This window comes from Talpa occidentalis, unplaced genomic scaffold (genome assembly GCF_014898055.3).
Source record: "Talpa occidentalis isolate TD23 unplaced genomic scaffold, MPIMG_talOcc4v2.1 talOcc4.6, whole genome shotgun sequence".
NCBI classification, from domain to species: Eukaryota; Metazoa; Chordata; class Mammalia; order Eulipotyphla; family Talpidae; genus Talpa; species Talpa occidentalis.
In genome coordinates, this window is record NW_023604972.1 from 63,016,149 (window position 1) to 63,088,237 (window position 72,089).

Here is a 72,089-nt window from a genome sequence, read left to right on the forward strand (position 1 = left end):
CCATGTGGGACCCTCGCCTGTGGCTGGAGATCGAACTGGTGCTGCAGAGGCTGCAGGCAGCTTCACAGCCCAGCGCTCAACTGCTGTACCACCGGGGAGGCCGGCCAATGATATCTTTATTGGAATTGCATCAAACTGTAAATCACTTTTGGTAGAATGGCCATTTTAATAACATTAATTCTGCCAATCTGTGAGAGGGGATTGCCTTTGCATTTCTTTGTTTCTTCTTGTAATTCTTTTATCAATATTTTGTAATGTCCTTTGTATAGGTCATTCACCTCCTTTGTGAGGTTTATTCTCAGACATTTAAATCTTTTGGTACAATTGTGAATGGGATGGTTTTCTTGATTTCTTCCTCTTCAGATATAGGAAGACTATTGATTTCTGTGTGTTGATTTTGTATTCCACTACTTTACTAAACTGATTTATTGTTTTAATCAGTTTTTTTCTGTGGAGATTTTAGGAGATTTTCTCTATATGTTATCATATCATCCACATATCATCATAATTCTACTTCTTTCCTTATTTGGATATATTGTATACCTTCTGTTAACTAATTCCTCTAGCTAGGACTTTCAGTATTATATTGAAAAATTGTGGGGAGAATGGTCTCCCTTCTCTTGTTGCACATTTTATTTTTATTTATTTATTTTAAAAATATTTATTTATTTATACAAGAACCAGGGCACAGGCCAGATGTGTGGGAGGGTGAGAGTATTCATCAGAGACAGAGCAGGGCTCAGAACAGGCAGATTGACAAAATACACTGCTGAGGGGAGCAGCAGGCAAGACAGGAGAGGTCTGCTTTGCCATGTAGTATTCTCGCTGGCCAGGATCTAACCCGCTCTGCAGAGTCTGCAGACAGCTTCACAGCTCGGCGCTCAACCACCTGTGCCACCAGAGAGGCCCCTCTTGTTGCACATTTTAAAGGGATGGCTTTTAGTTTCTCACCATTAAGAATGATATTGGTTGTAGGACTGTCATACATGGCTTTTACTCTGTTGATGCACGCCCCTTCTATTCCAAGAATTTCAATGTTTTCATGATAAATGGATGTTGGACTTTATCAAATGCTTTCTCAGCATCTATTGTTGTGATCATATGGTTTTTGTTTCTCTTTTTTATTGATGTGATGAATTGTATTAATGGATTTTTGGATGTTGAACCATCCTTGTGTTCCTGGTATAAAACCTCCTTGATCATGTTGCATTCTCCTTTTGATGCATTGTTGGATTCTGTTTTCTAGAATTTTGTTGAGAATTTTTGCATCTTGTTCATTAGGGAGATTGGTCTGCAGGTTTCTTTTCTGTTTATTAAAGATTTATTTATTTATGCATACAAGAACATACAGGCCAGAGGATGGGAGATGAGAGTATTCACCAGAGACAGAGTGGGAAACAAAACTGGCAGATTGACTGAAATATACTGCTGAGGGGAGCAGTGGGCCAGTCAGGAGAGATCTCCGAGATCTCCTGCACCATGTGAGTAGCTCCCTGGCTGGGGATCGAACTCATGCTGCAGTGGCTGTGGATAGCTTCATATATTGTGTCTTTTTTTTTTTTAATTTTTTTTTTTAATAGAGGCATGTTTTATTTATGTATTTATTTATTTGTTTGTTTGTTTGTTTGTTTTGTTTATACATGCACTGGGTACAGTCAGAAGCGCGGGAGGGTGAGAGAATTCACCAGAGCCCGAGCAGGGAGCAGAGCAGGCAGAAGGACCGAAGTACACTGCTGAGGGGAGCAGCGGGCGGCAGGAGACGTCTGCACGCCATGTGGGACCCTCCTCCGGTTTCCGGGGAGCAGCCAGGGATCGAACCGGCGCCGCAGAGCCCGCGGGCAGCTTCGCAACCCAGCGCTCAACCACTGCGCCACCGGGGAGGCCCCATAGAGTGTGTCTTAACCCCTTGCATCACCAGGGAGGCCCTGCCATTTTCTATTTTTGCAATCTTTGTTTGGTTTTGGTATTAGTGTAATGTTGGCTTCATAAAATGTACTACTTGGGAGTATTCCCATTTGTTTGTATTACAGGCACCAATTCATCTTTGAACAGTAGGTAGAACTCATTTTTTTTAATTTATTTTTATACAAGAGGTGGAGTACAGGCCAGAGGTGTAGGAGGGTGAGAGGATTCACCAGAGACAGAGCAGGGAGCAGAACAGGCAGATGACAGAAATATACTGCTGAGGGGAGCAGCGGGTGTCACAGGAGAGGTCTGCAGCACAATGTGGGACTCTCGCTGGCCGGCCAGGATCGAACCTGTGCTGCTGAGGCCATGGACAGCTTCACACATCGGCGCTCAACCTGCTGTGCCACCAGGGAAGCCCCTGGTCAAACTATTTCCCCCCCACACCCCAGATTCATTCATTCATTCATTCATTCATTCATTCATTCATTTATTTATTTATTTATTTATACAAGAACCAGGGTACAGGCCAGATGTGCCAGAGGGTGAGAGGATTCACCAGGGACAAAAGGGGGAACGGAACTGGCAGACTGATAAAATACACTGCTAAGGGGAGCAGCAGGCATGGCAGGAGAGGTCTGCCAGCCGGGATCCAACCAGTGCTGCAGAGGCTGCAGACAGCTTCACAGCGCTGCGGACAGCTTCTTAGTGCTGTGCTCAACTGCCTGCATCACCAGGGGAGGTCCTAGAACTCTTTTTTGAAACCATCTGGGCTCTTGTATTTGGGAAGAGATTTGATTGCTGTTTCAATTTCATTATATGAATTTGGTTTGGTTAGATTTTCTATCTCTATTCAGCTTTGGATACTTACATAGTTTTAAGAATTTATCCATCTCATCTAGATTGTTGGACTAGTTTGCATATCACCATTTATTGTAATCTTTAATGATCCTCTGGAATTCTGTGTCTGTTGTAATTTTTTCATTTCTATTTAAAATTTCTCTCTTTTGAAGCCCTCCCGGTGGTACAGCAAGTTGAGCACAGTGCTGTGAAGCTTTCCACAGCCTCTGCAGTGCCAGTTCCATTCCCAGCTGGTCAGGGAGATACCCACATGACAGAGCAGACCTCTCCTGCCTCGCTGACTGCTCTCCTCAGCAGTGTCTTTGGTCCATCTGCCTGTTCTGCTCCCCCCTCTGTTTCTAGTGAATCCTCTCACCCTCCCACTCCTCTGGCTTATATCCAAGTTCTTGTATAAATAAAAAAAAATCTTAAAAAAAATTCTCCCTTATTTTCTTTGAGTCTAGCTAGAGGTTGCTCTATTTTGCTTATTTTTCAAAGAACTAGCTCTTGATTTCTTTGATCTTTTACATTGTCTTTTTCAATTCTATTTAATTTATTTCTGTTTGAATTTTTATCATTCCCTTGCTTCTACTATTTTTTGGAATCTTTTTTTTGTTCTTTTTCTGGTTCTTTGAGAATAGTGATTATTATTATTATTTTTTATTCTTCTTGTTTCTTAATGTGAACCCATATTGCTATATAATTTCTACTTACTACTGCTTTTGCTGTGTTTCATATACTCTGTAATATATTGTCATTTGTTTTAATGTATATCTTAATTTCTTCTTTGATTTCCTCATTGATCAGTGATCTTTCAGTACCATGTTCTTCATTCTCCATATCATGGTGGGGCTCCTTGCTTTTTTTTTTTTTTTCATAGTTGATTTGCAGTTTGATGCTCTTATTGTCGAGAAGATGCTTGGTATGATTTCAGATTTTGATCTTTATTTATTTGTTGATGTTTGCCTTGTGTCCTAATATGAGCTCTATACCAGAGCATGATACATGTGTGCACGAGAATAATGGATATTCAGTGTATTGTGGGTGCAGTGTCCTAGAGACTAGAGACGTCTATTTGGCCCATGTGTTCTAAGTCTTTGTTTAGGGTTATTGTGTCTTTGTTTCATGTTTTGATTTTTTGATCTGTCCATTCATGACAGTGGGGCATTAAATTCACCTACCATGCATATATTTTCTCCAATGTCTTTTTTTTTTTCAGATTCGAAGATAATTCTTTCTTTTTTTTTTCAAAGATAATTCTTTAATGTATTTTGGTGCTCCTTGGTTGGATGCATAGATATCAATTAATGTTATAACTTCCTGATGTACTGCCCCCTTGATCATTGTATAGTGCCCATCAATGTCTCTTGTTATCTTTTTTAGTTTGAAGTCTATTTTATATGATATAAGTATGGCTGCTCCTGCCTTCTTTTAGGGGCTATTTGAGTGTAGAAATGTTTTCCAACTCTTTATTTTTTAAAAAAGATTTTTTTTTAAAGGTTTATTCATTTATTTATACAAGAACCGGGGTGCAGGCCAGATGCATGGAAGGGTGAGAAGATTCACCAGAGACAGAGGGGGGAACAGAACAAGCAGACTGACAAAATACACTGCTGAGGGGAGCAGCAGGCACAATATGAGAGGTCTGCAGCACCATGTGGGACCCTCGCCAGCCGGCTGCAATTAAACCGGCACCGTAGAGGCTGTGGACAGCTTCACAGAGCAGTACTCAACTGCCTGCATCACCAGGGGAAGTCCCCCCCAAAATTTGTTTATTTATGTATATAAGAACCGGGGTGCAGGCCAGGGTGTGAGGGGTGAGAGGATTCACCAGAAAACGAGTGGGGAATAGAAAAGGCAGATTGACTGAGATACACTGCTGAGGAGAGCAGTGGGCGAGTCAGGAGAGGTCTGCTGTGCCATGTGGGTAGCTCCCTGGCTGGGGATAGCTTCACAGGTTGTGTCTCAACCCCTTGCACCACCAGGGAGTCCTCTACAGCACTTTATTTTTAATTTGTGTTTATCTCTGGCTATTAGGTGTGTTTCCTGGAGACCAAAGAAGATCGAGTGCTCTTTTCTTAGCCATTGGGACACCCTGTGTCTTTTAGCTGATGAATTTTAGGATCCATTTACATTTATGGGGATTATTGATACAGGGCAGTCTATAGCTGTCATTTTGCTTATCAGGTTATATTTATATTCCTTAATTTTTTTGGTTCTTCCGGTTAATTTTTCTGTTGGTTTAGATTTTTTTTTTTAAAGATTTATTTATTTATTTATACAAGCACTGGGTACAGTCAGAAGCGCGGAAGGGTGAGAGGATTCACCAGAGCCACAGCAGGGATCAGAACAGGCAGACTGATGAAATACACTGCGGAGGGGAGCAGTGGGCATGTCAAGAGAGGTCTGTCACACCACGTGGGACCCTCGCCGGTGGCCAGGGATTGACCTGGTGCTGCAGAGGCTGCGGGCAGCTTCATAGTCCAGTGCTCAACTGCTGCGCACCAGGGGAGGCCCTGCTGGTTTAGATTTTAAGGCCTCTTGTAATATTTCTTGGAGTAAGGGGTTAGCAGTGGCAAATTCGTGAAGGTTTTGTTTGTTTGATAAGGTGCTTATTTTTCCTTCATATAGGAAGGAGTGTATTTCAGAATAAAGTGTTCTTGGATGGCATTTTTTATCCTGGAGTTTTTGAATATGTTTCTCCATTCTCTTTTTTTTTTTTTTAAAGATTTATTTATTTATTTACACAAGCACTGGGTACAGTCAGAAGCGCGGGAGGGTGAGAGGATTCACCAGAGCCAGAGCGGGGAACAGAATAGGCAGACTGACGAAATACACTGCTGAGGGGATTAGCGGGCGCAGCAGGAGAGGTCTGCATGCCATGTGGGACCCTTGCTGGTGGCCAAGGATCGAACCGGAGCTGCAGAGGCTGCGGCCATCTTCGCAGCCCAGTGCTCAACCGCTGTGCCACCAGGGGAGGCTCTCCATTCTCTTCTTGCCTATAGTGTTTCTTCAGAGAAGTCTGATGTCAGCCTAATGTTTTTTTTTTAATATGTTTTCAGTTTCTTCCCCCTCATCAGCTTCATTATTTTTGCTTTTTTTTTTTGGAGTTTTGGAAGCTTTACTATTATGTGTCTTGCTCTAGTTCTCATTTCATTGTCATAATATGGTGTTTGTCTTCCTTCCTGTATTTCTATTTTTATTGCCTTATTAATGTTTGGGAAGTTCTCTTCAATTGTTCCCTTGAATATGCTCTCAGTTCCTTTGTCTCTTCACTTTCTGGGATTCCTGTGACACACATACTTACTTTTTTCATGGTTTCAGATATTTCTTGAAGTGTTTTTTCATTTTTTTCCTTTTTTGTTTTTGTTACTTTCTGCAGAATTCTTTATCTCCTCCATTAATCTTTTAATATCCTTTGTTTCCTTTGCTTTCTGTTTTTAAAACTCAATTTGATTCTTCAGTTTGCTTATTATATTTCTCTTATCATTATTTTCCTTTTCATCTTCTTTATGCTCTTTAATCATGGTGACTCTGAATTCTCTGTCAGACAGAGAAATTCTTCCATGTCATTGTGTTGAGATCTGGGGGCTGATTTTCTTGTTGGGGGGTGTCACTCCCCAAAGGGCTTGCTTTTAGCTATTTGTATTTTTCCTTCTCCCCTTTTTTTTTTTAAGATTTATTTATTTATACAAGCACTGGGTATAGTCAGAAGCGTAGGAGGGTGAGAGAATCCACCAGAGCCAGAGCAGGGAACAAAACAAGCAGACTGACAAATACCCTGCTGAGGGGAGCAATGGGCACAGCAGGAGAGGTCTGTCACACCATGCGCTGACAGTCAGGGATGGAACTGGCACTGGGGAGACTGTGGGCAGCTTCGCAGCGTAGTGCTCAACAGCTGAGCCACCAGGGAGGCCCTCCTTCTCCCTTTTGTTTGTTTCCAAATTTGTTTATGCACTGGGCCACTGAGCCACTGGTGCTGTTGAGCATCTCTTTGGGGTGCTCCTACTGGGACATTGAGAACTGGCGGCTGGGCTGAGTCCGGTCTTTTCACACCAGATATCACAAGGACTGTGATGCTGTGAATGGGTTGATGGGTGCTAGCCCTGGAGATCACTGAGTCTCTGTATAATGCTGGTCTCTTCCCCTACATGTGCATCTTAACCTACAATACAGGGCAGAGTCTGTGCATGCATGTAGCACTTCACATACACTCTAACACTGTGTGGGGGCCAAAAGGCACTCTCCCAAGTGTTTGCTGCTTCTTGTGGGACCTGGACCCTCCTTGCTTTACTCTCTGTTCCAGATAAGGTACCCAGTTGTATGGGGGTTGGGGGGTTGAGGAAGGTAATTGCCAGCCTTCCACAGCCATGTTTGGGCCAGAGGGCAATGTCCTGGAATCTTCCTGTTCACCTTTGCTTGCTGGGCCCTCCCTCTGTTTTTACTCAGTTCCAAAGGGGTGTCCTGGGCTTCCTGGCCTCCAACAGCCATGTGGATTGGCAGGTACTTTCCTGTGACTGGCTGCTCACCTTTGTTTGAAGAGTCCTTCCTTTGCCTTTACTCAGTTCCTATTCTTTTAATTGAGGTAACATTAGGATCATCCCCATCAGGTATTATATTGCCACAGTTGTTCACCTACCACCAACTTAACCATAGTCCACCACCATAGTCCATTTTGCTTCCTTCCCTCTTTGTATTTACCATTCCCCTACCCCTTCCTCCCTCTAGATTCTTCAAACAAGTATGTTGAATTCTTTATGTGCAATTTTAAGATTCTGATGCCCTAGTACTTTATACATAGGTTCTATGTATATTGCAAAGCGCGTGTGTATGTGCATGTGTATGTTTGTGTGTGTGTGTTTGGTATCTGCTTTTGTTATTCCTCTAGTATCGCTTTGCATAGAAAGTGTTAAACTGTTGCCCCTTACAATACTCTGCAACTATTGAATGCTTAATCAATGTTACTAATGGTTCTTTATGACAACTGAAAGCAATTAGCACATGCGCTTATCATTTTGTATATTAATATATCTATTCATATTTCTTTAATAGACCATGACTATTTTTTCAGAGGACTCATTACTTATTCACTATTTTCTGTACAACCTAACATAAAAATCCATTTGATAGAGTATTGCTTAGTTATCGACATGTCTGCAACTACTAAAACAGCAACTCTAACTCACCAATGAAAAGACAATTTTCAATATCTTTTCGTACCAGTAGTTTTGAGAACTGGTGTATTGAAACACAGTCTTTATATACAAGAATAAAACTGACAATACCAAAAGTACTGCAATAGTAAATGCTTATAAAGATAATACCAGAGTGTGTATACTCATCTGTACATATGTAGGTATGTGTATTTATCTATGTTTTGTGTTGCTATTCCCTGTATTGCAGTCAGTCTTGATTGCCATTATCTTTAATACAACTATAGTGAATGGATAGTAAAACTATAATGAATTTAGTAAAATAATCGTTGCTGTTTAGCAGCGATTATATACAGTGACATAGAACTTCTACCCCAACATCTTAGTCAAAAAAATGAGGTTATAATAATAATAAATTTTAGTTCTGCTTTCTCAAAACTGAAGGTGAAAAATAATATTTTAACTTAACAAAAACAATTTGGCATTTCAAACCTAAATAAAAAAAATATGACCACTCCTCTACACTTTATTCCAAAAAAGAAACTTATTCAAATACATAGATGTATAAGTAAGATATTGACTTTTTTATCCTATTTAATGAAATATTCATTCAAAGAACAATGTAAAATATTCATCTAGAAAAAAACATGCAGTATGTTCACTGGTAGGAGATTTAAAAATTAATGAAGTTGTTACAACTATGATATATCCATAAACATGTGTATGTTTTCAATGAGATTATAAACTACAACATCTGAAGCTAGTGTTAGCAGAATAATCATTGCTTTTAGAGCACAGACTTCAATATTTGTGGGTATCATGTTTTCTGCATTTGCAGATTTCATATTATTTTAGTTGCTTTTGAAATTTATTTCTATAAACACACATTTCAAGTAGTGGGTGGAAATTAAGGTAGCCAGATGGCTCAATGAACTAAGTGACAGAATGTAAATTCAAAATAAAATTTCCCTGTTTACAACCTTGGGTCTGATCTTAGATTTATCAGTTCCTCTTTGGTAACTGTTCTAATTCAGGAATTGTCCATGACATCACTGATGTTATTTAATAAATATTATATATAAACTTTGAGTCTCATCTATATTTTTCTAAAGATTTATTTATTTATGCATACTAGAGCTAGGTACAGGCCAGAGGTGCGGGGGGTGAGAGGATTCACCACAGATAGAGTGGGGAGCAGAATAGGCAGACTGACTGAAATTCACTTCTGAGGGGAGCAGCAGGCAAGACAGGGGAGGTCTGCTTCACCATGTGGGTTATCCTCTGGCCTTCTGGGGATGAAACTCGTGCTGCAGAGCCTGAGGATTGCTTCATAGTGCAGTGCTTAACCCTTTGCTCCACCAGGGAGTACCAAGTCTCATCTATATTTTGATGAAGCAGTTTACATGTAGATGTTGCAGCACCATCACTGCCATCATTTAAAAACCTTATCTTTGTGATTTCAAATCTTCCATTTAGTTTAGGAGGAAAAAAAAATGTAAACCTGCATTTATGAAGAAACAATTGATAACACTAGCTTGGCAAATTAGCAAACCTAAGGGAGGAGAAGCAAGAAAGTATGTGTTTTCAGAAGCAGTTTCTTTTAGAAGCAATGAGAACAAATGCAGAAAGAGGCAGATTCCCAAAGCTATAACATACTGTTCTTACCATTGACACATTGAATGTCCTTAAAGTTCAAAGTAAGGTCTCTAATCCTACTTTAGTGTGCAGTTACAGGCAAGTCTTTTACTTTCTCTAGTCTTCAGTTACCTCCTCTCTAAAACAATTAACATAATGCATTTAATAAGACATTAGCAAATGTGTTGCATGCTGCTTCTGTTTATCTTGCTTAAAAAGAATATGACAGTCTTTCTTCACTTCTTCTTTGCTACCTACAATATGGATATGATAGGTGGAATGCAATAACCATTTTGGAACATAAAATGTATTTTATGTATTATGGATGATAAAACAATAGCATCAAATAACCTTTGCCCCTGCAACACATAAGAAGGCACCTGATCAGTCACAGACCCGTAACATGAAAGTTGTCTATAACACGAAAGAAAAATACACTACCATTTTCAAATATCCTGAGTTTTTCCTCATGACTGCTTAAGTCCATTTTAACTAATGGTATGGAAGAGAAACATATCCTGTACACATGGATATACTAATCTACTAAATAAAAAAGAAAATAGAATAATTAACTTTCTTCAGAGACCACATCCCCCTGTTGTCTGTAGACCTATATTGGATACTATGCTGATGGACACCAAAGCATTTTCCAGGACCCAGTATGTGACATATTGACTCTAAATCTTTTAGAATAGGAACTCTGAAAATTTGAAATTTTTCAAAGAAATCAGTCTTGGCATTTAATATGACTCTCTTTTTCCTCTTGTGTGTCTCTGAGAGAATGCCCTTTGTGACATCCTACAAAATGCCATGAAGATACGATTATAGTTTATGATATTATGATAATAGTATACAATATGTAAATATAAGTGGTATTTAAAGCTCTAAGAATTAGTTTTGTATCAAACTGTGAGGTGCTGTGTATTCTGTAAGATATTTAAATAGTAGGCAGAAATTAGTATGTTGATGAGTGATACAGTCAGAAAGCTCTATTAACTGAACACAGATACTATGAAATTGTATACTGAGTGTAGTTGTAAGAAACAAATAGAATGGCAGTTATAGTGTCTCTTCATGCTATTTTTTTTAAAGATTTATTTATTTATACAAGAACTGGGGAACAGGCCAGAGGTGCGGGAGTGTGAGAGGATTCACCGGAGACAGAGCGGGGAGTAGAACAGGCAGACTGACCAAAAGCACTGCTGAGGGGAGCAGCGGGCGAGACAGGAGAGGTCTGCTGTGCCATGTGGGTTTCTCTCTGGCAGGCCAGGAATCGACCCTGTATGGCAGAGGCTGCAGACAGCTTCACAGCATGGTACTCAACCTGCTGTGCCACTGGGGAGGCCCTTCAATGCTACTTTTAAAGGCCCTCTCTTTCCCTTGATATAAGGGCTAGCTCCAAATCTGCCTCTGAAAGAAAATAATTATATAAAATGTAGTAATTGATTCTACAGATGGTCATTGTTGTGATGGGAACTTTGTTGTTGCTTTGTGGTAGCAATGCTAGGAGGGACACAATAGTTGTGGAGCAGGTTGCAAAGAAAGACTCTGCTACTTGAGCAGAAGTTCTTGTGCCATTTATTGAAAGCACACAGGCTAGTAAAAGCTGATCATGCAACAATGATATGAGGAATAAAGTCCAGAGGGTGGGATAGAAATGGGGGACAAAGTTTTATGAGGGTAGGGAAGGGGACATCATGACCATATGTCAAGAGGCATTTGTGTCAGCAAAGTATTTGATGTTATCACAGGCAGAGTTATCCCAAGACCACCATGGATATAGTCATGTAATCAGATCAGCAGAGGCCTAGGTGTCCCTGGGCCAGCCTTGTGATTCCAGCTATACTATGCAGGTAGTCAAGTAATGCTCTGCTGTGATTTGAAGATAGCAAATGGGTCACAGTTGCCCATGAGTGGCCAGCTAGTAGCCAGCTCATAGGAACCCACAGGTCATTATAGTTAATTTTCAGAAGGAAAATAGTTCCTACTAAATTCTGTACAGGTTGTTTCATCAAAACAGGGAAATATACAAACAAGCAAACAATAAAATATTTTTTTTCAAATGTAAAGAGTATTGAAAAAAAAAACAATTAGCATGCTAGAATCTAAAGAAGGAGGGGCCTCCCTGGTGGTGCAAGGGGTTAAGACACAACCTATGAAGCTATTTGCAGCCACTGCAGCACAAGTTTGATCCCTGGCCAGAGAGCTACCCACATGGTGCAGCAGACCTCTCCTATCTTGCCCACTGCTCCCCTCAGCTGTATTTCAGTCAGTTTGCCTGTTCTGTTCCCCACTCTGTCTCTGGTGAATCCTCTCACCCCCCCACACACCTCTGTCCTGTACCCTAGCTCTTGTATGAACAAATAAATCTTTAAAAAAAAAAAGAATCAAAAGAAGGAGAAAGTAATTGCCAAATAAATAATCTGTCTTAGCTGTGATGTTGAAAGCTTTAAAAGAAAAAAAAAGTGTTTGTTAGACCTTGCTAGGTACTGATTTGTTCAACTTTTAGACAATCAACTGGGTGATACAGATGATTGATTCATAAGCCCATTCATAGATGCATCTGTCTTTATTCAGAAAAGAAAAAAAAAAATTGCTGACAAATTCTTCCTCAGACATGACATTATTCCCTCTAAGTAATTGGAAGCAGAAAAATGTTATCACAGAATCTTCCATTTTGTGTTTACAAAATGATGATGGAAATAGTGACCCATATACAAAACAAAACCAAACAAGAAACTACAGAATTTAAGATCTCCTATATCCTGCTCTCCCAATCTGATTTGTGTTGTGTTCGTTCTCTTTCACTCCTCTTTATCTTCACCAACCTTCAATCATTCAAATATGCAAAGGTCTTTTTCAATGTAGAGATTTGTTTGGGCTATTGTCTCTGCCTACAATGATTCCTTCTCTGGCCTTGTACTTAGCTACCTCATCATCTCATAACTCCTTTGCCTCAGTTTCCCTATCCTCCGATATTTCTTTATTTAACTTTTTTTTTTCATTTTTCACAGACCATAATGTTGTCTTTGTTGTCCTCTTACTTTTGATTTTTATTTTTTAATTTTTTCTCAGCACTACATAGTGAGGGTCAAATAGGGTTTAGAAATAGTAGCCTCTTGCTGATATTGGCTGGATAAATGAATAATTGAAAAATTAGAGCATTTATCCTTTTAACCTTACCTGATATTTTAATTTATTTCTTTTTTTTAATATTTAAAGAGCCAGTTTATTAGAAAAGGGACAGAAGGGACTTGCATAGGCACAAGCTCCTGCCCCAAAAGGGGCAGGTCTGCTAAGAGAGGCCTGCATGGTTGCAGGGAGGCAGCTGTGAGGAGAGCTGCTTCAGCTGAGGGAGGTAAGTGGAGAGAGGCCCTGGCATGGTAGAAGTCATGGGCAGACGGGAAGGCTCCTGCCCTGCAGAGAAAAGAGTTGATTAAAGAAAGCACCTGCATAGTCACGGGTGGACAGAAGGACTGCTGCTTAAAATTTAATTTCTAAACAGCAAAACTATTTAGTATATAGTTCCCAGTATTTTTTTTTTCAAGATTTATTTATTTATTTATTTATACAAGAACCAGGGTACAGGCCAGAAGGGAGGGTGAGTGAATTCACCAGAGACAGAGTGGGGAACAGAAAAGGCAGACCTACCAAAAACACTGCTGAGGGGAACAGCAGTCTTGACAGGAGAGGTCTGCCATGCCATGTGCGTAGCTCCCTGGCCAGCCAGGAATCGAACCTGCATGGAAGAGGCTGCGGACAGCTTCACAGCTCTGCGCTCAACACGCTGCACCACTAGGGAGTCCCAGTGCCCAGTACTTTACGAAAACCAAATGATTGTGTTAGAGACTTTGCCGTTATAATGGTCATGAGGTGTATATGCAACAGCAGAGAAAGCATTTATATATGCAAATAATATCATTAAAATCTGCAGTGTTGTTCTAAATTGAAAATTGTAGAGATAAAAGCATATTTTAAAATCTAAATAAATGGTGATAAATGTAACATAGATATTCAAGTTAAAAAAGTTTTCTAAGAGTTAAGTCTTAGGGAGCTTCTCCTACAATCGTGTCATCTAATATTCCTCAGTATTCATTAAATTGTGTTAACGAAATCATCTAGAAATTAGGTATTTAAATTCATTAGAACATTGCCAGACATTTTTGAGTAGTGTCCTAGATGCTTTTTTCTCCTTAAAAATGGTGAGTCTTGCAATAGCATCAGTGAAATAAAGGTTTTGTTCTACAATTTCTTTGGAAAACAGTAAGTTTCCTTGGTATACTTAACATGTTTTATTTTGAAGATAATGAGGATATTACAAGCTGTTAGGGTCTTTTGTCTACAAATACCCACCAGGGGCTCTTTTAAGCCACTGTGGTTTTCACTGTCTGGTTCCTGCAGAGTCCAAGTCTGATTTTGCTTTCACATCAGCTGTTACTCATGCTTGTTGGGGCCTGTGTTCCATTGTTGGGAATACAGTCAATGTTGTGAGAAATCTACTTACTTTAGTTTCTGTCCCCTGGGGGCATAGTTTTCATCTGCTTTTGAAATGAAGATTCTACTGTTGGAAATTCTGCACATAGTGACATATGTTAACTTGCCTTGCCCTAACCTGAATAGAAGTGAAACAGAACTAATAACAGTCACAGGGTAATTATATGAAAGACCACATTAAAAGAACAGCATGAGATATCATTATACTTTTTAAATTTTCAGAAGACCAATAATGCCCCATCAGGCAAATTATACATGAGTGTTGTGATTAAAGTAACAAAGCTTAATTTTTTTTTTTTCTTTTTAGTAATGTCTCAATGTGAACTTCTTTTCAGAATTTTATTTTTTAAAATTGAGGTAACCTTTTTTTTTTTTTTTTTTTTTAAATCACAGTGTTTTAGAATTTTAAGAAACCCCCTTCAGGTTTTGTTACCACACCTCACACATAGTCCACCATCATGTTCCATTGTGTTCCCTTTGCACTTTGTTCTCAACTCTCCTCTTCCCCATCTGGCAACATCAGTATTACAGCTAGCCTTCTGGGGTTATTTCTTACCTTGATTTTACCTGACCTGGTATATGGCTTCTCTATATTCTGCATGTAAGTGACAATATCCAGTAATTTTCTTTCTCCCTCTAACTTATTTTGCTTAGCATAATCCCCTTCAGCTCCATCCATACTGCTGTAATTGGCAAAATTTTCCTTTTTATGTGATAGCTGAATAGTATTCCAATGTGTATATATACCACATCTTCCTGCTCCACTCATCTGTATTTGTTTCAATAGGTTGGCTATGGTAAATAGTGCTACAATGAAGTGAAAGTCTATGTATCCCTTTGAATTAGGTATATGTATTTTTCTTGTAAATATCTAAGAGTGAAATTGCCTGAATGGAATATCCATTTTTAATCTTTTGAGAAAACTCCATAAAAGTTAGATCAATCTACATGCCCATCAACAGTGTATATGTGTTTACTTTACCCCACATCCCAGGCACCACTTGTTGTTTCTGGTCTTTTGATATAAACTACTCTCATAGGTATGAGGTGATACTTATTTGTGGTTTTGACTTGCATTAACCTGATGATAAGTGATAATGACCATATTCTCATGTGTCTACTGAGAACTTCTGGCCACTTTTTGGTGTTTGATATTTCTTTTCATTTTGTTGGCCTTTTTGTAGATATTTGCTGTCACCTTGTTATCACATGTATAGTGTGCAAACATGTATTGTATCTCTCTTTCAGTGGGTGCCTTTTCATTCTAGTGATAGTTTAGTTTGTGGTACAGATATATATTTTTTTTAGTTCAACATATACCTAATTATTTATATCTATTTTGATTTCTTTGCTGCTAGAGACTAATCCACAAACACACCTCTCAAAACACAAAATAATCTTGACATATTTTCTCTCTTTCCTTCAATGTATTTTATGGTTTGCTTGCAGTTCTTACATCCAAGTCAAGTTGATTTTTGTGTATAATGAGAGAACAAATCTCCTAATCACAGTGTGGGGAAGGAAAGGCACAGAGCAGGTTTTCTATGATCCAAGCAGACTGGGTAGAGGAGGAGTCCTGGAGCCCTTGGTGGCTTTCTCAGGCTTTTATTGAGCTTTACATGTAGTGTGGCAGACAGGTACACAGCAGGTAGGGGTGATGCGGGGCCAAGAGGCCAGCAGGCCTCCAAGCCCCCAACAAGACTTCACTCTGGGCTTCTCTGGCTTCTTTCTCCCCTTCTCTCTCCTGCCTCTTCTCCTACTTCTTCTCATGCTTCTGCTTCTCTCCCTGACTATCTCAGTATTCCTCCCATGGCCCACAGCTGTAAATAAGACAGTTTTCAACAATGTAACAACTGCAAGTACCCCATCAGGCAGGGCAATCCTAATGGTGGGAGGGCAGAAAATCCTGAAAACCATTTACCCCACACAAAGCAGTAGAGATGATCTGTTCTTTCTTTTAGATAGAGTTCTAAATAGTCATGAGAAAGAAATTAAAAATAAAATAAGGAAGAAAACAGAATGTTAGTTCTGATCAGGTTTTCTGTTTATTCCCTGTTCTGTCTCATATGATGTGGCTGTATAATACTAAAAATTTGTCCATCTATTCTTGCTCATTTAATGTTTTAGCATATACAATTTCATTGTAATTTATTTTTTAAAGATTTATTTATTTATGCATACAAGAACTGGGGTACAGGCCAGAGGTGTGGGGGTGAAAGGTTTCATTAGAGACAGAATGGGAAACAGAACAGGCAGATTGACTGAAATACACTGCTGAGAGGAGCAAAGGGCGAGACAAGACAGGTCTGCTGTGCCATGTGGGTAGCTCCCTGGCCAGGCATTGAACTTAGCTGCAGACAGCTTCATAGGTTGTCCTTAACCATTTGTGCCACTAGGGAGGCCCAATTTCTTATTATCCTCTGAATTTCTGCAATGTCTGTTATAACTTTTTCTCTTTCATTTCTGTTCCTATAGATTGGAATGTTCTCCCTTTTTTTGTGAGCCCACAAAGAGATTTGTCTATTTATTTTGTTTGCTTTTCCCAAAGATATAGCATTTTGTTTCTTTAATCTTTTGCTATGTCTTTTTTAAATTCTATTTCATTTATTTCTGCTCTAATTTTTATCATTTCCTTTCTTATTCTGGCTTTGGATTTGCTTGTTCTTCTTTATCTAGTTCTGTGAGGTGAGAGATTATTGATTGCAGCTCTTTCTTGTTTCTTGATTAGGACTGTATTGTTATATTCTCCCCTCAAAGTATGATTTTTGTTCTGTTCAATAAGTTCTAGAAAGTTGTATCCTCATTTTTATTTATCTGTTGGTAATTTTTGTTTTCTTCCTTGATTTTATCATTAACCAAATAGTCATCAATAAGTACTATGTTGTACAATGTCCATGCATTAGAGGATTTTTCTGCTTCCTTTTTGCAGTAGATTTCTATTTTGATAAATTTATGATCAGAGAGGAGGATTGGTATGATTTCAATCTTCATGAATTTGTTGATACTTCTTATCCAAATCAACATGTAGTTAATACAGAATAATGTTCCTGTGCATGTGAGAAAAAATGTGTATTCAACCTTTTTTGAGTACTATGTTCTATGTTTACCTGTTAAGACTATGTAGTTTTATTCTTTGCACATCAGAACATTGTGCCTTCATATTCGGTCTGGTTGATCTTTCCATTGGTGAAAGTGGAATGCTGAATTCCCCTGCAATGAATGTGTTGCTCCCAAAAACTGTTTTCAGATTTAATAGTAGTTGCTTTATATATTTGCTCCTCCATTATTTGATAATCTCACACTCATGAGTGTGATGTCTTACTGATTTGTTGTTCCCTTAATCATCACATAGTGCCCATCCCCATTTTTTGACATATTATGTAGCTGTGAATACATCTTTTCTGATATAAATATGGTTATCCCTTCCTTCTTTTGGGTCCAAGTCACTTGTAGGATTGTTTTCCAATCCTAGTGTCAGTCTATGTTACCTTTACAGCTCAGGTGTGTTTTGTGACAACAGAAAGCTGAATTATGTTTCTTTCTTTATTTCCTTTTTTTAAGATTTATTTATTTATTTATACAAGCACTGGGTACAGTCAGAAGCGCTGGAGGGTGAGAGAATTCACCAGAGCCAGAGCAGGGAGCAGAGCAGGCAGAAGGACCTAAATACACTGCTGAGGGGAGCAGCGGGCAGCAAGAGAGGTCTGCGTGCCATGTGGGACCCTCCTCCAGTGGCTCGGGAGCAGCCAGGGATCGAACCTCTGCTCCAGAGGCTGCGGGCAGCTTCGCAACCCAGCGCTCAACCGCTGCGCCACCGGGGAGGCCCACTTTTTTTTTTTTTTTTTTTTTAAGATTTATTTATTTATTCATACAAAAACCAGGGTACAGGCCAGATTGGCGGGGGTGAGAGGATTCACCAGAGCCAGAGTGGCGAACAGAACAGGCAGACTGACGAAATACAATGCTGAGGGGAGCAGCAGGGGAGACAAGAGAGGTTTGCTGCGCCATGTGGGACCTTCGCCAGGTGGCGGGCTGGAATCCAACTGGCGCTGCAGAGACTGCAGGCAGCTTCACAGCACAGAGCTCAACAACCTGCGCCAGCAGGGGAGGCCCTGAATTCTGTTTCTTAATCTGACCAGATATTATGTGACTTTTAATTGGTGTGTTTAATCCATTTACATTTTCAGTCATTATTGATATATGAAAGTCTGATGCTGCCATTTTGTTCTTATATTTTTGGTTCTATTTTCTTGTTTAATTCTTTCTATATACACATATCTATTAGCTTAGATATAAGAGCTCCTTTGACATGAAGGGTGGTTTGTGTTTGCAAACTCTGTCCTCTTTGGTTTGTCTGAAAAGGACTTTCTCCTTCATGTTTGAAGGAGGAATTTGCTTGATAGTGTGTTTAGGCTAGAAGTTTTTTTTTTTTTTTCTAAATTGTTTTAAAGTATTTTGATATTGTAATTCCATTCTCTTCTTGCCTGTAGTATTGCTTCAAAGAAGTCCAATGTTACCCTGATCTGGTTTCCTTTACAGGTTATCTGCTTCTTCTTTCTTAACAGCTTCAATATTTTTTCTGTCTTGAATTCTTGGAAGCTTCACTACTATGTGTTAGATGTAAGTCTTATTTTTTTTTCTTTTTTTTTTTTTTTTAAATAGAGGCATGTTTATTTATTTATTTATTTGTTTGTTTGTTTGTTTTGTTTATACATGCACTGGGCACAGTCAGAAGCGCGGGAGGGTGAGAGAATTCACCAGAGCCAGAGCGGGGAGCAGAGCAGGCAGAAGGACCGAAGTACACTGCTGAGGGGAGCAGCGGGCGGCAGGAGAGGTCTGCGCGCCATGTGGACCCTCCTCCGGTGGCCGGGGAGCAGCCGGGGATCGAACCGGCTTCGCAGAGGCCGCGGGCAGCTTCGCAACCCAGCGCTCTATCGCTGCGCCACCGGGGAGGCCCGTAAGTCTTATTTTTTTAGTTATCATGGTCCTTTTTTCATTTTTGTTTGTTTGTTTTAATTATTGGACATGCATTTTGTTCCTCTAGACCAGATTTGGGAAATGTTCCTTTATTATTTCTTTAAATGTTTTATCTCTCTCTCTCTCTCTCTCTCTCTCTCTCTCTCTCTCTCTCTCTCTCTTTCTCTCTTATTATTCTTTTTTAAAAGATTTATTTATTTATGCATATAAGAACTGGGATAGAGGTCAGAGGTGCGGGGGGTGAGAGGATTCACCAGAGACAGAATGGGGAACAGAACAGATTGACTGTTCAGATTCAGCCAGATTGACTGAAATACACTACTGAGGGGAGCAATGGGAGAGGCAGGAGAGGTCTGCTGCGTCATGTGGGTAGCTCCCTGGATGGGGATCAAACTCATGTTGCAGTGGCTGCATATAGCATCATAGGTTGTGTCTTAACCCCTTGCACCACCAGGGAGGCCCTCATCTATTATTCTTATGTTGCATTCCCTTATGGTGTAGGATCATTTCGAAAGTATTACATTTTTTCCTTCATATTCCTCTTTTTTCTTCTGCCTGTATTATGTGTACTTTATCATCTTCAAGGCTGCCACTGACACGATCTTCAATTAGTTTTTTTCTACTTCCATAGATTTCTCCAGGAATTTTTAGCTTCCCTATTGATAATTTACGTCATGCATCTACATTATTTTTTTATTGAAAGCTTCAATTTCAACATACTGTTCATTAAATTTACTTGCTGAAGGCCTCCCTGGTGGTGCAGGGGTTAAGACACAAGCTATGAAGCTAACCACAGCCACTGCAGCACAAGTTCGATCCCCGGCCAGGGAACAACCCACATGGCACAGCAGACCTCTCCTGGCTTGCCCGCTGCTCCCCTTAGCAATGAATTTCAGTCAGTTTGCCTATTCTGTTCTCTACTCTGTTTCTGGTGAATCCTCTTACCCCCCATACCTCAGGCCTGTAACCCCATTCTTGTATGCATAAATAAATAAATCTTTTTTAAAAAAATTACCTGTTGAGACATGCGTTTGTTTTTTTCTGAGTTCTCTTGTATATATTTGATCAGTTTTTCTGTTTTTTCATTTCTTTGAATTTCTTTGTCATGGTGATTTTGAACTGTATCTGATAGGAAGGATAGATCTTCCATGTTATTTGTGATGGCTTCTGGTATTTGTTCTCTCAGTATTCCCTTCAATTTTCACATTGCAATTTGTTGTATTTTCTCATCTCTCCATTATTTGCTTTCTAAAAACATTTTTTAAAGATTTATTTATTTATTTATACAAGCACTGGGTACAATCAGAATCGCAGGAGGGTAAGAGAATTCACCAGAGCCAGAGTGGAGAGCAGAACAGGCATACTGATGAAGTACACTACTGAGGGGAGCAGCGGGCGGCAGGAGAGGTCTGCGAGCCATGTGGGACCCTCGCCAGTGGCCTGGGATCAAACTGGTGCTGCAGAGGCTGTGGGCAGCTTCACAACCCAGTGCTCAACTGCTGCGCCACTGGGGAGGCCCTGCTTTCTAAAAACTTATATGCAGAGCCTCCACTTACTAGTAGATGGACTATATCAGTAGGAAAACTAATCTCTTGTTGTCTATTAAATAAGAGGGATGCAGTCCTGTCTATTGTGGTCTGCTATTTGGGGGATACTCTCAGGCCCCTTTCTGGTGTTTGCTGAGACCATGTTGATATATTTGGGGTATTTGTTGGTGAGCACACTGGGGATATTCTAAAGTTGGCAAGGTTTCTATTGGGTATAGTTTGGTGCCTGTGCTCATTCAGGGGGTTTGCCAGGAAGAGGATTGCTGTAATTGGCAGGACTTCCACTGGGTGTTGTTCAACTGACAAAATTTAATCTTCATTGATGAACCAGAATGAAAAACTGTCTTGAAGAAATAATTTATTTTACTTAATCAATAATTGGCCTATAATTAGAAAAAGATAATGTGTCAAGAGAAAAACTTCAGTAACATTGTGTCATTTATTGCAGATTTGTCAGCAGAGTTTATGACTTAATAAGTACTGATTAAGGCAGTAGAATTTTTTGATGAACATAAAAGATAATATCCTGAATTCTGGTGATTAAAGACTGCACTGTGATGATAAAAAAATTAATAAATAAATTAGCATGGAACATAGGGATATAATGGTAATCTAATGTTATATATAAGGTTTTCAAAAAGAGGAGAAAATTAATTAGAAAATATATTTTTCCTACATATGTATAAACAAAATCTCAGCTAAAATGAAAGAATATTAGAATTACTGAGTAACTTTTAGGACTCAAATAGTTAATGGACTAGGGAAAATATCCAGTGGCCCCATTCTTTGAAACCCACCAGCAGTGCTGTGGATAAGCATGGGGCATAACAGCAACTTTCACTGCTCTACCAACTGGGAATTTTAGCAATAGTTTAGGGGTTCTTGCTCCCATGTCTGGGAACCCTATGTTCAAGATTGTAAAGAGGGCTACACAGACATTGGTGAGGGAAGTCTAGGATTTAGCATGACTTGATTTGCACAAAAGTCAGAACTGAGAACTCTGGAGAAACCCCACTGAGCAGGAGAGACTCTCCAGTGTGCCAGATGTAAGGGTATATGTATAGGTTTTAGGACTGGTGTTCAAGAACAAAGGAGTTAGGGGCCTCGCCTGGTGGTGCAGCGGTTGAGCACTGGGCTGCGAAGCTACCCGCAGTCTCTGCATCACCTGTTAGATCCCTGGCCACCAGCGAGGGTCCCACAAGGCATGCAGACCTCTCCTGACACGCTCACTGCTCTGCTCAGCAGTGTATTTCGTTGGTCTGCCTATTCTGTTCCTCACTCTGGCTCTGGTGAATTCTTTCACCCTCCCGCGCTTCTGACTGTACCCAGTGCTTGTATAAATAAATAAATAAATCTTAAAAAAAAAGAACTTTTTTTTTAAAAAAAGTTAAAAGGAGTTAAAAGGAGTTAAACTTTTTTCTGGTTGAAAAATCAACAGGAGTGGACTTGGCTAAGTTGCACTTGTCCATTCAAATGTGGTCCAGTTATTACTACTAGATGTGAGCACCCAAACAGCTGCAGCTTGCTAGTCCTACAGAATTCATGGATATCTCATGGGTAAACAACTCATAGGGGCTATGCACATGTATAAACCTATAGCTCCAGCTTGAACTGGCTTGGTCTCAGGTTCTGTAGCTTCCTTTTTCTGAAATGGCCATTGGACTTGATAAGATGCAAAAATATAACTTTAGAATGCTGAGATGGGGGAAAATTACTAACAAAAACAACAGGTCAATAAATTTATGGCAGCAGATATCCAGGCCTAGATTCATCAGATTTGTTTAATCTTTTGTTTGTCAGACCCTGGGGAACAGAAAATTGCTTTCCTTGTGCCTTGTACCTGTTCCCGCACACTTTCTATCTAAAAAATCATTAAATATTCATGGGAGAAATAATATGGGATCATTTTGGCAAGATAGCTGTAAATAGTTTAATATAGATAATAATAAATACATAAAAGTAGAGTAAATAGTCTATTGATGTTCTTGTACTGATTATCTAGTTTCAAAATTATAAATATTTCACCAGACTTTTTTCATCTACACTCCTTCCCACATCGTCCCAATTGTTTTCATAATTTTTTGTTTTTGTCAGAATAATACATCTCTAAAGAATACATTTACACAGGAAAATTATATATATGTATACACACATACACATAGATATATCTGTTATTGTATTTTTAAGATTAATTTGTATTTATTTATGCATACAAAAATTGGAGTGTAGGCCAGAGTTGTGGGGGGTGAGAGAAAAAGGGGATAGCAGAACAGGCAACCTACTGAAATACACTACAAAGGGAAGCCTCAGGTTGCACAGAAGAGGTCTTCTGTGCCATGTGGGCTAGCTCCTTGGCCAGGGATGGAACTCATGCCACAGTGGTTGGTGATAGCTTGATAATGCTGAGACTTTAATCCCTGTGCCACCAGGGAGGCCCACACTTTATTATTGTATATACAATATAGCAGATCAAGTAGTGTCATTGAGAATACTTCAGAATTAAAATCAATACTTTTTAAAGGCTTTAAATAAACAGTAATAAAGAGCATAATTATGCTCTTAAAATAATTTAATGTTTTAGCTTCAGCTTTGTGTAATTTTGGAACTGTTCTACTCTAATTTTAAGATTAAATAATATATGCCATGACACATGTGGGGTGCAGGGAAAAATCTCCACCTTGCTTGGTTCTGACATTGAATTATAGTAAAAATAGCATGGTATGTGTTAACAAATGAGAAATCAATTTAATAGCATTCACATGGAGAATTTACAGGGCCATAAATTATAAAACAAAATGAGGTGAACCGTACTATACCTCCTTTGTTAATAGACCTGGGGCATCAAGGATAGAGGACAGATATACTTCACATGATAAGAGGGTGATGACTTCATCTATCACTGAAAGTAAAAAAAGTAAGTTTCTTGAGAAGGAGAATGTGCTCACTAATAAACCTACACCTGGATGATATGTTCCAAACAATATTGATCTGTGTTATAAAACAATGAAAGCAGATATTGATTCTTCAATTGGTAAAAGGGCAATGGACTGAGATATGAAAAAGAGTACTCAAATTTTAGGGTCTTTATTTATCTTAACTAAAAATAATCTTCATTCTTTAAGTAATGGTAACATACTTCCTGAGACTCATAAGGCCTCAACTGACCTTTGTTACTGAGGCCATTATGACACTTATTGGAAGACACCTTCTCTGGACATATTGAGAAAAATCTATCCAACACTAATGGGGATACTAATTTACATCAGCTTTCTGAGGAATCTTTAATGTCATTTTTCACATAAATTTTAAGAGAAAGGGCAAGCAATGATCCAATTTCAAGTTGCAAAATTTTAAAAATTTAATTACACAAATTTTCCTGATATTTCTAGCTTTTAATAAATATGATAAAATATAAAGGGAAATTACAAATTTCAGAAAAAGGTTAAATTCAAAACCATTTGTTAACTGATTGATTTAAATAAGTCAATAAATTCATTTTACTGTTTCAACTCCATTCTTCATTTATGATCTACACATTAATGAAACATGTTATTTCTGACAACCATGGAAATGTCAGCAAAAGAATACACACACACACACACACAGCCCACATATTAAACCATTACTCAGTCTCTTTGATTTAATTAATTAAAATGAGAATTGTTTCTACCTGGAAAATAATTGAAATTCATGTTTTATTCCAGATATTATTTGACTGTCTTGATAAACTCTAGAAATAACTATAATAGTCATTCTTGGTTCTATTTACCTAATTATTTTGAGATGCTTTTATAACAGGAAGCAATTGTGGGAATAGGCATATTATTTTATGTTAAGTTTAGTGAAGATCTCATAGATTAAGAAAATTTCTCCGCCATTTGCCCTTTTCCCAATTAAAGAGGTGATCACTACTCCCCTTTACTATGACCTAGAAAACTATAGGTTATGGAGCATTGTCCAGTTGTATTTTTATCTATGAACATAGCATTTGTTTCTGAGTATCATACCTTAATTTCAGAGTAAGAAAGATTTCACCATCTGTCATCTGAATCACCCCCTTTCTTTGATGACCCAGATAAACATAGATAAATATCCCTTGTCCACCAATGAGAGATTTATAACCATGTAAATCCTCCATACATGTCATTAAATTTTGGTCTTTTCTCATACTAATTTGTCTGTTGTTAATTTGTTCAACTATCTAGACTTAAAACAACCCAGATGGGCAGGGGGTGGGGGGAATTTTCCCTGAACCCTGACAGAATCAATACATAAAGAAAGTGAAAACATTGAACTGAACTCTTTAGTGAATTAGAACATGATTTACTTGTGTAGCCAAATGATAAAAATTTACTTGCAACAATACAAATCCTCAGTACAACAGATTTTTTAGTAACATGATTTAACAGCACATTAGTGTGATTTTATTCAGTTGCAAATATATTGAAATATATAAATGTTATATTCAACTTATTTTAAGTACAAATCACTATAATCACTGTGACTTTTTTTTTAACAAGGAAACTTATATAGAGGAATCTCTTATATCATAGGAAATAATAAAATAATAATTGCATTGACTTTGATGACTTACTGCTTGTATATTAGTATTGTTTATAAAGTCTTTAAAACTAAAGTTTGTGTTCAAATTTTTTGTAGTAATCATAAGAACACTAGAGGGGGACTTTACAGGGAAAACAACTTCAAATGAAAGTCATCCAATTAGAAGCTATACTTGGACTAGTTTTCAGGTACAGATTGGTTATGGGATTTATCCTGAAGAAATTAGGACCAAAACATCTTTTAAGAACTTGAGGATGGGTTGTTTACTCATTACTGCAGATTATATCATCTGTAGTCTGATCATTTAGAGAAAGCATTTTAGTTTAATTTCAACAGTATGCTGAAGAAGAATTAGTATAGCAGAATCAAGGTGGGAATCAGACAGGAGGCTATAAAACCAGATGCAGAAAGAAATGGACCAGAATAGAAAATGAGCTAGGGAAGGAATTGGCCCAAGAAATTTCTGGCTTTAGTATTAAATAGCTTAGTGAATTTGAATTCATAATGCACAATAGTATTTCTGTCTTCAAAATCAGAGTCTAGAGCCTCCCCTGGTGGCGCAGGCGGTTGAGAGCCACTCTGTGAGGCTGTCCGCAGGTTCTGCAGCGCCTGGTCAATCCCAGCTGGCCGGCGAGGGTCCCCCTTGGCGCACCAGACCTCTCCTGTCTCATCTGCTGCTCCTCTCAGCAGTGTGTTTCATCACTTTGCTTGGTCTGTTCCCGCTCTGTCTCTGGTGAATCCGCTCACCCTCCTGCGCATCTGGCCTGTACCCACCCCGGTTCTTGTGTGAATAAATGAATAAAATCTTTAAAAAAAAATTAAAAATAAGTCTAAAAGTTCTATTATTAATTGAGATATTTGTATAAAGTACCTATACACCAAAAGTGTTCAATAAATAGTACCAGGTTATTATATACCTATTCCAATGTTCAGTGCATTTTTTTTATTAAAAAATAACTTAAATAATGAACTATCAGCTTCATAACTAATGAAACTGAGTTTAAATGGTTAAATTGCTCTCAAACCCTAGAGGGAAAGAGAATTAAAACAAATTTTCTTTGAGGTTTGCTTTTCACAAACAGCAGAGACTATAAGCTTATCAGTAAATGATAGAGCCTGAACACACTTTAGACACTAACACAGGCTGCTTGAAGCTTACTGAAGTGGAGCAGGAATAAGACATTGAGAGGTGAATATCAACTCAAGTTATCTAAATATATATATATATATATATATATATATATAGTCCCAATGTGTGAACTACTCTGTGACTAACCAGTTAGCTTCAACCAAATTCACTTTTATGTCCTCATGCTGCTCCTTAGCAAATAAGATGTAATGTCTTTGTTCTCAACACTATTCCCCCAAATCAATATGAACCTCTTCCTCCTAGACAGGAGGCATATTTGAGTTTATTTTTCTCCTGTCTCTTACTCATAGACTTGCAATACATTTCTTTCTTTTCTCAAAACCTAGCATCATATTTGTTTGATCAGCAGTGGCGCCATTGTTCTGTAACAAAATTGGTCTCATTGATTTAGGTTGTTTTATGTTTATGGGGGAAATATTGGTTTGCAACACTGTATTTGATTCAGAAGCATAAGATCTTATCTGTTCAGATGTATGTTACTACACCAAACCCATCACCAAGGTACCCATTGCCCTCCACCAGAATGTATTTCTACCCTTCCATTTCTTGCCCTTCATGCTCCCTCTGCCCCTCTGGTGAGCTCAATCACACAGTCGTATTTCTAAGGTTTGTTAGTAGTTTGGCTGTCTGACCCTTTGTTTGGTTTCTCTACATTCCATATATACATGAAATTACATGGTATTCGCCTTCTCCTTCTGACTTATTTTGCTTACCATTATTCCTCCATTACATTCCATGTTGTTGTAAATGACATTGAAAAAGTTCATGTTTTGTGCAGCTCAGAATAATTTCATTGTATAAATATACTACATCTTCCTAATATACTACATCTGTCCTTGATAAGGAAGATAGTTTCTATATGCTGATTATTGAAAATGATGCTGCAGTGAACAGAGGAGTGCAAAGATCATTTCAAAATATAGGTTTTGCATTGTTTGGAGGATATCTAGGAGGGGTATTACTATGGTAGATCTATTTACAATATTTGGACAAATCTCCATACTCTTCCATAAAGGCAGGATGGGTCTGTATTCCCATCAACAATGCACAATTTTTCCATATTCTCAACATTTATCAGCACAATTCTTTTTTTTTTAGGATTTATTTATTTATGCATACAAGAAGTGGGGTACAGGCCAGAGGTGTGGGAGGTGAGAGGATTCACCAGAGACAGAATGGGGAGCAGAACAGGCAGACTGTCTGAAGTACACTGCTAGGGGAGCAGCAGGAGAGTCAGGAGAGGTTGGCTGCACCATGTAGGTTGCTCCCTGGCCTGCTGGGATTGAACTCGTGCTACAGAGGCTGCGGATTGCTTCATCGAGTGGTGCTTAACCCCTTGGGCCACCAGGGAGGCCCCCTTATTCTCCACACCTTTGCCAACATTAGTGATTTATTTTCTCCTTACCTCTCTCACACCTTTTTCTCTCTCCTTCCTTCCTTCCTTCCTTCCTTCCTTCCTTCCTTCCTTCCTTCCTTCCTTCCTTCCTTCCTTCCTTCCTTCCTTCCTTCCTTCCTTCCTTCCTTCCTTTTTAATTTTTTGAGATGGGTTATTCTTTTCTTTAAAAAAAAAATATTTATTTATTTATACAAGCACTGGGTACAGTCAGAAGCGCGGGAGGGTGAGAGGATTCACCAGAGCCAGAGCGGGGAGCAGAACAGGCAGACTGATGAAATACACTGCTGAGGGGAGCAGCCGGCAGCAGGAGAGGTCTGCGCACCATGTGGGACCCTCGCCGGCAGCCAGGGATCAAACTGGTGCTGCGGAGCCTGAGGGCAGCTTCACTACCAAGCGCCCAACCGCAGGGAGGCCCTTGAGATGGGTTATTCTTACAGATGTGAGAAAGTACCTCATTGTGACTTTGATTTGCAGTTCCCTGAAGATAAATGATGATGAGCATATTTTGTTGTGCCTATTGAACATCTATGTATCTTCTTTGGAAAAATGCCTATTCAGCTCTTTTGTCCGTCTTTTAAATTAGATTGTTTTCTTGTTTTTGACTTTTATGAGTTCTTGTTAGATCTTATAAAATACATGATGTGCAAATATTTTCTCCCATTCAGTAGTGTCTTTTCATTTTAATTATACTTTCTGAACATTTTTTTTTAATTATACTTTCTGAACAATTATACTTTCATGAACAATTCCTTATACTGTGCAGAAGCTTTTTTTTTAATCTGATACACTCCCATTTATTTGTATTTTCTTTTATTTCTTTCCCTTTGGAGAGAAACCCACAAGACATCACTGAAGTCACTGTTATGGATTTTGTTTTCTATATATTGTATAGAAATATAGGCTTCGGGTCTCCTTGGTGGTGAAAGGGGTTAAGATTCAACCTATGAAGCTCTCCACAGCCACTGCAGCACAAGTTCAATCTCTGGCCAGGGAGTTACCCACATGGAGCAGCAGCTCTCTCCTGACTCTCCTCCTGCTCCCCTCAGCAGGGTATATCAGTCATTCTGCCTGTTCTGTTCCCCACTCTGTCTCTGATGAATCCTCTTACCCTCCATACCTCTGGCATATACCCTTGTTCTTGTATGCATAAATAAATCTTATAAAAAAAAAGAAATGTAGGCTTCCATCTGAGTCATTAACCCACTTTGAGGTAATTTTAATATATGGTGTCAGAGAATGGGCTAGTTTCATTTTTTTGCATGAAATTGTCTGGTTTTCCCAGCACCATTTGTTGAAGAGACTTTCCTTTGTCCGTTTTGTGCTCTTGACTCCTTTGTCATAGATTTACCACCCATATAAGTGTGGGTTTATTTCTGACCGCCAGTTCTATTCCATTGGTCTGTGTGTGTGTCTATTTTTTTTATTTTAGTGCCATACTGTTTTAATTACTATTGTACAGTATTTCAATTACTAATGTATAGTAATTAAAATAAATGATTGTAGTATAGATTGATGTCTTGGAGTACTTTTCTTCCTCTATCTTTTTTTTTTTAAACCATTTTTTAAAAGATTTTATTTATTTATGCATACAAGAGCTGGGGTAGAGGCCAGAGGTGTGGGGGGTAAGAGGATTCACCAGAGACAGAGTGTGAAACAGAACAGGCAGATTGACTGTAATACACTGCTGAGGGGAGCAGCGGGAGAATCAGAAGAGGTCTCCTGTGCCTTGTGGGTTGCTACCTGGCCTGCTGGGGGATTGAACTTGTGCTGCAGAGGCTGTGGACAGCTTCATAGGTTATGTCTTATACACTTGTGCTACCAGGGAGGCCCAAAGGCGATATTTTTAACTTTTAATAAGAGTTTCATGTTATGATTATATTAGAAACACTCTAAAATAACTTGACACCTTATTTATTTGCTATTTATTTTAATTTATTAATGATTTATACATACTTCTTGCACAAAATTCCTTAAGTAAGCTATTTCTGTTCCACAAATATGAATTCTTATGCCATTAGTGAACCACTAAGTAATAATATAAAAGATATCTTTTCTCCTAAGTTGGTGTTGAATCTCCAAATAGCATTATCCATATGGATTTTTTTAACCTTTATTAATTTATCCTTACAAAATCCTGGGATTAAGATGAGGGAAATGTATTTTGCCGACATCACTTGCACTCTACTTTAGAAGGATCATTGTGGAGAGCTCACTAGAATATCAACCAGATTCTCATCAGAATCATGAACAATTTCTCAAATGTAGCAAGTACAATACTGATAAAGCAATGAGAAAATGCCTGTAATAAACTAATATATTTAAGATTTTACTTTATAATTTCCAGATTCATTGTGTTTTCAAACTATGCATGAGGGGATATTCATTTAAACAATTGTACTCTTTGTTTTATAGTTTTGGTGTTTTCTTGTTACTTCATTACTCTAATTTAAACATTTCTTTGAATAGACAATACAGTGCATGGAGCAGAACAGTCTTTAATACCTTAATTTTAATACCTTAATTTTAGAGTATTGCCATTTCAAGTGCTTAAGCAATTCTGACTGGCTCTTGTGAATTCTTGGCAATTATTTAGCTTGATAGTTTGATTTTTGTGTGTTCAGCTTCAAGGCTCCCCACTAACAAAGTCTAGGTATCTGATTTTATTTGCCTTGGTTTGGCAAAATTGTTTCTTGGGGGGCAGGGGGGGAAAGATGTTTATATGGCCAAAGATTGACTCCTGAGCTTGCATATATGGCAATACATATTTAAAACAAAAATACACTAAGATGTTAAAATACATGTGAGATGGGGATCGGCATGTGTGTAAGGGTGTAGTCAATAAATTACTTCTGAAGAATTATCCCTTCTCATGTTATACTGGAACACAAGCCATGATATGTCTATTAGAAAGTTCATCCTGTGACATGTTTTTGCTTTTGAGATCATAAAAGAAATCTCCCAGGAATTGCAAAGCAGATTATATGAGTATTTCCAAAGGTTATACAATATAATCTTGGAAAGTGTCCTAATCATTGCTATAATGACTCACCATATTCAGTCTCTCCTTTCCTTTTCATTGCTGCTAATGCTCATTTTATGTAAAGCCTCAAGTGGAACTAGGATATATTTAGGGTAATTTTAGTTTCTGGGCAATAGCAATTTTCAATTAAAATTGCACAGTGCACCAGTGAATTGAAAGTCAGATACAATGACACTTTTGGTTTTGGTTTTTTGTAATAAATCGCATACCACATACCTTTCTCCAATTTGGCAACAAGTTTCAGGTCTGTTTTTGGTTTATGCCACAGTATTTATTTGGCCTCCATTCCTCTCTGTGGGAGGAGACAAAAATCTCTTCAAGAATTGGCTCAGCCCTCCTCAGGCTATAGTGAGGCCTGCACTGCTGAAGATAAGAGAAGAAAGTGCTTTAAACAGCTAAGAATTAATCAGCCAACTTTGCTTCAAGCTCCCTGTTATAACTGAGCATTTCAGTTTCAGAAGCCCACTTACTTTGACTGAAATTAAATGAGACAGGTTCATTTAATTCTTCAGTATAAAAGACTCTTGAAGCACACTTTAAACCAGTTACTTTGTGATCTCATGGAGCAAAGGAGCTAATTGAGCTCATTGGAAAGGGAAGGGCCTCTGGGTTTATATAAAAAGAACTTTCAAACAATTCCTTACTTGTTCATACCATTATAACATTACATTTTATACCATCCAATATCATTTCACCAGAATGTTCAACACCTCCTATATGTCAGTATTATTTGTAATAGGTGGAGGTATTTATGGAATACATATGATAGTTCTTTGAACTAATGTCATATAAAGCCATTTTTACTGTATCTCAGAATGGCATTTCTAAATCACAATAGGATTAATTTTCATGTTAATCATTCTAGAAAACAGACTTAGTCTATTGGTATGTTGATAAGGGTCTCAAATACAGAATAAAATAAATGCAATAAATCCAAGTATTTAACTGTTTTTAAGTTTTCTCATTAGATATTTATTTCAGTAAGTTTTTACCACCATAACATAATTGTGTGTACATCCATACCCTTCATATGGTTCTAATAAAATTAATTACTCTAATAACTTTCATATAAAAAATAAAATTAAATTTCATTGTCAGATTCCAAGGACATATTTACACAACATAGAATTAGTAGTATTTTCTCATCCCATGTTCAGAAAAAAAATCTTAAAGCAGTTTATTAATTTCCTAATTAAATGATTAGTCAATCAAGGTAATCAATATATGCTATTGATGAAAATAAAGGCAAGGTCTGAAATGGATTTAAATCTATGACAATAAGCTCAAACACATGTTATTAGACCATTAACTTAGTCAAAGCTATTGAAAGATTTTCTTTCTGCAGACGGTTAGTTAAACAAACAAAAAAAAAATCTGTTATTGACAATTTTGTAATGGATTTATTCACTGCACATTGTAATCCTTCAACAGGCTTTAGTCATGCAGAGACAAACATTTAAAGCACTGGAATATCTGATGTTGATTAAAATATGGTCCTTCCTAAAGGTTAAAGCTGTTTTGTACATTCAAAATATATTTTGTATTTGACTAGCTCATAATAATACTTTTCTTATGAGTTTGTTAGTCATTTTCATGAAAATAAACTGTTTTATAATAAAATACAAATTGAAAGTCCATAATTGAAAATTGGGAGAATTTTCTTTTTTTACTGATTTATTAGGTGAAAGGGTGACAACAAGTGAGCAACATGGTAGTATTTATGTGATCACATTATATCTATACATTGACATAAGTGAACTGAGTAGCACTGTTTTATTTTATTTTTTATTTTTATTTTTTATTTTATTTTATTTTTTTTTGTGGGACCCTCACCGGCGGCAGGGGAACGAACTGGTGCTGCAGAGGCTGCGGACAGCCTCGCAGCCCAGCGCTCAACCGCTGTGCCACCAGGGGAGGCACCTGAGTAGTACTGTTTTAATATCCAAATTGGAAAAAAATCCAAGCTTTTATCAATTGGAGAATGGATAATTAAATAATCATGCATTCATACAGTGAATACTATAGGGCAATGAAAAGTAAAAAAAAAAAAATACCATTATATTTTATATTGGAGAATATAAAAAAAAATTGTTAAAAGAGTAAACCAAATAATAAAAACTTCAATATACATAATGGTATCCTATACCTAGAAAAGTCAAAACCAACCAAGACTTTGAAATGCATTTTATAGAGTTATATAAACATATAAAATGAAGTAGAAAAGCATGATAAAAGTAGAAAATATATACAAATTACTGAATAGGTGCTAGGCATTTTTCAAAAAATATAATGTAATTATTGTACATTGTTTTTTTACTAATCACTATTATGATTCTTATTTGAAGATAAAAAAGTGACATACAGACATTAGATAGTATCCTTAAGATCACACATTTATAAAGTAGATAATCCAGAATTTATATCCAACATGCTGACTCACTAGGTTGTGTTTATTTCTTGTGGTTTTTAACCTAGAGAGGGTAATGTTTTTATTTTATTAAATTTATTTATTTTTTACACCACTGTTAATTTTGGGACAATATTTGACTTGTACTTGTCCCTATATTCTTCCACCATCATAGCATCTATGATCCATCACCATAGTCCCTTGTGATCTTACCTACCTTGTTTTGACTCCTCTCCCTCTTTTTCCCCTGCAGTATACCTCAAATCTATGGTCAGCTTGCGAGTTTTGTCTTTTTCCTGAACTTTAGCTCAGCGTCTCTATATTTCATATATAAGTGAAACCATTTGATATTGATCTTTTTTTTTCCTTCTGATTTATTTTACTTTGCATAATCGTTTCCAGCTATATCCATGTTGCTGCAAATGGCATGCATTTATCATTTTTGATTGCTGAGTATCAATCCATTGTGTAAATATACCATATCTTATTGATCAGTTCATCTATTTTGGGACATTTGGGTTGTTTCTGTATCTTGGCTATTGTAAATAATGCTGCAATAAAAGTGGAAGTGAAGGTTTCTTTTAAATAAGTGTTTTTATACTGTCCCGGTAGATACCTAAGAGTGGGATTGCTGGAGCTGGTGACAGATCTATTTCTGATCATTTTTTCTTTTTTTTTTTTTTAGATTTATTAGATTTATTAGATTTTTATTAGATTTATTTATTTATTTAGATTTATTTATTTATTTATTTTATTTATTTATTTAGATTTATTAGATTTTTATTAGATTTAGATTTATTTTTTTAGATTTAAGCACTGGGTACAGTCAGAAGCGTGGGAGGGTGAGAGAATTCACCAGAGCCAGAGCAGGGAACAGAACAGGCAGACTGACAAAATACACTGCTGAGGGGAGCAGTGGGCGTGGCAGGAGAGGTCTGTGCGCCATGTGGGACCCTTGCCAGTGGCCAGGGATTGAACCAGCACTGCAGAGGCTGCAGGTAGCTTCACAGCCCAGCGTTCAACCGCTGCACCACCAGGGGAGGCCCTATTTTTGATCATTTTTAAAAGATTTATTTTTATTTATTTATGCATACAAGAATTAAAATGTATGGGGCAGGTTAAGGGGATTCACCAGAGACAGAGTGGAGAGCAAAACAGGCTGTTCTACTGAGATACACTGCTGAGGGGAAGCAGTGGGTTAGACAGGATCCATTTTTAATCTTTGAAGAAACCTCCATTTTTTTTTTCCATAGAGGTAGCTTACATTCCCACCTACAGTGAATTATCTTTTTTTACTTCTATTTAATTTATTTCTACTCCTATCTTATTATTTCAATCTTCTCCTGCCTTTTAGTCATTTCGTTCTTCCAATTCTAGTTCAGTAAGGTGCGATCTGGTTAATGGTTCTATTCTTGTTTTATTTCTTTTATAATACTATTGCTATGCACTTCCCTCTTAGTATTGCTTTTGCTATGTTTCATAGGTTCTAGTAGCTTATTTATTTGCTTTCATTTGTCTTCAAGTATTTGTTTCCTATTAGACTGTTTTCTTGCTTCTTTTTGTGTTTTATATCAATTGATACCATTATAGTTAGAGGAGATACTTGATATGATTTCAATTGCATGAATTTATTGGCACCTGTGTGATGCTTCATGTGGTTGACCCTTGAGTATGTTACATGTGCACTTCAGAAGAATGTGTACTTATATTTTTAATGAGTGGTGGTGGTGTGCAATGCTTATAAATAACTACTAACTCCTTGAGGTTAGTTCCTCATTTAAGGTAATTATTTCATTGTTAACTCTGTCTGGTTGATCAGTCCTTTAACATAAGTGATGATCATTTCCCTACTCCTTTTGCATTATTGTCAATGTCTATTTTTAGTTAGTTTTTTTTTTTTTTTTTGATGACTCAAAGTTATTTTTCTTAGGTATTTTGATGTTTCCTATTTTGGTGCATGCATATTGTATATACTATTTCTCCCTGATGGGTGGGCCCATTAATCATTATGGATTTCTTTCCCTATGTCTTTTTATCATATTTTTCTGAGAGTTCATTTATTTATTTTTAAAGATTTATTTCTTTATTTATACAAGCACTGGGTACAGTCAGAAGCACGGGAGAGTGAGAGACTTCACCAGACCGGGGAACAGAACAGGCAGACCGACGAAATACACTGCTGAGGGGAGCAGTGGGCGCGGCAGGAGAGGTCTGTGAGCCATGTGGGACCCTCATCAGTGGCTGGGGATCGAACCCGTGCTGCAGAGGCTGCTGGCAGCTTTGCAACCCAGTGCTCAACCACTGCGCCACCAGGGGAGGCCCTGAGAGTTTATTTTATATGATAAATTTATCACTGCTTCTACAAATTATAGGGTAACTTTTTTGGCAGGATTATTTTCCAACCACTTACATTGAACATATATTTATATTTTGTATTTAGGTACATCTCCAGTGAAAAGAAAAAAAAGTTGAATTTTTTTTTCAATCCATGCATTGTCCATTTTGGTTAGTTTAGTCCATTTATATCTAGTGTGGGTATTGATATATCAGGATTTGTTACTGGCATTTACCTTTGTTTGATTCTATCTACTCATCTCCTTATTCAATATTTGTAGGTTTTCTTCACTTTAATTTAGATGAGAGTTCTCCTTTCATTATTTCTCACAGAGGAGGTTTAGTGTTTGCAAGTTCCTGCAACTTGTTTTATTTTGTGTAAAGGTCCTATAGGATATAATGTTTTGGTCTGGCAGATTATACTTTTGAGTGTTCTGAATATGTAATTTTTTCTTGTAATCCACATTTATTTTATTTCATTTCATTTCATTTCATTTCATTTCATTTCATTTCATTTTGTTATTTTTCCTGAGAAGTGTTGTAAGTCTGATTGTAGTACTTTTATAAATTGCCAGTTTTTCCTCCTGGCTTCATTCTGTATTTTTTTTTTTTTAATTCTTTCTAGTTACATCGCTGTTTCTTGGAGTAAATCTTCTTGCTTTCAGATATCCAGGTATTCTATTAACTTGTAAATATTTAATAGACATGTATATTTAATTCATTTCCCCATATATGGTATATTTTCTCTACTAGTTCCTCTAATATGTTATCTGTTCTCCACAATGGATATATTTTTCTTCCTTTGGTTTTCTTAAACATTTCAAATAGCTCTTGAGTTGCCCTTTCATTTTTTTTTTCTATCTTGTTTCTCACTCTTCTACTTGTGTCCTTAGCACATTACTTTCTTTCTTTTTTTTTTTTTTTTAAAGATTTATTTATTTATACAAGCACTGGGTATAGTCAGAATTGCGGGAGGGTGAGAAAATTCACCAGAGCCAGAGCAGGGAGCAGAACAGGCAGAAGGACCGAAGTACACTGCTGAGGGGAGCAGCAGGCTGCAGGAGAGGTCTGTGCGCCATGTGGGACCCTCGCCCAGAGGCCGGGGATCGAACCGGCACTGCAGAGGCTGTGGGCAGCTTCGCAACCCAGCGTTTAACCGCTGTGCCACCAGGGAGGCCCACATTACCATCTTTAGATCACTAATTCAATCTTTCATAGTTTTCTCTAGAGTCCTTGATCTAATTTTTTGAGTTCTTTACCCCTGGAATTCTGTTGTTTTCATATTCAAGTTTCAATTTTTACCTTCTGTCCATTGATTTTATTTTCCAATTCCTTAACTTATTTTTCTGAGTTTTGTTACACCTCTTTGATTAGTTTTTCTGAGTTTTCTTGTATTATTGTTGCTGATTGGCTAGGTTCTTGTGTTCTAGTGATTGAGAAATAATCACCAACATACCATAAAGAAAGTTCGCAAGCTCAGGTTTATTGCAAGAAAGACTCCTGACAGCAGGATGTGGTCCAAGGCAGAAGTCTGGTAATGTTGGGGTTATGATTCCATCTATAATTGCTCATATGGACTTTCTGCTGTTCTTATAATTCTCCACAATTATCACCCTCCTTTACCTCATTGCCCCTCTTTGCTACATTGCTTCACTCTGCCTCCTGAGTACAGATGTGTGAAGCTACCAAAAGGCTTCTGTTTATCCCCCCTACACATCTCCTGTGGTTGCCAGCTCATACTTCTTGCTACCTCTGTGGCCAGCAGTCTTTGTTTGTCAGCTCTCTGCTCCCTCAAGCACCCAGTCTCAGTCTGTTTTCTTGCAACCAGCCCTTGCCAGCCAGCTCTTGCAGGCTAGCTCCCTAGCCATTCCTTCAAATTACTTTGACTTGCCTTTCTAAATTTTCTTCTATCTCTTTGAGTTTCTTTACTATAACTTTTGTTAACTCTTTGTATGATAGAGCACTATAATCTTCAATATTTGTTGTGTTTGGACTCTAGAGAGTTGTTCTTACCTTTTGCTTCATACTTTCTTGGGCCTCTCTGATGGTGCAAGGGGTTAAGACACAACCTATGAAGCTATTTGCAGCCAATGCAGCACGAGTTCGATCCCCCACCATGAAGCTATCCACATGGCACAGCAGAACTCTCCTGCCTCGACTGCTGCTCTCCTCAGCACTGCGTTTCATTCAAATCCGCCTGTTCTATTCCCAATTCTGTTTCTCTGGTGAATCCTCTCATGTCCCACACCTCTGGCATGTATCCCAGGAACAAGAACTGGGACAGAGTGGGGACAGAGTGGGGAACAGAACAAGCAGACTGACTGAAGAACACTGCTGAGGGGAGCAGCAGGCGAGTCAGGAGAGGTCTGCTGTGCCATGCGGGCAGCTCCCTGGCTGGCCAAGGATCGAACTCATGCTGCAGAGGCTGTGGACAGCTTCACAATGCTGGGATTAACCCCTTACACCACCAGGGAGGCCCAAATAAATCTTTTTTTTTAAAAAGATAAAATAAATTCCTGCTATGAGTGAGACTATAGGTATTTTTCTTTTTCTTTCTGGCTTATTTCTCTGAGCATGATCCCTTCCAGCTCCATCCATGTTGCTTAATAAGGGACCAGGAAAAATAAACTAATTATAATAGAGTGAAAATCAAAATGAACAAGCAACTATAACCCAGAGACACACTACCAGGGTGGGGGTGAGGGGTGGGGAGTAGGGAGTAAGATCAAAACAAGGGTGGTGGGAATTGTATGAGGACTATAACCAAGATGAAAATGCACACATTGTGCAAAAATGAAAAATGATGTAAAAATGTATAAAATAAAAAAGACAAGAAAAAGATAAAGTAAAAAAAAAAAAAAAACCTCTCTTAAGGTCCCGTATTTCCGTATGTAAAATTATTTTGGTCTGTCCATTTTGTTATTTGAGGTCTCCCTTTTCATTATTACTTTTAATATCTTTACCATTTGATTTTATTTACTTTTCTATTTATTTTGGTCTTTTCTGACTCCTGTATATACTCAGTTTTGAAATTGATATATCATCAAGATAGGGAGGGAATCTGAGGGGTTTAGATGTTGCTATGGATGATTTGGCCTGAGACTGTTATAGTTTGTGGCACACTCAAAATTCCTCCTCTATGAGGTTTGGAATGAGATTCTTGGCAGTTCGTGTGCTTTCAGTACATTAAACAGTTCTTTTACTTTCAGTACATTTGGCAGCTATATACCAGTCACACCGTGTGGTAAGAGGGAGTGTAGATTGGAATGCTTGTGCTGCTCTTTTCTTTACTGTGTACTCAGAATTTGTGGAACACCCCTGCTCCTGCACAAAAATTTCCCCTTTCTAAGGAGTATGCTTCTATGCAACCTCTGCTTCTTTCTCTCTTGTGCCTCTGACTAAGTGGACTTGCCTGTCACTAGTGTTCCCTACTCTGGACCACCATCCACACATTCCTCTCTCCATTTGCCTCCTGCTTAACATAGCATGCGTCTTCTCAGCATCTACTCTGTTGAAGTTTCCCATATCTCTCCCGGTTGCCCGATCACTACTGACCAAGGGATAGTTAATTCTACTTCTATTTGAGAGATTATCTGTCCAACCATTATCCATCTGACTTGCTGAACCAGGAGCTACAGCCCATGGGGACGAGGCTTATAGCTTACTCTGCCATGACTTGTTATATCTACTCATCTTGACTGCACCTATTCCATTGTTTTTTAGGACATACTGGGATTGGATTGATCCTATGTCCCTCCACTAGTTTTTTTTTTTTTTTTTTTGAATCTGTGGGGGCCCACCACAGTGAGCCCATTTCCTGATCCTTCCTGGGGCTTATTGAGGTCTGCTAAATTCTAACTTGGTGGGGGTTGCTTCAGGTCTCCAGAGCTTGCTGGCTACTATGATTGGGGCAGCTTCCAAGATCTGTTGGGTTTTGCTGAGATCTGTGAATGTATGTTGTAACAGATATACTCCTAGGGACACCCTTCCCCTGAACTTGCTGAGAACTGTTGAGGGACTGACTTGGTGGGCCTTCAACAAAGAACCAGAGCTCACTGTGATCTACACAGATGTCTGCAGTGGCCTATCTTGATGATTCTTCTTCCTAATTCCTTCTCAAATCTCACCACGGCAATGCTTATATATGTGGAAGAGCCCTGTCATGACATGCTTCTGGATACACCCTGGAACTTACCAAATATCTGCAGAGAGTTGCTGTGGTAGGCTTGCTTCTGGATCCTTCCTGAAGCTCACTGATGCTGTACAACTGACTCTGAAGACTTGATATGGTGGGTCTGCCTTCTAGAACCTTCCTGTACCTCACTGAGGCTGTATCAGTATCTGTGGAGTTCTGCTTCTAGTTCTGCTTCTAGTTCAAAGGAGTTTGCCTAGGTCTATCAACGATTACTGGATAGGGATCTTGCGAGTTCTACTCTTCTGCTTACAGGGCTCACAGGGCAGCAGGAGTTATCCTCACTAGCCTCGGTAGGCTACCCACTTGGCCTTTTCCACTAGTAACTGGGATCCTACTCCCCCTCCAGTTATTATTCTTAGTGTGTGCTGTGATCATTTATTTTCTTCCAGAAGTTTTTGGCTTCATTCTCCTGCAATCTCATTGTCAGTGTTGGTGGAAGTAAGCCCAGCCTCTTCACTCTACTACCATCTTCCCACATCCCACAACCATCTTGTTTTCGATGAATTTAAGAATGAATTGCCTAGAGTTGTGAACTTTTCCTGATGTACTTTACCATGTTTAATATGTATAAGATTTGGAAATTTATCACTTTAATTTGTTTCAGATTTATTTATTTCTGCATACAAAAACTGGGGTATGGACCAGAGGTGAGGGGGGATTGAGAGGATTCACCAGAGACAGAGTGGGGAACAGAATAGGCAGATCTACTGAAATACACTGCTGAGGGGAGCAGCAGGCGAGTCAGGAGAGGTCTGCTGCGCCATGTGAGTATCTCCCTGGCCAGGGATCAAACTCACCTGCACTGGCTGCATGTGGCTTTATAGGTTGTATCTTAACCCCTTGTACCACCAGGGAGGCCCTGAAAAATTATCACTTTTACGTAAAATTTGGATAACAATATATGAATAAATCTTAATTGTGTGATTTAATTACCCTTGGCAATGCATACATCACTGTAAATCAAACCTCAATCATGATGTAGAACATTACTAACATCCCAGAAAATTTCTCCTGGTTCCTTTCAATTTAATTCTTGCCCTGACTTCTGAACCCTGGTATCTGTTGTTCCCCTACATTTTTATCATCAATGAATATGCTTGCTCTAGAATGTTGCATAAATGGAGCAATATAAAAATACATTCTTTTGAGAAAGACTTCAATACTGACTATAAAGTTTTCCAGATTTATTTGTGTTTTTGAATTTTTCACTAGATCAATTATTTTTATTGTGAAAAGTGTCATTTTGTATGACTGTGTTGTAATTTGGTTACCATTTACCTGTTAGTAGAAAACTGGGTCATTTCTGTTTTTTTTATTTTTATTTTTTATTTGTTTTAAATAAAGTTGATATAAAGAGTTATACAAAGATTTTTTTGTAGATCTATGCTCTATTCTCTTAGATAATAATGAAGGTTGGAATTTTTATGTCAGTATAAATTTAGTTTGAAAGAAAATGCCATTTGTTTGTCAAAGTGCTAGTACAACTTAATACATTGATCAACACCCTGTGGGGCACTAATTGCTCCAAATTCCCACTCATAGTTGTTATTATTTAAATTTTAGTCCATCAGGGGACCTACCTGGTTGCCCAAGGGTTTAAGACGCAGCACTATGAAGCTATTCACAGCTACTGCAGCACTAGTTTGATCCCTGGCCAGGAAGGTGACCCACATGGTGCAGCAGACCTCTCCTGTCTCGCCTGCTGCTCCCCTCAGCAGTGTATTTCAGTAGATCTCCTTGTTCTACTCCCCACTCTGTCTCTGGTGAATCCTCTCACCCCCCACACCTCTGACCTGTACCACAGTTCTTGTATGTATTAATAAATAAATATTTAAAAAAATAAATTTTAGTCCTTTTGGTGAGTGCATAGTTATATTCTCTATAGCCTTAAGTTGAATTTCCTGGATAATAAAATTGAGTACTTTCTTGTTGGTATGAGCCACTCATATGTTTTCATATGTCACCTTTATGAAGTATCTGTTAAAAATGTAGGGGAGGGCCTCCCTGGTGGCACAAGGGGTTAAGACCCAGCCTATGAAGCTGTCCACAGCCACTGCAGCACGAGTTCGATCTCTAGCCAGGGAGCTACCCACATGGCGCAGCAGACCTCCTGTCTCGCCTGCTGCTCCCCTCAGCAGTGTATTTCAGTAGATCTGCCTTGCCCACTGCTCCCCTCAGCAGTGTATTTCAGTCTATCCACCTGTGCTGTTCCCCACTCTGTCTCTGGTGAATCCTCACACTCCCCACACCTCTGGCCTGTACCCCTGCTCTTGTATGCATAAATAAATAAATCTTAAAAAAATGTTGAGGAAACTATGTTAACTTGTGATATTGATGAGGTTTTTGGAGTAAGTGGGTTTGGAGTGTGGGGTCCTTGGGGCCACTCTGGGAAAGATTTCACCAGAGTTTGCCTTTCAGTGGCATGCAGAGAGTTTCCCAGGAGTTTCTCCATGAGCGAGAGATGTCAGTTATATTTTAAAAAACAGGATTATTAGAAAAAGGGAAGAATGATGGACATGTTCATAGACACAGTGGACAGAAAGAGATGCTCCAAAAAGGGACAGGTTAGCTGAGAGAGGTCTCCATGGTTGTAGGCAGGTGGCCTTGAGGGGAGCTGCCTCTGCTCAGGGAGATTAGTGAAGCGAAGCCCTGACATGGTACAGGTCACAGCAGGCAGGAAGACCATTGTCCAGGTGAGGGAAAGAGTTGGTGAAAAGAAACACCTGCATAAGTACAGGTGGGCAAAAGAACTGCTGCCTCATGCCAGTGCAGAGACTGGACTGTTATAGTCTTTTCTTTGATAGGGGCTCATTACATTGTGGAGTGGCCTGTTTGCTGCTGATTTTGGATAACTATGCAGAATCTAAAAGGAACCAAAGATTCCACAATGGGTCCAATCTCTATATCTTTACCCTCAGTTCTGTGCTCTAAATGCTCCCTTTAGCAGTCTGATACCTGCTTGGGTCTTATGCTTTGTGATAAGGCACTGGCGCCTAGGGATGTTGATTTCTACCGCTGCATTAATGGTCATGTAATTTCCCTCTACCCCCACCTCCTTATGTGAGATGTGAGCCAAGTTCTGGTCTTGTTAGCCTCCTTTTGGTTTTCCATTCTTTCCTCCATTATTATCATTTTATTATAAGATAGACAATTTCTTTATATTGTCTGAAAATCAGAACTTTTTCACATATATGTTTGGTTTATAGTTTTTCCCCTTCTCTGTCTTGCTTATTCATTCCCTTCATGGTATTTTTGGATGAGGAGATATTTTTATATGTTGATGAAGTCTTATTTTCTATTATTTATTGTTATTGCTTACTGTGACTTCTCTAAGAAGTATTTGTTTACTCTAAATCACAAATATATTCTTTTGTTTTGCTTTGTTTCACATAGAAAAATGTGAAGATGGTAAGTACGTATTGGATAACCTTAATTTGAGTAGTAACTATGGCAATTGAATACTAGAAATGAAGAGGGAGGAATGAAAAGGACTTGAAGAAATTTAAAAGGTTTGGAAGAACCACTGTAAAGGATGTGGTACATAATGAAAAAGTTAAAAAGCATAGCAGCTGAGGTTACTTTATTATAGTCATAAAGCAATGCATAGTAATCATATAAAATGACTGAAAGCCATCAATGTGTGAGAAGTGATAGACAAAGCAATTCATGTACACTGTTATAGAACAAAACTAAATTGCATCATTTATAAGAGTTCAATTCTGAAGTCATCTAGTAAGGTTATATTTCATATACTTAAATATGTTTAATGATTTCCAAGTAAGGGCAGATCAACTGCTTAAATCTAAGCTAGTCTGATCTTTCTTTAGCACTGTAACATATTTCTAGTTGTTTGAAAATGACAGCTTGCATTTTGAAACTACATTTCCTGACACATATTATCTTTAACTAAAAGATTAGCTGATTCATATCCCACATGTCATTCTTACAAAAAGGTAAAGACTTATTTTGAAGATGGTTAGAGGATTATTTGTATTTGTATTATTCTTTATTGCTAAAGCAAAGGTATTTTATTTTGAGTGAATTAAATATCCAGGTAATATGGTTTTTTGATTCATAAAAATCCTCCATCAGTGAAGATGACATTTTGATTTTATAAATGAGGAGTTTGAGGTTCAGATAACTTTATATTAATTTAAGGAAGGTCAAATAGTTAATAGGTAGAAGGTCAAATAGTTAGTAGGTAGTTCAAGCCTCTGTGAATCTTAAGCATGTTGTGTGATGTCAGCACAAAGTTGTATTTATTTTATTTATTTGTTTGTTTGTTTGTTTGTTTATGCATACAAGAACTGGCATAGAGGCCAGAGGTGCGGGGGGGTGAGAGGATTCACCAGAGACAGAGTGAGGAACAGAACAGGCAGACTGGCTGAAATACACTACTGAGGGGAGCAGCAGGCAAGTCAGGAGAGGTCTGCTGTACCACGTGGGTCAACTCCCTGGCTGGGGATTGAACTTGTCCTTCAGTGGCTGCTGATAGCTTCATATTGCTGAGACTTACGCCTCCAGGGATGAGCAAAGAGTTGTATTTTTTTTTTTAATTAACATTCGTGGCTATTATTCTACTATTTTTTTTAATGATTTATCCATTTATGCATACAAGAACTAGGGTACAGGCCAGAGGTGTGGGTGGTGAGAGGATTCACCAGAGGCAGAGTAGGGAACAGAACAGGCAGATCGACTGAGACACACTGCTGAGGGATGCAGCGAGCGAGTCAGGAAAGGTCTGCTGCACCAAGGGGGTAGCTCCCTGGCCGGGGATAGAACTCATGCTGTGAGTAGTGGCTGTGAATAGCTTCATAAGTTGCATCTGAACCCCTTGCACCATAGGAGGCCATATGTAGAGTTTTACTGAAAGATTTCTGAGGACTATCATAGTACAGGAATTATAACAAAGATTTGTAGAGACTAGAAGTGTTGGAATATTAATTGATATTCTAAATGTCTGTATATTTTGATGTTTTGTTCTGATAACACCTATAGTGGATGATATTTGATAGATAAAAATAATTTCCTTAAGATAAAATAAGATTTTTGATTAATGGGCTTTTGCAAGGTGATTCAAATAAAAAGTTGTGAAAATCTTGTCACCCACATAAAAGATTATATGCTGTCTTTAAAAGTGTTTATTCTTAACAAATGTGTGATAAAGAGGTATAATATCAAAATAGCAGTAGTCACAAATTAATAAAGAATCATAGGCTATTTTATTCTCTCATAATCCTTTGTGGGATTAATATAGTTTTCAGAAAGACTCAGTTACTGACTTGAAAAAAATAAGAAAACTTAAATGCATGCATATTGAATATTACTAATTTATTGGATTGTTTTAATTTAGGCAGGCTGTGCAAAAAAAAAATCATAATTTGAGACCATAGGTATATTTAGGAGTGAATGTGTCTGTGTAATTTTCAGTGCATCTCCTATTTCAATCCATTCAAAGAGAACTGAAAATATATTTCTAGTCAGTTCAGTGTATTTTAGGAATGATTTTTAAAACCTGAAAGAGACTTCAAAGAAATGAAAATATTGTGCTCTGTGGTCTCTTATTCCCCATAAGGTCAGTTTCTTGGCAGCATTCTTTACAGTCCAGGCAGTTGTCTTTGCCAATACCAGTCTGCTGGGAGACAATTGTGTACTGGGCATCTGCCTTTTCAAGGAGAGAAATGTCTCTTCTGTAAATCTTTTCCCTATATCTTCTCATGTCTGAGAAACCAGTCATCTAGTTGTCACTCCAAATGTTGTGCCATATGCTAATATGACAAGAAGCTTCATTGTAGGAATATTTTTTCTGCAGGTCAGCCTTCCCTGAAAACTGACAGGACAGTCCAAGCACATCAACAAAGGGGATTGTTTTCACACCATGAAATGGGGCTCACTGTCTAGTCAGACTGTGCTCGTAGGGGGTGAGATAATTTAGGAATGGTTTATCACAATTTTGTCTCAGATGTGATCCCTGGAAGCAAGCACAAAGCTCAAATGATAGATGAAAAATCCACCTTCACAAAAATATTTGTTCAAATTTTAGATTTCAAAAGAAAGATCCCCTCATAATAGTGGATGAGTCATCTGACAGTTTTTAGGTGGATACAATTTGATAATGAATTTATCCAAAGTTTGTTAGACAAACTTGAGAAGTCATTAAGGGCCTGCTCCTTTTTTATACAAATAGTAACTAAAATTTAAAAGAATATGAAATGTAAATACAAATGAATTAGAACTCCACACACAAGAGGCATGGCAAGACTGACTCCTTTTTATCCACTGAATGGCTGGACATGGGGAACTGAAACTGGAACCCTGCTATACAAGCTGTGGGGCATGACCACCTTTGCTGCAGCCCACTGCCTGCGCAGTGGCATCTGGAGGCTGTGAGATGGTGGTGGTTTCCAACCCTGCTGTTATGTCCCTGCTCTGCTCCAAAAGTAGCAGCAGTAGGTGGGGATTGGGAGTTCCCACAAGCTGCCTGGAGCATGTTGCCTGCTGGCAGCCTTGGCCCTGGGGTCTGCTAGGCTTAAGTCCGGAGCTCCTAAGGATTTCCTGGTGGTGGCAGTGGTTGCCCAAAGTGCTGCCTCTGGGCATCACCTAGGCTGCCCTGAAGGCTACAGGAAGTCTACGTGGATGCCCACTTCAGTGGGCCGAGCTTGATGTACAGACCTGTGCTAGAGGGGTTTGAATATTACTTGGGCCTCTGGCCCATGATCCCAGAAACCGCTTGCAGGCAGTGCAAGTGGCAATGTGCGCTAGGCATTTTACTGCTTGCCACCAGTGGCTCCACTGTAGCTCAGACTGCAGACAGAGGCCAACAGTGATGGTGGCTGCAGGGGTTCCCCTAACATGCAGCCCCAGGCCATGCAGGCCTACCCACAGGACTCAAAGTTACCCTCTGCCAGGGCAAGATCCAGCATAGGAGGCAAGAACTAGTCCCTTGCCTCTTGTTTCAGGGATGCAGGAAGAAACCTGGCACCCATTGTTCAAGAGCAGGCAGAAGAGAGGTCCTTGAGTGTCCTAGGCCACCATGATGGACTCTCAGCAGAGCTCATCCTGCAGTAGCTGAGACCTGTGCCCCAGTGCTGCTGCAGGATCCCCCATTTCTATTGTTACACCTGCCCCACTAGAAGATTACAATGTGCTGAGTGCCTCCTGCCACACTGAAGTCAGCTCTGGCTGTGGCTCCTAACTTGAGGTCAGGGCAGGATGTGTCTGTACAGAAACCAAATTTCCCTTTTTATATTTGGTGACTCTATCATAAAATGGACCAATTAGATGTGAGCAAAATGAATCAAACATGTTCAATTCAGAGCATTAGTTAATTATTCAGATCAAAAATCAAGAATGGAAAAAAAAATCAAGAATGGGCTGATTTCTTCTAAATGGTCCAATCAGTCACTTGGAATTGGAAATGGCCCACTCTAGCAGGTAAGGTTGGGGACCCTGAAAGGGCTATAAGGCAGGGCAGGCCCAGCTGAGGTAATATGTTCCTTGACTGCAGAGTAGAAAGAAGAGAAACAAAGATATGGCTATTGCATCTGCTTCTCATCCTACCTCTGGAGGAACAACAAAGAACCTGACCTCGGTGTATGTTGTTGGTACAGCTCACAAAGAGTTGTTAATACTGTCTTTTGGCATCACCTCCTAGCGACCAAAGGTAACCAACACTACTGTCCAGTGCTACAATAGCCCTGTTGACAGATGACTGGCACTCTCTATTTGGGTCACTTCTGAGAGTTGTCCACTGCTTCTGATCATCCAGTACTGCTTCCCAGTGTTGCCTCTGTTGCTGTCTGGTCAGACACCCAGCTGTCTAGCCCAGCCTTCTGACTGTTGCTGTCTGTGGGTGTTACAGTGTCATCTCAGCAACCCCACCTCAGAGCACTTCCAGCTGCCACCGTGAGTTAGATCTTGGCTCATTGCTTGCCATGAGCTCTATGACCTTGTTGATGGGACAGGGCCATCTTAAATGAACAGCTTTTTGTTTGGGACTTCTGAACACTGTGGACACTATCTGGGGTGAAATAGCCTTGTGAACATAGGAACTTTTTGTTATCCCTCTTTGTTTCAATAACCCCCCTCCTTGTTATTCCTTGAATATAAGTGGTTTTGCATTTGTATTTGTGGGTAAAAACACACAGAAAAAGCCCTTGTCCTTTTTCTGGCCCTGTCCTTGGACAGCTATATTTCTGCTATAGAACTGTTTCAGATTAATGATAGTAATGTGTGTGAATTTAAGTTTGAAGAATAAAATTTGTCTGGGAATGGGACCACTAGTTTTTCTGTATGTGTTTCTACTTCAAAAATTACTCAATTTTATAGATCCTGAAATTCAATTTTTCTGAGTTCCACAGGCATTTTACAGGCTTCATGGATTCAATGCTGACTTAACTCTCAAGGGACTAGTGATAAACGGCAATGTCAATTTATTTACAGTAGAATATTTATCTGGCCTTCAGGAGCTTCTCCAGTTTGTTTAGTGGGAATATTAGCAATCCTCACTGGGAAAATGTTTACTAGAATTAAACTAGACTACTCAATAATTTGACTACCTAGAAGAGTCTCAGAGAACTTTTAACACATTCAAGTAAGTCAATGTCATTGTCATGAAAACCATAGTTGAAACATTTTGAATCAAATGTTCGAGCACAGACATTTAGGGTTGGAGGCTTTCCCATCTTTCTTACTATTATCAATCCTTCTATGATCCTATTTGACCTATTTATTCCTATATCACTGGTCTATGCTGCCTTCTACAAAATTATCCCTTCCTTAATCTGCCCTATGTTTTATTGTCCTTGACTCCATGACACTTACTCATTTCACTGAGATTCCTTAGGGTATGTACCTGAATATCAGGACAAATAGCAACTGTAGGTTAATGATTTCTGAGGTACACAGTACTAGTCACAGATGAATTATTCTAGATTATCTTTAAAGAAATGAACTGCATTGAATGAAGGGAATTTTAGGTCCTTCAAATGCAACCGCCTGAGTTTTGGTAATGGGAGATTTTTTTTTTAAGATTTATTTATTTATTTATTTATTTATTTATTTATTTATTTATTTTTTTTTTTATTTATTTATACAAGCACTGGGTACAGTCAGAAGCATGGGAGGGTGAGAGAATTCACTAGAGCCAGAGCAGGGAACAGAACAGGCAGACTGACGAAGTACACTGCTGAAGGGAGCAGCAGGCATGGCAGGAGAGGTCTGCGTGCCATGTGGGACCCTCGCTGGCAGCCAGGGATCGAACTGGCACTTCAGTGGCTGCTGGCAGCTTCACAGCCCAACGCTCAACCACCGCGCCACGATGGGGGTCCCGGTAATGGGAGATTTGGCACAGCAAGCCCACATAGTAGTGCTATGGATATGTATTTTCTGGGAAAAGAGAGAAGTGACATTTTCTTCTACTCTTTGCTAGAGAAGTTAAAATTTGATGGTTTTGTTTAATTCTAGTAGTCCCATGTATTCATTAATTTACTCATCAAGATTTAAGCATACAGTGTATTCCAGACAAAGCATAAACTTGGATGATGTTAAAAAGTTTACAATAAAGATATCACGTTATAAAGAGGAAAGAGAAAAGTATATTACTAATATTAATAATGACATTAATTATAATGACACTAATCATTATAACAGTATCTACTTTTAATTTATTGTTACATATGTCGGATTATAACCTGCTTTAATTTTTTCTGTTACCCATTTCAGCCTCAAAACAACAGATGAAAACCTCCCTGGTGGCGCAAGGGGTTAAGCACCACACTGTGAAGCAATCCCCAGCCTTTGCAGCACAAGTTCGATCCCTGGCCGGCCAGGGAGAAACCCACATGGCGAGGCAGACCTCTCCTGTCTTTCCCGCTGCTCCCCTCAGCAGTGATTTCAGTCAGTCTGCCTGTTCTGCTCCCTACTCTGTCTCTGGTGAATCCTCTCACCCCCCAGCATCTCTGGCCTGTACCCCGGGGCTCTTGTATACATAAATAAATAAATCTTAAAAAATATGATATTTAGTATATTAAATACTATAATTCTTGTATTTAAATAAATATTAAGTTATTATATTTCTCATTTTATAACTAATAAACTGAATAAATTACTCAAGGTCATATGGCTTTTAAGTGGCAATATTTGGGTATTAATAACTGTTGATCTTACCTGAATTTTGTATTATTATTCAGTTTTAGACTTTTAAAAATTATAATACAGTGCTATGTAAAAGATATGAAAAATAAACTTGGTGAGAATAGAAGTAGGTGGTAAAGGTTTATGTTCAGGGATTTTTCAGACAGGAAGCATGAAAGAAACTGAAGCTTTAAAGCGCCTTGAGCCAGAAGATAAAATTCAGTAAAGAGCAGGGGTAGAGCATCTAACCTTTTCAAAGAACTGCAAATAGTTCTGCATTGCTGAACTTTAGGGGGAAAGTTAAATATAAAAACTGGAGTTGGACAAAATCCAGATTGTAGAAACCTTGAACATTTCTGTAAGAGGCTTAAGTTTTGTTCTTTTAGTAGTGGGAAGTTATGAAAGAATATTAAAATAGGGGAGGCATATATACTGTGCTGAATATATGTCAACACTTGAAAATATCCTCTACTTTTCCAGTTGGAGGATACATAAATGTTATGTTTTTTCTACTTTTGGTGATGTAGGTATACTTTTATTAATTTAGATATGCAGCGATACACTACAATATTAAATTAAGATAAATTAATTTAGAGTTTTCTTTCATTTCACTTTATCATTTAAAAATTCCTATTAGTATCTCTCTATAGCTTTCTTGTCATTTGGATCATTTAACCTGTTTTATGAGTTTGCTAACATACTTTTCCAGAACACATCAGTTCACTTCTGTGAAAGTTGTTTGAGATATATTGCAAATCCACATTTCAAGCTGCCATTGGAAATGAAATTCTATTATTTAAGAACCCTATTTCTTACAAGAAAATTATCTTTTAGGACAGAAATCAATGTAGGACTCAATGTATCTTTAAGAATTTACATAGGGCCTCCCCTAGTGGTGCAGGTCTTGAGTGCTGCTCTTTGAAGCTGTTACAGCCTCTGCAGCACCGGTTCGATCCTGTTCTTCCTGCAAGGGTCCCACATGGCGTGGCAGACCTCTCCTGTCTTGCCCACTGCTCCATTTGTTATAGGACAGGGAGAGGGGCAGCCCAAACCCCGCAAACCTGCCTATTCTAAATGGGTTCTGCCATCCGCCGCATCAACACAAAACATGAGACTTTAATGGGAAGGAACTTTAACAAAACTAGGAAACAATACAGGTAAGGCAAAGAGTCCAGTTTCTAAATGAAGCACCCAAAGTTAGCCGTCCCCTCGTGGGTAAAAGTCCATCCATATGGGAATGGCCCAGAGCAAGGCCCCAAAGCCTGCCACAAGTCTAAAACATCTTCCAGTGGGGACCCACAGAAAAGGGTCACAAACAACCAGACAAGCCTGGAAGGAAAAGAGCAAAATCAACATCAAGATAAAAGCTGCCATTGTCACCTCCCCACGGGTCTCACCCACATCTATGTCACCCAGTCCATGACCAAAAGACAAGCGCAGTTTCTTCACGTGTCTCTAGGCTCCATGCGCCTCCTCCAGGTCTCGGGGCTCCATCCTGCTTCCTTCCTCAGTCTCTTCTGCAGCTTTTCCTCTCCCTGCTCAGCTCCACCCTCCCTTGGGTGGGGCAGGGAACCTCCCCCTTTCCTGGGGACCACCCTGTTATACCCTCAGCAGTGTGTTTCGTCAGTCTGCCTGTTCTGTTCCCCGCTCTGTCTCTGGTGAACTCTCTCACCCTCCTGCAATCTGGCCTGTACCGCAGTTCTTATATAAATAAATAAATAAATAAATCTTTAAAAAAAAAAGTACATAGTTAGTGCCTCCCTGGATGTACCAGGGGTTAAGCACAGCACTGTGAAGCTATCCACAGCCTTGGCAGCATGAGTTCAATCCCTGGACAGCCAGCAACTACCCACATGGCACAGCAGACCTTTTCCATTTCACCCACTGCTCCCCTCTGCAGTATATTTCAATCTGCCAGTCCTGTTCCCCACTCTGTCTCTAGTGAATCTTCTCTCCCCCATACTTCTGGCCTGGACCCCTGTTCTTCTCTGCATAAATAAATAAATCTTTAAAAAAATAAATCTTTAAAAAAAGAATTTACATAGTTTTATATTGTTTTTATAAAATATTATAAATTGAGTTGTGTAAATGGCATAGAATCTTCATAACTGTCAATGCAAAACATCAATAAATATTAACTATTTTAATTGTGTACCTATTGTGTGTTCCACATTTTAAAGATTTATCTATCTATCTTTTGTCACTAATAAAGCCAAATCAGGGCCTCCCTGGTTGCCTAGGGGTTAAGTCTCAGTGCTACCACTGTGATAGCCCTCCGTACTGGCCTGAGTTTGGTCCCCAGACAGGGAGCTAACCCACATATGATGTAGCAGACCTCTCCTGTTTAACCCACTGCTCCCCTTTGCAGTGCATTTCAATAAAATCCACTTGTTCTGCTCCCTACTCTGTCTTTGGTCAATCCTCTCACCCCCTAACAACACTGGCCTACACCCCAGTTCTTCTATGCAAAAATTAATAAATAAATGAAAAAGCTAAATCATGTTAGACTTCAGTTACATTTACTATAGACTTTGTAATATGGTCACATGTAATGTATACTCAATGAATCTTTTATGATTGAACACATAATTATAATAAATGTTGTTCCCAGGAAGATCAATTCTTAAATTATGAATTCATTTTAATTGTGCATTTTAATACTCAGTTGTCCTTAGTAATATTGTAAGCTAAGGTTAACAGTGTAGAGATTCACATTTTGCAGTTCTTGGCAAAACTTCGGTTTGTTAAAACTTGGATCATTTAGTGGGCACAAAATGAAATTTCTTTATAGTTTCAATATATTATTCCTTTTGCCTACCAATAATCAGCCTATTTTTCTATAATTAGTGGTAGTTTGGACCTTCTTTTCTAGGAATTTCTTTTTTTATGTTCTAAGTTCTTTTTTTTATTTAAATTGTTTTATTTTGTCATAGCTTACCTTAATAATATTTCATATATTGTGAACTTAGATTTCTTTGCTGGTTTTGTAGTTGAACATTTCATCCTAAGCTTGGCTTCTGTTTTAGTTTTATTCAACATTCTTGTGTTAAAGAGTCATTTTCCCCCTACAATGCAGGAAAATGTTAGAATATTCTCCTTTAGAGATCCACCATTTCAATGAACTTCCCCATTACTTTTCATATGGATATGTATTGATAGGCAAATGAGTGAAAAAAGAGCCATCAAGTATTATAGATTGACTGATGAATAATTCTACATAAAGTTGACAAAAGAAGATAATAGACTTTAAATCATAGTATGATTTGAATGATTTTGGGGAACAAGCTATGTAAGTTCAATATTATTAAGTAGAATAAAAATCAGACTTAGTTCAGAATGCACACATTAGTCATTCATTTCATTTTATATATTAAGTATTGGGGTTCTTGGTTTTTTAAATGTCAGGTATTTTCTTTGATGTTCTTTGACATTTTCTATAAACCTAGAATCCATTTTTAACAGAACAAGCTTAGTTTGGGAAATGTCACTTGTTATTACTTTCTTGAAATACATGAGTGAATATAGGGTTTATCATTGTGGTGGTATATGTAATACTTCACTGGATACTTATGAAACACCTTGCTTCAAGAGCTAATTAATTTTCTGGTACCTAGGTAAAAGTGGTGGCCTTTATTAAAAAATCAGTTTTTATAAAAGGAAGAATCAAAGAACAAAGGGTCTGTACTGCCAGCAGGTAAAAGCCAATCTGACAAAGATAAGAGTGCACATTTTAATGTTATGTCAAATGAAGAGTTTTTTCTTTTCTACCTCAACTCCAATAACAGAATCTTTTATCATTGTTACAGAATTCATAATGTCTATAGTGGAGTTACATTTCTGATTCTCAAAGCTCTGTGCTATTGTTACATAGTAAGCATGCCCTCTTTTTGGTAGGAAATAATGTTCAAAAAATCAATAACTTGGTTGTGTTAAGACCCAGTTAATTTTTAGCTAGGTCTATCTTCAATAAGTACCCAGGCCTTCTGGTGCAGATTTGTGTTTTGTTTTTGTTTTATTTTGCTTTTCCCTTTAATTGATCAGTTCCTTAATCTCTTCAGGTCCCTCTTTCATGTGTGGGCCCCTGAGGCTCTCACACTATCTCATCCCCCTATTCAACACAGCAACCTATATAGATGCTAACATCAATTGCATGATGATTTAAAAATGTGTGCAAAGGCTTTGAAATTTATTCTCAAATTTAAAGTCTGATACCCCTCTACTTGGTTAATTCCCCCAGGTTTTGTTAATCCCCTCTGAGTAATAATAGGTGACAGACGTTATATTGTACTACTTCCAGCTAAAATAATAAAGGGTGATGAACCATCCCTATCTTGGGACACTTGCTCTTGGTAACTATTTACCATATGTCAAGGAAGCCAAGTAGTCACACAGAATATGTGAGTATAGGGCCTCCCCGGTGGCGCAGCAGTTGATCGCTGGGTTGCAAAGCTGCCCCGCAGCCTCTGCAGCGCCCCGTTCGAACCCTGGCTGCTCCCAGGCCACTGGAGGCGGGTCCTGCATGGCACGCAGACCTCTCCTGCCGCCTGCTGCTCCCCTCAGCAGTGTGCTTTGGTCCTTTTGCCTGCTCTGCTCCCGCTCTGGCTCTGGTGAATTCTCTCACCCTCCCTCGCTTCTGACTGTACCCAGAGCTTGAATAAATAAATAAATAAATAAATAAATAAATCTTTAAAAAAAAAAGATTGTGTGAGTATAATTGCTCTGACCACAGCCCCAACAAAGCTCCATGCCAACAGGCAGCATCAAATGCAAGGCAGATGTGTAGGGTAATCTACAAATGATTTCACCCTCTCAACTGCTAGATCCTTCATTTTGATTCTCAACAGAGCATAGACAAATGGGTACCACCAAACCCAGGCAAAATCACACATATATGAGCAAAATGTAAGTTGTTATCATTTCAATTCAGTAAGTTTTAGGTTTATTTGGACACAATGAATACAACAGATTTACTTGCACACATTTATTTAACATGCCCTATATGTTTATACTGTGCTTGTTGTTAAAGATGAGAGAAGGAAGCAAAGAAGCAAGAGAACTAACATTTGCTGGCTACATCCTATTATAGGTGCTGTTATTAGGGGAAATTGCATATATTATCCCAAATAATTCTCAAAATGACCTTTAAAGAAGGTATAATTTTTACATTTATTTAAATAGGAGAAGCTAAGGAGAAAGAAAATTGGACAACATAATCTGTGGCTATAACAATGACATGAACTTAATTTTTTTAAGATTTATTATTCACCCCTACTTTTGTCAGAGGGTGATTAGGGTGTGTTTACCAAATATGATGCATTTTAGGTAAGTTTATCTCTAATTATTATGCAATCTAACAAAATCCATAATAGAACATGGATGGTAGAGTGATTTTTTTCTTACCTCTGGTGCAGAATGAATGATGATTTTGTTATACTTTTGCATAAGAGTTATTAGTCTCTCAAATGTTAAAATAGGTTTGGAAGGAAAAGAATTAGCAAGAATTCAGATAAGAGGGAAATATAATTCAGTCACAGAAATTAAAAGTACATGGAGTTAGGTGGGGAAAGTGGAGTTCTGGTTGATGTAAACACAGGGAACAGGGAAAAGAGGGCCAGACAAAGCAGGGTGATGGAAAGGAGTCAGGTAAAGAATTGGGGAATGACTCATTTCAGGAATCAAGAGGGAGATGCAGATGTTTAAAATAAGGAGTGGCTGACCAGATCATTATCTTAAAAAGAAAGCTCAGATTGCTTGTTAGGATGTAACACCTAATAAAGTAGTAGTAGTTGGCATGAAAATAAAGTATCCTAAAGAGATTTAAAATAATTACTTTGGAAATTATTTCTATGGTTGGTTATTGACCCTACACTGGATGGGTGGTGATTCTAAACTGAAGGTTGAGGTAGATGTGTATGTGTAGGTGGGAGAATGTTATAACTTAACTGAGGTTGAGGTAGATGTGTATGTGTAGGTGGGAGAATGTTATAAAATGTTGAATAAGGAAAAAATTAAAACATATGCAATACAAAACTAAAAGATTAGGCCTATAGCTCAATACAAAAGACATATTTGAAAGGTAGATATTTGGGCCTCTGCAGCACAAGTTCGATCCCGGACAGGCCAGGGAGCTACACACATGGCACAGAAGACCCCTCCTGTCTCACCTGCTGCTCCTCTCAGCAGTGTATTTCTGTCAGTCTGCCTGTTCTGTTCCCCACACTATCTCTGGTGAATCCTCTCACCCCCTGCACCTCTGGCCTGTATCGCAGTTTTTCTATGCATAAAAAATAAATATTTAAAAGAATAAAAATAAGAAAGGTAAATATTTGGGAGTCAATAGGAGGAATAGATGGGAAAGAAATGAAAATAAATGTAATTACTTAGCAAAACCAAGAGAGAGGGCAGAGAACAGGAACATACTATAAGCAAATATAGTCAGGGAACTAACAATTCCAAATGAATTAGTGAAAAAGAATGAGGAATAGATGTTAGAAAGAATAAGGAGAAACAAGAGAATATGATTTGTTAAGATTAAAAAAAAAAAAAAGGAAGGAGATAAAAGCACAGAAACTTTAAGTGACATACCTGCTCATAACTAGCTATTATCTTCAGGATGTAGGATATGTTTGTGGATGTTAAACTGTAGAAGTAGAGTGGTAGCTTGAAGAGGCAGAAGAAAGATAGACTTGATACTGCAAAAGGGACAAAAGGTGAAAAAATGTTAAGAGCAGGAAGTTGCTTTAAGTTCTTACACTTTAGCAACCTCCAAAAAGTAGCCTATTTGCCCTCTCTAACATTATTAATACATATGGCTTGTGCTTGAGAAAGATAAGTAGGAAATACAAGAAGATTTTAAAGATAAATCTGATGAAATTGAATTTAAATAAGAGTGAGAAGTAAAAATCCCTTACAGTATATAGAGACACCTTCTAAGGAGTTTGCTGAAAGGAGGAAGAAATATTAAGGCAGTAGCTTATAGGAGATAAAAGTCAAGAATTTTTGAAATAAAGATTTGTTCATAGTAACATAGGTGATTTCACATATTAGTTTTAAATTATTTTTTTATGTATGAACATATCCACACATATAAGTAAATGCAAATATAACCCATATGGACATATATTATGTTATAAAGTATATATAAATGTATATTTATATAAGTATTATTATACATATTCAAACCCATAGGTAAGAATGTGCTTTCCAAATTTAAATGTTGAAATGTAATCCTCAATGTCATGATAGCAAGAGATAGCGCCTTTGGGAGGCAAAGAGATTATGAAAGTTGGGCCCTCATTCATGGGATTAATGCTCTTAATAAGGAGACCTTAGATAATTCCTTTGTTCCTTCTCCCAGGTGAGTACAAAGCATGACAACTGGCTTATAAACTGGGAAGATATATCTCTCCAGATATCATATCTCCATTGCCTTGATTATGAACTTTCCAGATTCAAGAACTGTGAGCAATAAAAATGTACCTTTTAAAGAATGCAACCTTGTCTACAATATTTGTGTTCTATCATCCTGAATGGATTAATGCATATTGATATATATTTATATAGAAACTTTTATAACAGGTTAGTTCCCAGGTAAAAGGGGAGGTTCTGGATTATTTTACAACCCAAAGGAGGGTGGAGCTGATTAGGAAGGAGATGAAGCTAGAGAGACTGGGGAAGGAAGGAAGCCGTATGGAGAGCAACAAGGAGACCTGGAGGAGGCATTAGGAACAGAGAGACATGTGAAGAAGCTGCTCTTGCTTCTTAGTCCTGGACTGGTTGGAATAGATGTGGATGAGAGACGTGTGGGGAGGTTAGCAATGGCAGCTTTTATCTTGATTTTGATTTTGCTCATATGCTCCTTTAACAGGGTAGTCCCCAGGAAAAGGGGAGGTTCTAGATTCCCTGACCCACCCAAAGGAGGGCGGAACTGAGCAGGGAGGAGAAGAAGCTGGAGAGGAGACTGGAGAATAGAGGATCAGAGTGGAGAGCCAGAAGGAGACCTGGAGGAGGGACATGAGCAGAGAGACATGTGAAGAAACCACTTGCTTCTTGGTCCTGGACTCATTGAAACAGATGTGGGTGAGATACCTGTGGGGAGGTTAAAAATGGTAGCTTTTATCTTGATTTTGATTGTGCGCTTTTTCTCCCAGACTTGTCTGGCTGTTTCTGACCCTTTTCTATGGTTTCCTGACAGAAGATGCTTTCCTTGTGGCAGGCTTTTGGGTCTTGCTTTGGGTGAATCCTGTTTGGGTGGATTTTTACCTATGAGGCAATGGGTAACTTTGTGTATTTGATTTGAAAATTATATTCTTTGTCTTTTGGGTGAGATACCTGTGGGGAGGTTAAAAATGGTAGCTTTTATCTTGATTTTGATTGTGCGCTTTTTCTCCCAGACTTGTCTGGCTGTTTCTGACCCTTTTCTATGGTTTCCTGACAGAAGATGCTTTCCTTGTGGCAGGCTTTTGGGTCTTGCTTTGGGTGAATCCTGTTTGGGTGGATTTTTACCTATGAGGCAATGGGTAACTTTGTGTATTTGATTTGAAAATTATATTCTTTGTCTTTTCTGTATTGCACACTAATTGTATTAAAGTTCCTTTCTATTAAATATCTTATATGTTTTGTCTTGATGTGACAGATGGCAGAACCTATTTAGAGCAGGCAGGATTGAAGGTTCTGGGGTCCCCTCTCCCAGCCCTGTAACAGATTTGGCAACCATGAAGGGATGGAGCTATCCATTGTTAGTCAACCCCATGGGGGAATTTGGCTTCCCCATGGCATTGGCTACCATAAGCACAAATGTGGTTTGGGTTTTTCTAGCGTATTTATTTCAGATATGTGTAGATTCACTGTGAAAAAAAATGGCTTGTGCTTTGTGGATACTCTGATTGTATGTGTGCAATTTGTCATCACTTGCTAAGAGATTTGATTTTGTGGAAATTGTTCTGTGTAGCAGTTTTATTCAAAAGAAAGTAGTAAATTGGACCATGTGGCCAGATTAAATATGGTGTTGGTGGCCACTTGCAGGGGTTCTCTAAAACGCAAAAGTCTTTGTTCTTTTGGTCTTCTAAGATTTTTGCTTTTTGTTTGTGGCATCTTTTGTTAGCTAAAGTTATGGATGTTGGGACTTTGGACTTTTGTTTGTGATGTCTGCTGTCTTACAGGTCTCATTATCATTTTTAAAGGCAATTATGGTTCTTCACTGATATGTTGCTTTGATTTTGCTTTTAATTTTGACTACTTCCTGATCTCTCCCTGAGGTGTTTTCCAAGCCAGTTATGTGGCAGTGGTGTTAAGTTAGCAAATGTGTGCCTTGAGTGCTAAGGAAAAAGAAGCCTTGAACAGTAACTGGTAGTTGCTGGTAACCTTAATGGATTCTTGGAGATAGCTTGATTTTTTGTAAAGTCTGGATCAGAAAAATTGAAAAGTTTTTGTTTGTGTCTGAAAGCATTTGCTTCTGGGAATTTTTGTCTACACAATTTGTTTTGGGCATCTTTGCCACTTAAATTCTGGATTTTTTTGATTGCTGGTGTAAGACAAGATTCTAAAATTCTACTTTCCACTGTGGAAGTTCTGTTGTCAAAAGCACTCTATATGGTCCATCATGTACTTGTACCAGGTTCTGATACCTGTGTTGTTGCTTTTCCTCCCTAGTTTGGGGAGGTTTGATGTGTACTTGAATGTTAAATCTGTTATTTCAGCTGCTGTCCCAGAGTGGTTAAGAGAAGTGAAGAGACAACTCCTTTCAATTGAATGTTAACTGCTGATATTTTGATTTTGCTCTTTCAGGTTCTGTTCCAGGAGACCCAAATATTGCCTGCTTGTGGCTAATGAGAGATGACTCTTTTGTGTAACTATTGATTTTGCTCTTTCAGCTGCTGTACATGTAACAGGGTGGTGCCCACAAAAACAGGAAGTTCCAGGTACTCTACTCCACATGAAGGAGGATAGAGCTAAGCAGGAAGGAGAAGCAGCTAGTGAGGAAACTGGAGAAGGAAGGAAGGAGGATGGAGAGCAATGAGGATACCAGAAGGAGGCACATGGAGTAGAGAAACATGTAAAGAAACTTGCTTGCCTTTTGGTCCTGGACTGGTCAAAACAGATGTGAGTAAGAGACCCATGGGGAGATTAACAATGCAACTTTTGTCTTGATTTTGATTTTGCCCTTTTCCTCCCAGACTTGTCTGGCTGTTTCTGACCCTTTTCTATGGGTCCCCATCAGGAGGTTCTTAGACTTTTAGCAGACTTGTAGGCCTTGCTTTGGGTGAATCTCATTTGGCTGGACTTCTACCAATGAGGGGATGGGTAATTTTGGGTGATAGATTTGGAATTATATTCTTTGTCTTTCTGTATTGCACACTAATTGTATTAAAGTTCCTTTCCACTAAATGTCTTATATGTTTTATCTTGATGTGATGGATGGTAGAACCTATTTAGAGCAGGTAGGTTTGGGGGTACTGGGGTCCCCCTCTCCCAGAACTGTAATTATTTTAATACATGGAGATATAGTTTAAGTTTAGATATCTGGGAAAGAAATGATACAAAAGGGTAGGAATATTTTTGTGGCAAGGGGAATGGAATTGCTGGAGTGATAGTTTTGAGCCATTCACAAGGGAGAAGATACTCTTCAAAAGTGGATGTGTTAGCTTTACTTGGAGGCAAGGACAGTTTTTCTTGGTTATCAAGGGGAAAGAAGAATAAGTGGTGACACAACAAGATGACAGCCGTTGGCAGAATACACTACATGGTGGGTAACAGATGTGATGGCAGAAACGTGGACATAATCTGTGGATTGCTCTTTTTTTAAAGATTTATTTATTTTTTTATATTCCCCATACAATTGTACCCCCTTATTTTGACTCCAACCCCCCACTATCCACCCCCCATAGTGTGCCTCTGGTTTATAGTTGATTGTTGATTTTGATTTTTTCTTTATTTTAGTTTATTTTTCTTTATTTTTTTCTGGACCCTTATTTAGGTTTTCTAGATCCCTGCTATGAGTGAGACCAACCAGTATTTTTCTTTTTCTTTCTGGCTTATTTTGCTGAGCATGATAGCATGATTTTATCTTTTTTGATTGCTGAGTAATATTCCATTGGGTATATATATACCACATCTTCTTGATCCAGTCATCTATTTTTGGGCATTTGGGTTGTCTCCATAGATTACCTATTGTAAACAGTGTTGCTATAAACATAGGGGTGCCGGTGCCCCTTTGAATTAATATTTCTGTGTCCTTTGGGTAAATACCTACGAGTAGAATTACTGGATCATATGGAAACTCTATCTTTAGTAGGTTGAGGAATCTCCACACAGCTCTCCATAGTGGTTGGACCTTATTGCACTCCCACCAGCAGTGCAGGAGAGTTCCTTTTTCTCTACATCCTCACCAACATTTGTTGTTTTCGTTTTTTTTTTTTTTTTAATATGTGTCATTCTCACTGGTGTAAGATAGTATCTTATTGTAGTTTTGATTTGCATTTCCCTGATTACAAGTGATGTTGAACATTTTTTCATATGCCTGTTGGCCATTTGCATTTCCTCTTCAGAGAAGTTTCTTTTTAGCTCTTTTGCCCAATTTTTGACTGTATTATTTCTTTGTTTCATCTGAGTCTCATCAGCTCTTCGTAGAGTTTTGTGATCAGTCCTTTATCATTCATGTTGTGTGCAAAAATATACTCCCAGTCGGGGGGTTTCTCCTCATTTTGGTTATTGTCTCTTTTGTGTGCAGAAGCTCTTTAGTTTGATATAGTCCCAGCTTACCTTTGCCTTCACTATCGCTGCTTTGGGTGACGTGTCTGTAAAGATGTCTTTGAGGTACATGTCATGTAGTGTTTCACCTATATTTCCTTCTATATATTTTATGGTTTCAGGTCTTTTGTCTAAGTATTTAATCCATTTTGAGTTTGTTTTTGTGCATGCCTTCTTTTGCATGTAGCGACTCAGTTTTCCCAGCACCATTTGTTGAACAACTTTCTTTGTTCCAGTGCATATTCTTTGCTCCTTTGTCAAATATTAGTTGACTGTAAATCTGTGGGTTTATTTCTGGGTTTTCTATTCAGTTTCATTGGTCCATGAGTCTGTTCTTGTTCCAATATGATGCAGTTTTGATTATTATGGCCTTGTAGTATAGTTTGAAATCTGGGAGATTGATGCCTCCATTCCCTTCTTTTTTTTTTTCAGGAGGGTATTGGCTATTCGGGGATTTTGGTGGCTCCACATGAATTTCATCAATATTTTTTTTCTATTTTGTTGAAGAATGACATTGAAATTTTTATTGGAATAGCATTGAATCTATAGATTGCTTTTGGTAGGATGGCCATTTTGATAATATTAATACTTCCGATCCATGAGCAGGGGATGTTTTTCCATTTCTTTGTGTGTCTTCTTCTATTTCTTTTAAAAGTGTTTTATAGTTTTCTTTGTATAGATCCTTTATTTCTTTTGTTAGGTTTATTCCCAAGAATTTATTTTTTTTTTGTTTCAATAATAAAAGGGATGGTTTTCTTGAATCTTCTTCTTCAGATTTATTGTTTGTGTATAGGAAAGCAACTGGTTTTTGTGTGTTGATTTTGTATTCTGCCACTTTACAAAACTGATTGATTAGTTGAATTACTTTTTCTGTGAAGTTATTGGGGTTCTCTATGTATATTATCATATCATCTGCAAATAGTGATAGTTTGACTTCTTCCTTGGCTATTTGGATTCCTTGTATGACTTTCTCTTGTCTTATTGCTCTGGCTAGGACTTCCAGTATTATATTGAAAAGCAGTGGTGAGAGTGGGCATACTTGTCTTGTTCCAGATCTTAATGGAAATGCTTTCAGCTTTTCACCATTCAGAATTATATTGACTATGGGCTTGGCATATATGACCTTTATGATGTTGAAATATTTCCCTTGTATCCTGAGAATTTCCAGGACCTTTATCATAAATGGGTGTTGTACATTTTTGAAAGCTTTCTCAGCATCTATTGATATTATCATATGGTTTTTATGTTTCTTTTTGTTGATGTGTTGGATTACATTGATTGATTTTCAAATGTTGAAACATCCTTGTGTCCCTGGAATAAATCCTACTTGGTTGTGGTGAATTATCTTATGGATACTTTGTTGGATTCTGATAGCTAAAATTTTTTTGAGGACTTTTGCGTCTGTGTTCATTAGAAAGATTGGAAACTGTAGTTTTCTTTGTGTGTGTGTTGTCCTTGTTTGGTTTTGGTATTAGTGTAATGTTGGCTTCATAGAACGTGTTTGGTGTTGTCCCTTCCTTCTCAATTTTTTGAAAGAGTTTGTGAAGGATAGGCCCTAATTCATTTCTGAATGTTTGGTGGAATTCATTGGTAAATCTATCTGGTCCTGGGCTTTGTTTTTGGGAAGGGTTTTGATTACCATTTCATTTTCACTGCTTATAATTGGTCTGTTTAGGTGTTCTATTTCTTCTTTATCTAGCTTTGGGTGATTATAGAGTTGTAGGAATTTGTCCATCTCTTCAAATTATTGAGCTTGTTTGCATATAAGTGTTCATAGTAGTTTCTGATTATTCTTTTGATTTCTGCTGTGTCTATTGCAATTTCTCCTCTTTCATTTGTGATCCTATTTATTTTTGTTTCTCCTGTTTTTCCTTTGTGAGCCTGGCTAGGGGTTTGTCTATTTTATTTATTTTTTCGAAGAACAAACTTTTGGTTTCTTTTGGATTGTTTTTTAGTTTCTATTTCATTTATTTCAGCTTTGATTTTTATTATTTCTTTTCTTCTAATGGTTTTAGTGTTTTTTGTTCTTCCTCTAGTTCTTTGAGATGTGAGATTAGGTTGCTTCTTTGAGTTCTTTCTTGTGTCTTGATATGAGCCTGTATTGCTATATATTTTCCTATTTTCCTCTTATTACTGATTTTGCTATTTCCTGTACGTTTAGGAAATTGGTGTCCTCCTTGTCATTCAACTCAAAGTATTTTTTAATTTCTTATTTGATCTCCTCATTAGTACGATGGTCTTCCAGTAGTGTGGGTTTCAATCTCCATGAGGTAGGAGAGTTCCTTGCCTTCCTTTTATGGTTTATTTCTAGTTCTATGCCTTCATGGTCAGAGAATATAGTTGGTATGATTTCAATCTTGGTGTACCTGCTGATGTTTGTCTTATGTCTCAGTATGTGATTGATCTGGGAGAATGATCTGTGTGTGCTTGAGAAAAATATGTACTCAGATTTCTTTAGGTTTAGTGTTCTATAGATGTCTGTTATGCCCATGAGGTCTAGATAATTATTTAGAGCTTTAGTGTCCTTAGTTATTTTTTGTCTCGATAATCTATCCATTGTTGATAGTGGTGTGTTGAAGTCTTCTACTACATATGTGTTTTCTCTGATGTCTGTTTTCAGAGATGGTAATAGTTGTCTGATATATTTTGTGTTCCTTTATTTGGTGAGTATATGTTAATAAGTGTTATTTCTTCTTGAAGTATTGTCCCCTTGATCATAATGTAGTGAACATCTGGGTCTGTTTTTACATTTTTGAGTTTGAAGTCTGTTTTATCTGATATAAGTATAGCTGTTCCTGCCTTCTTTTTTGGTCCATTTGCTTGTAGGATTGTTTTCCATCCTTTTACTTTCAGTCTACTTTTATCTTTTGTAGTTAAGTGAGTTTCTTGGAGACAGCAAAAGTTTGGGTTTTGTTCTTAATCCAGCCTGCAACTCTGTTTTTTTTTTTTTTTATTGAAGAGTTTAGTCTGTTTGCATGTAGGGTTAATATTGATAAGTTAGCACCTGTATTTGCCATTTTGTTTGACTTTTCTCCAGTTTATTTTTTTAGTAATTTTTTCGGGGGGGAATCTTATTTCATTCTTATTCATCCCTCTGTTGGTTTTTGCTTTAGGACTCCTTGTAGTATTTTTTGGAGTGGGCGTTTAGTCATAATGAAATTCTGGAGTTTCTGTTTGTCTGGGAAGGTCCTTTTTCTTTCTTTATAGAGGAAGGAAAGCGTTGTGGGATAGAGTATTCTTGGTTGACATTTGTTGTCATAGAGTCTGCTGACTATGTCCCTCTCTTTCTCTCTTTGCCCATAGTGTTTCTTCAGAGAAGTCTGATGTCAGCCTGATTGGTTTTCCTTTGTATGCTATCTGTTTCTTCCCTCTTGCCATCTTCATTATTTTTTCCTTGTCTTGGATTCTTGGGATCTTTACTATTATGGGTCTTGCTGTATTTTTCCTTTCATCATGGAAATTTGGTGTCCTTCTTGCTTCTTGTATGTCTATTTTCAGCTCCTTCTTCACATTTGGGAAGTTCTCTTCAATTATTTCCTGGAATATTTTCTCTGTTCCTGTCTCTCTCTCCTCTCCTTTGGGGATTCCTATTACTCTTATATTTCCTTTCCTCATGGAGTCAGATAGTTCCCAAAGTCTTTCTTCAGTCTTTTTCATTCGTGCTTTTCTTTCCTTTTCTGTTTTTTTTTTTTTTTAATTTCTGCATCTTCAAGAGTGCTTATTCATTCTTCCATTTCATCTATTCTATTATCACTGCTTTTCCCAGAGTTCTTTAGCTCTTCCATTAATCCTCTTGATCTCCTGCATTTCCTTCATTTCCCTCTTTAAGGACTCAAATTCATTCTTCTGATCATTGTTTTCCTTAATGACTTCTGTCAGTTTTATAATCATGACAATTTAAAATTCTCTTTCTGGAAGTCTCAGAAGTTCTTCCAAGTCACTGTTTTTACAGTCTGGTGGGTGGTTTTCTTTTTGTGGTGTGTCATTTTCCTGAGGACTTGCTAGGTTACATGTAGTTTTTCTCCTCCCTGCTGCTTGTTTTCTAATTCGCCCTATGCATTCAGACACTGTGTCGCTGATACTGGCTGGCATCTTTTTTTTTTTTTAAGATTTATTTATTTATTTATACAAGCACTGAGTACAGTCAGAATCATGGGAGGGTGAGAGAATCCACCAGAGCCAGAGAGGGGTGCAGAACAGGCAAACTGATGAAATACACTGCTGAGGGGAGCAGTGGTCAAGGCAGGAGAGGTCTTGCACCATGTGGGTACCTTGCCCATGGCTGGGGATCGAACCAGCGCTACAGAGGCTGTGGGCAGCTTCACAGTCCAGCGCTCAACTGCTGCGCCACCAGGGAAGGCCCCTGGCATCTTTCTGGTATGCTCTTTCTGGAATTTCAGAAACTGTTGGTCCAATCAAGTTAAATACTATTATGCCAGAAGTCCAGTGAGGCAGTTGTACTATGAGTATGTTAATGGTTGCTGTCACAGACTATCTCCTCCTTCTGTGTTTGTTTAACTCCAAAGGTGTGTCATGAATTCCCACAGACTTCCCTGGAGGTGGGGTGGCTAGATTGCACTCTGGGCTCCAAATCGCTGGATCCAACTCTGGGCTCCAACTCCCTGCCATGTGGGACCTGGCTTGTGGGGGCCTTCAGCTCACCTCTGGCTGCAGAAGCAACCCTCTCCTAGTCCCAAGAAGCCTTCTTTAAAGTAAAGGTTCCTATTCTAAAAGGTGAATCCGAAGCGCAGTTCCCTGCACACGCGGTCTGCCCCGGCAGTGGATGCCCACTCCCCCTCTGGGCTCGAACTGCTAGCCAGATGGGACCTGTCATGGGGGTGCTTCCGAGCTCACCTCTGGCTACACAGGGAGCCTTCTCCCAGTTTCAAGCAGACTTTATTGAAGAAAAATTCCCTGTTCTAAAATGGCGAGTTGGAAATGCACTTTCCTGCACCTGTGGTCTCAGATGAGGGAATTTTATAGAGCTCCGACATATGAGTTAAATTTCCATGATCATAACCAAACAAAATCAAAATTAGTAAAGATTCTGAACGGGGGAAAACAAAAAATAAAGCTATAAACCAAAAAGATATCCTCATGAATGGAAGAAAAAATTTTCATATCAATTGCTGACAAGGGGCTAATATCCAAGATCTAAAAATAACTCATACAACTAAACAAAAGGAAACCAACCAAAAATGGGCAGAAGAGCTAAGTATGCTATTACCCAAAGAAGACATACAGATGGCCAACAGTTACATAACAAAAAAGAAAAAAAAAAAACCTTGTTCATCATCCCTTGTCATCAGAGACATATAAATCAAAAAAACAATGAAATACCACTTATACCTGTGAGAATGACTCATGTCAAACACACACACACACACACAATGCAGATATGACAAGTATTGAATGTAGAGTAAAAGGGACACTCATTTACCACCCGAGTGAAGGCAGATGGTTGAGCCCATATAGAAAATGTGAAAATGTTATGGAGGTTCTTAAAGGGTAAGTAAAAAAAAACAACAACAAAAAAAAAAACATAAAAACTGATCTGCCAGTTTATTCAGCAATTCCATGCCACGGTATCTCTCTGAAGAATCCAAAATCATTAATTCAAATGGATATATGTACTCCTAAGTTTACTGCAGCACTATTCCAAGTTATAGAAAGAACTTAACTGACAGATGTATGAATAAAGCAGTTGTGTTAAATTACGTGATGGAGGTGGCCTTGGGATTAACCCTGGTGACCTTGGGTTTAAGTCTCAGCATTTTCACCACTGTTCCCTGAGTTCTGTCACTGGACAGTGAGTTAATCCATGGATGGCATAGCAGACCTCTCCTGTCTTGCCTGCTGCTCCATGTAGCAGTGCATTTCAGTAAATCTGTCTGTTCTGCCTGCCACTTTATCTCTAAAGTATCCTCACAATCCATGCACCTCTGGACTACAGCCCTCTTCTTCTACACAATAATAAATAAATCTTCAAAATGTATGTGTGTAATTATATATATATATATACATACACACACACACACACACACACACACAAGTACATGGCAGAAAACTACTCAGCTACGAAAAAACAAACATGAAATCTTGACATTTGCAACAGCATGGATGGAACTGGAGAGGCTAATGCTCAGTGAAATAAGTCTGAAGGAGAAAAACAAATACCTTACAATTTCAAACATATGTGGAATATAAAGAAACAAAACAAAGGAACAGACAAAACTAAACCAGAGACCCTAGAAATATGATTGCAGATTGAGGTTCCCAGAGGTGATGTGTTGGAGACAGAGAGCAAAGTGGGAGGAGGCCAATAATCTATTCTGTAGGGCTATGGGTGCCTTGGTGGTAGGTGTGGTGTGGTAACATACATCTAAAGAATTGTGAACTTATACCCCTAAATCATTTATGTTTTAAATCAATGTTACCTCAATAAAAAGTTATATTTTTAAAAGAATACACTTTTCAAATTTAATATACTTTAGAACCTCTCTAAATTCATGGTGTAAAAAATTTTAAAAAATGAAAATAAATTAATCTAAACTTTACTTATTGGAAATTCAAATATTAAAGTGATAATCCAAGAAAACTTTTTGATCGTTATATAAAGCCACGGTGATGCATCAAAAAAAAAAAAATTTAAATGACTGTCCAAGGAAAACCAGACTGGGAGGTAAAGGGCCCATGAACAAGGGGATGCAGCAAACATTATCTTTTGGTTTACAAATCTAGAAATATTTTGGTTTCATAAAATCCTATTTATGTATATTTTTAAAAAGTCAATGTGCCTACTGAATATTTCATGAATGGAGGTTACCAGATGGGGGTTGGGGGTGAAGAACAAATTGTGGAGTAAGCCCAGTGGACTGAGGGTGATTTGGTGGTGGCTGTGGGGTGGTAACAACACTTGCATGGGGAGAACAGACATTTCAAAAGCACAATCCACATAGTAAACCAAATTTTGGACAACAACAACAACAATAATAATAATTAACTTTCTCCTCTTTGTTCCATTTTAATATATATTTGTTCAGTGAACCCTACAACAGAGAAAATAAAATTTCATAGGAAAAATAAAGTTTGGGAAATTAAGCAGGGAAGAAGAGGAAAGAGAAGGGACTAGGGAGGGAAAGGAAGAGGAAGAGGTGAAAAACAAGAATGCACTCAGCTCATGCAGCATTTGTATGCTTAGCATTTAAAATTTTTGTCACTAAATGTATCACTCAGTTCTTCAGTTGTTAAATGTCTTGAAGGATAAACATCACCACAATACTAAGATAGGCCTCTCCAAGATATCCAGTTGACTATTTCTAGTACCTCTCACATTGGCATGTGGAGCAAAGGTATATTGTGGACCTAAAGGAAAAAAAAAATGTTATTATTACTTTACCCAGAAGAATGAAGATTATCAATATTTTGGGTTAGCTCCAGAAATTATATTTCTCTTGGAGAAACCTATGGCATGGAGATAAAATATCTGATTTTGTCACATGAATTACTGTTTCTCTCCTTAGCCCCCTACATTCTCCTTGACATACTCGGCTCCCTACATTTTTCAGAAGTTCAAAAATAAAAACTCCTGGTATATCCTGTTTATTCTAGAACTTATAGTCATGTAAATTATCCATATATATAAAATTAAATGTGTTACTCCCTCCTATTTACCTGTCTGTTATTAATTTATTTGTTCAACCAGCCTAAGAAGAAACTAAAGAAGTATGGTGTAATGACTTCTTAGAAACCCAACTAGATGGCATGTTTCTTGAGTCAAGGCAATGTTTTTGTTTGCTAAATAATAAAACTATCCATAAAGCATTAGATTACTGATCTCTGAATATTATTCATTTTTTTCTTTCTAGGGCTATAGAAAAAAAAAACATAAATTACTATATATTGCTTCAGAGCATATGCAGTTTTCTTTTTAATTTATCCTGGATATAGCTGACTCAAACTACAATTTTTCTCATGTAAGCAATTAAGACCAGAATGCTTCTTTTTTTTTTTTTTTTGAGCCTCTTAATATTACTTAGGTTTTAATGGCTCTTCTTCCTGTTAGACTTCTTTACAATTATTGTAAAATGATGCCATATATGGGAAAAAAAAACTTTCATAATAATCAAGAGAGATTACTGAAGTGCTAATGTCCCCATTCAATAATTAGTGTTCTTAGCTTAAGAAATACATGGCAGCAATTTCAATACCTAAGAAATGCTTTAAATACTGTCTACAAAGCAGAACTATTATCAGTTCCAACAAATTTGCGGGTGGAATCTTCACATCACCAAAAAGACACAGGAAAGACGGAAGCTTTTTATTCTTTTCTCTCACTTTTCTTTTCTCCCATTTTTACTTCCCTCTTCATTCCACTTCTCTCTCTCCCTTCCTCCCTCCCTCTGTTCCTCCTTCCTACCATCTCTCCCTGTCTCCTTCCCTCCCTCCCTTCCTTTATCTTTCTCTTCCGATATTTCTGCATCAGATCTAAAATAGATGCCCACACCTATAAATATTTATCAGACAACTTAATATGTGTTGCAAATAAGACAACTCTGGAATTAATAAATACAAAAAATAAACTAATTTTCTTATCTACAATGTGATTTCCTAATTTTCAATAGCTGCTACTACAGAAGGTTAGAAAGTTGATTTTTGAAAACTGAATGCTTTTTTTTTTTTTTTTAATTTATTTATGTATTTTGTACTGGGTACAGTCAGAAGCGCGGGAGGGTCAGAAAATTCACCAGAGCCAGAACAGGGAACAGAACAGGCAGACTGACAAAATACACTGCTGAGGGGAACAGCGGGCGCGGCATGAGAGGTCTACGCTGCTATGTGGGAACCTCGCCAGTGGCCGGGGATCAAACCAGTGCAGCAGAGGCTGCAGGCAGCTTCACAGCCCAGAGCTCAACCGCTGCACCACCAGGAGAGGCCCTGATTTTTTTTTTTATTGCATCCCTGTGTATACATTATTTTTCTCATGTGTTGTAATATTTCATACTTTTCCAATATAACATTTTGTTATATAACCATCACCACTATAAATTTCCAGAGATTTTTCATATTCCCAAACAGAAACTCTACACCCATTAGATAATAACTTGAATTTTCAAACCATCAAAAATACTAAAACAAATTTGTGGAGTTTTGAAAGTTGTTTATATGAAAAGAAAAAAAATAAACAATTTAATCAAATAATTTTATTTGGTAATTTTCAGAAATGAAATTGATATATACTGGTTATAGAGTGAAGCTTTATCCTGATCTTTCTTCTCTTTCAATTTTCTTATTAATCATTTTTCTTAATAAAATACAGTTGATTATTTAAAACTCTTTAAGTTATTTGGCACCACTTACCATTGCAATGTTAGCACAGAAGTCCTAGGGAAAATTATTCCTGTTCTTTTTCCTGTCAAGTAGATCTATTTGTCTCAATTGGTCTTTACACAGCAGCCTTAGATAGCTCTAAGTGGTTAGTTTCATTCAGGAGGATACAGGTGTGAAATTATGAAAATGTTTAAATTATTTAATAATTAGAAAGTTGTCTTTGTACAGTCAAGGTTTAACTTACAAAAATGTTTCTTCTGTCCAGCAGTGTTGAATGGCAAGCATGATGATGTTTAAATCATATGCACTATTGCACAAGGGCATGACATCCTTAAAAAATAATCTATAAACAGCTAATTTTCCAAACAAGATAAGTTAACTATGTGTTTATTTAAGATCAGGTACATGCAATAAGGATATTGAGACTTAACGCTTATTTTTTACATATTTTCTCTTAAGACAATTGTACTATTGTCAAGACTAAGATCATGCCATTATTTCTACTTTGAATGTCAGAAGCTGCATAATATTTTTCTCCTCTGCCTCTGGTCCTAATTCCCTCCCTGCCAACCATTACCATCTTTTGTGTATCGTTGTCTCTTTCCATGAACCTTCCCTCTTAACCTCAAAGTTTTCAGGATGCTTTATTGATATCCAATAGCTTTGAAAGGGTATTTTTTAAAGATTTATTTATTTATTTGTTTGTTTGTTTGTTTATTTATTTATACAAGAACGGGGTACAGGCCAGATGCGAGGGAGTGTGAGAGGATTCACCGGAGACAGAGCAGGGAACAGAACAAGCAGACTGATGAAATACACTGCTGAGGGGAGCAGTGGGCTAGACAGGAGAGGTCTGCTGCACCATGTGGGACCCTCACCGGCCAGCTGGGATCAAATCAGTGCTGCAGTGGCTGCAAACAGCTTCATAGCCCAGTGCTCAATCAACCGTGCCACCAGGGGAGGCCCCTGAAAGGGTTTTATGTAGTTAAATTTCCTGCTTTATGAATGTCCAGTATTTGTTTTTTATCATGTAACTTTCTTTGTTACACATGATTCTTTCAAATTACCTCCATATTGGTGAAAATGCTGCATTTTACACAGTTTTGTGGCTATATAATATTCAACGGTCTGTATACACCACATTCTTTTGAACCATTTGTCCATTGAAGGAGATTTAATCAACTCCCATGTCAAATAGTGCTGCTTTGAATACTATATTACGTATGGCTATTTTTATTGAT